The sequence below is a fragment of the Puntigrus tetrazona genome, chromosome 6, assembly GCF_018831695.1.
Source record: "Puntigrus tetrazona isolate hp1 chromosome 6, ASM1883169v1, whole genome shotgun sequence".
Classification (NCBI taxonomy): domain Eukaryota; kingdom Metazoa; phylum Chordata; class Actinopteri; order Cypriniformes; family Cyprinidae; genus Puntigrus; species Puntigrus tetrazona.
Genome location: NC_056704.1, coordinates 12,365,870 through 12,430,941, shown reverse-complemented (window position 1 = coordinate 12,430,941; position 65,072 = coordinate 12,365,870). Strand labels below are relative to the sequence as shown.

General features: G+C 40.1%; 1 pseudogene; it reads right to left on the bottom strand.

Moving 5' to 3' along the window:
* Positions 1-28,951: 28,951 nt before the first annotated feature.
* Positions 28,952-29,851, bottom strand: LOC122347256 (annotated as a pseudogene).
* Between the last annotated feature and the right edge of the window lie 35,221 nt (positions 29,852-65,072).

The following is a 65,072-nucleotide window of genomic DNA, read 5'->3' as shown; positions in this document are numbered from 1 at the left end:
TCAAAGAGCCGATGTCTCTCTTCTTTCACGCACGAAGCCTACATATCTGAGCGAAACCGCAACCTTTAATGCACACCTATTGTGCTGAAAGTCTTTGAAATGCATAGCATTAGACACTGATCTAAAGGCAGACTCACACGGATTTGAGACACAAAGAGGCAATGTTAGAAATGGACACTGAGAAATTATTGACAGATAGTGTGAAAACACAGATACTTCCCAAATTCATTGAGGCTTTTTATTATGTTAAGTAACAATTGATACCCAAAGTTTCATCTGTATTTTTTTAGCTCTCAAATCACTTTTCTTTTTACTCTCCTCCAACCGCGACAAATTTGTTTTCTGGTTCCATAAAATAGCCTTTTCTTATTTCTGAAACAGCGTGTGTATAATGTGGAAAATCTTTCACATAATGTATCCTTAGTAGTGATATTACTACTCTGTCTCCGGCCAATAATCAGTTCACGAGTTAAGAACGTGGTTAATATTTACAGTCGTAGCAAGACAGAGCATGAGTTTAGAAGAAGGGAGTAAAAAGAAAAGAAAAGAAAATGGGGAGGAAAGAGAGAGGTGATTTTTGGCGTGGAATAAAATTCCCCCACCCACGTATACATTACTCTGCTCTCTCTTTGCAGCAGTCAGAACAATTTACTATTCACAATCCCTACCCTTAATGGCTAACACCTCGCATAAAAGCGAGAGTTTAAGAATATGAGAGGTTCTCTTTCAGCTTTTTCATGTCTTAAGGCTGTTTATGCTCTTGTGACTACTGGAGCATCATGCCGCCACCGTTGTTGCCACTCTAAATAGATATGTACAACAGATTTGGGAACAAATGGATTCCTCCAGACACAAAAATAATACATATGTGGTATATATACTGAATATGGAGGCAAACATTAGCAGCGCTCTCTGACAATGCGAAAGCCTCACAGAGATGGAGAAAGAAGAGAGAAAGATTACTGTCTGTGAGAGAGAAAGCGAGATGGCAGTCGAGGTGTTTGTGGGGAAAGCTGGGGCTGAGATGCTTTGAGAGGCTAAATCTCCCCAGAGCACAATGCTGCTCCGCTGATACAAGCAGTGACATGGGGTCACCTCCCGGGGACAAAGGAGCTGCACCCGCTCGCAGACTCGCAGAGAGATGAGCTCCCGCACCTCTGCACCACCGGCTTCAGCGAGGAAAACTTTAGCTTTATTATTGTTCGTATGTGTTAATCGCTTTGTTTTGCAATCACTGCTGTTGGTATCATTGCTTCGCGCGCTTCTTTGAGCATTTAGCTCCAGGTTTAATTCATTTTACTAACAATGACTTTATTTAACCACTTTTGTTATTTTATCTGGAAAGTTATTGTTATTTCTACTTTTAAAACATTTTTTTTTTTTTTTTTTTTTTTTTAGCAGACATGCCATTTTTTTTTGAAGCTGTCATGGTTGACATTTTATCCATTGTAGATAATTAAACAATATTTTTGGAGAAAAATTACTAAGATCATTTTATTTTTTCGGACATTCGTAATATTTCACCTCTCAAGATTGCTCTTCACTTACACTTCAGGCTCTGTTAGCTGGCGCGCAGGGAAAAAATGATTAATTGCAAAATAGCTGGAAATAGCTGAAATAACGCCACAGCTGATAAAATGAGTGCCTGATTTGTGTAAAAGTGTGAATAAAGTAAATTTCAAAGTGTGTGGCTAAGTATTATAAAGTTGTTGTTTTTTCATATTTACAGTAAAAATTTAATTTTGGAATATCAAAGTACGTCGAAGTATATCAAGATATATACATCAAAGACATCAGAAAAAGAGATCAGTTTTTTAAAGCACCCTTTCCCTCATGAATGCCCTCATGAATGTGCAAGGTAGTACGCTCACAAAAAACTGCATGCGTATATGTGTAAAATGGACTAGAGTTTATAGTGTGTTTATGCTCTCGAGATAAGGCAGGTGATGAGGTAGGATTATGTGTACAGATGCATATCATATTCATGCGAAAATCAAAACCGTATCTTTAAGAAAAATGACATTTGAAGTTGGCATTGGTTTGATTGTGGACTGGGCAGGTGCAGGTAGTTTTTATATTTACATTCAAGCTTGTGTAATTTATTGATGCAAACAGTAAGGCTGGTAGACACTGCAGAAATATGATCGCTATTATTCCTTCCTTCCATTCAAAAGGCCTGAGGGAAGAGACTAACAACTCTCTCTCGCTCTCTCTCTCTCTCTCTCTCTCCTTGTCTTAATCCAATTGTTACGTCCACGCTCTAGGATCTTTGCCACCTCTCACACAGTGTAGCAGCCCACAAACTCAAGCGGCTTCCATTTTCCAGTGAGGTTTAAGAGAAGCAGAGATCAGAGGATCACTGACCACCCACACACAGTCCCTCCACAGCTCCCCATCCAAACCCTGTCACCACAAATCATATGGCATATGAAGCAAGTAGATTCTGGTCGCTGCCTTCTGCTCATGGTCAGTGCTTAAAAATACAGTTTAGGTAGGGTTTAGGGGATTTCCATGGTATCAGAGGTGCTAGGTGTTTAGAGAAGCTTTCTCAAGCTGTGAGACAAGCTGTTCACATGTGTATTATGTTGCCAGGATGACTCATGAAGTGGCTCCAAGAATTCACCAGAAGTTTGAAGTGTGGTCAATGAGATACCTCGTATTCTTAGAAGCTAAAGTCTCTCTAAGCTGGCACAGCTCATGGGAGTTCAAGCTATTTTTATGAGACATTCTAATTCAAATTAAACAGATGTGATTTCCATGTCACATTTGGATGGTGATCCACTTTGTGAACTCTCAGTGACCCGCCTGTGAGTCATAACCAAGCCGGAGAAAACACAATCGCACTAAAGCAAGCTCCAGGGAGAGAGTTGAGCAGCTTTAATATTGTTTGAAAGAAAGAGCCCGTTTGATTAAACGACTCATTTAGTCAGATACTTCATAAAAAGGCATTGACTCAGCTGATGAATGCCAAAAGAGGCTGTAGTGATATTTATATTTTGTGGGCAAACTTCCCAAAGCATTTTTCCATTGGTTTGTACATACGTGTAGAATAAAAGAATCCAGGCTCAATTGAAATCATTATCATTGTCCTTCACATTCAATCTTTACAAATGAAAATATCTTTCCATATATCGGTATAAAAAAATGAAGTGCATACCACCCAGCTAGAATATTGATGTCTTAGATTTGCTTCACATGAATGAAGAGATTGACTATTCAGCCTGTGTCGAAGGCGCAGTGATCAACTGTGGCAAATAAAAACCTCAAAGAAATCAACTTCATATAGTTCGACAGCATGATGGAAACTGGCGGTGAAGGCTATAGCACTTAATCTCACGGAGCGCGACACCTTTTTAAGGTAATACGCTGGCATGAGCTGCAGAGATATTGAGGATCTGGGGAGATACTTTGTATTTCAGGAAAGAGTAAAAGAAAGCCATAACAGGAAATGGCGCTGTTATATTCTTCTCGAAAGACTACTGGTGACATACACCTTTGAGAATAGATTGCAGTTACTCTTGTGATGTTCGAATGTATACATGAGGGGAGAAAAAAACATTGTAATGTCTGTCGGCAAGTGCGTCTTTCTGAGCTTTGTGTGCAGAAGGCTGGATTCACTATTCAGCTGCAAGAAGAGTGCTCAAAAGTCATACTAGAAGGAGAGAGAAGCAGGGAGATTGAAAAGTGAGACAGAACAGAGAGGAAACCTTTTTTTAGCTACTGCAGAAATACACATAGTGCTTAAGGAGATGATAGAAGTTGTTAAATGAATCATCCCAGTTGGCTTTAACTGAGCTTGCATAAGCTTCTGTCCTCCCAGCATCTTTAATGTGTTTGCCTGACTCAAGGGGTTCGTGATTTTTTTCCCTTTCTTGCCCTGGGTATCCCTCTCAAAATGGGAAGATACAGATTTATTTCAGAACCTTTAAAATGGACTTGAATCGATCAATAATTTTTTGTGTGTGTGTGACTTAAGGAGCATACAGGAGGAAGAACACCTTAATGCGTGCAGGATGTTACAATTCGATTTATTTTTCATTCTTTTTTTCAAACTCCAGACAATAGCATAACGGAAGGTAAATTTCAAAGGTTTATTTAAATTGATTTGTGCTTGAGCTCTTGTCATAAAAGTGTGTGTTTGCAAGTATCACAAAGATGACTAGAATGAGGAGAGAGATTTGCAACAAAAGCAACTCCAAGGCATTGTAATTTTCTTGCAAACGCCTTTTTAAGATTTTGCACATCTATATTGGAACAGATTTGTCTCAGCAGATTTCTAGATTTTATATATACATTTTCTACAGTGTGAGATATGTTATCACAGAATAAACAATCTGAATATGCCAGAAGGACAGATTTGCAAGGAGTTGAAAAAGAGCCTCTATTGCCATGAAAAATGGAAATGGAAGGTTTTACTCTGCATCACTTTTCTTAGATATACAAAAATATAGTGAACAAAGATATATTAGTGCTTAAAATATATGCATTTTTAATAAGGAACATGAGACTGGGGCTAAAGCTGTCTCATTTTTTACTCAAGTGAAGATTCAGATAAATCAATTCAGCACATATTTTGAATAATTAATACTGCTTATTGATCTCAAATCCTTTCGACAAACTGATTTGGTGCCAGAGAAGGTGATATTATATTCTCAAATATTTGTAAACAGGATACTTTTTTCCTTTTTTTGACTTTTGTTAACAGAAAGTTCATGAGCCAATAATGATAATAATAGTAATAAAATAAATAAATATATGATTTTCTAATTCAAAACATCTGATCTGAAACAACACACAAAACTAATATTTAGTGATGTTTTTTGACTTACAATACTTATGAGTACATCTACATCTGAATAGTACATTACTGTTTTACTATATACATGCAATAAAATTATGAATTTCAAAAGTGATTATAGGTCATATTTATTTTGATAATATACTGGCTAGTGGTCTAAAGATACACCTGATCGATAGTTTGCAACCCAGTGACTGTGAAAATACTTACAGTCTGGCATCCCATGAATTCATTTCAATAGCTTATCTTCTTTTATTACTTTGATGGATTTGTAGGAATCATCCAGTAAATGGGTCTAATTAAGACTGGCAACCATATTGCAAATCCTCAAAATATATATCAGATCAACTGTTGCTTAGGAAGAGACAAAGATAATTATGTAAACAGTGAACATGATGAAGAGAGTGAGGGAAGAGCCACGTGGTCTGTCTGAACTCAACAAAATGCAAGCATTGCTACTATCGAGTGCAATCATCTAGGCTCAGGTTGCGCCTCGCACCAGGGCTTGCTCATCATGCCAAACACGTTTGCATCACAAAGGCGCTCTCAACAGGAGTGGAGGTTCCGAGGAGCTTGCTGGAACAAACTAGAAGTCCAGTCATCATTCAACGACACATTCTGGCAAATTGTTTGTGTATCATGGTGGGGCCTTTCCAGCTTCTAATTCGAGCCACGCCCATCCAGTCCTCAAATTTAACCTCAAGGGAAACTGCTTTGCCTCTTTAGGTTTTAATTAAGGCAGTAATGTAGATTTTGCCTATCCCCGTGAGGGACAAGCTGCTCAGAAGTTTACTTTAAGCGGGTCTCTACCCTTGATGGAGTTAAGGATTGTGCTAAGGAGGAATTGGCTCTCAAGATACAGACATCCACCCACTAGAGGGCAGTGTGCCCAGTTCTGTACATAGTCGCATCAATTACATGTGCATGGAAATGCAGCTAAAATGACTGATAAAGACAAGCAACCCGATGCGGTTCAGGTTGATTGTGCGACGTGGAACGTAGTCCGCAGGTGTGCAGATTCAAAACATTTATTATCTCCTTTGATTCATTCCGACTGTTAATATTATCGCAAATCCTCCCACCAGGTCGCTTCCACAGACTATTGCCTTCTGTAGTATTTGTTTTTTCTGTGTCTCTTTTAGTGTAGCACGGAGAGAAGGAAAGAGATGCAAGAAAACGTTTATCGCTTCGAACGTGGTATGATATCAATACTACAGCATTTATTAGGCTAATCTTGATTAATGCCTATTTCTATACATGGAGGGAGTTGGAATAAAAGAAGTGTCGGTCATGCTTAAAAAATGTGAGGAATTTGTCAATGTGGTAATAAATGATTCTCAAAATTGAATTTAACTTTGAATGCAACTTTTTTAACGCCATAGAGAAGAACAATACGTAATGGCAGATGTTCACATTCAGTGCATTTATAGAAAACAAAACATCAGAATCGCGTTTGGTGGGAGAGAAATGTTTTGTAGAGGTATGCACACATAAAGGGAAGAATGGAGATGAAAGAGAAGAGTCTGATTTAAATTCTTTTATCCGCTGGCTTTGTTTTTTTCTTCACAGGGCAAAGCCTGGCAGTCACAATCGATGAATGTTTTTCTTCTATTTACGTGTCTCTCAGCTATGACTCATTTACACCCTGTACCATGTGTCTTTGAAAGTAAATCTTTAATGCCTGTAATTGTGTGTGTGAGTGTGAGTGTGAAATGAGGCTTTGATGGAAAGTCTGATGGAATTTAATCCTGCTGTATGAATTTATCTGATTGTTTAAACCTGTTGAGCTTAAAAATCCCTTGAACGTTGCATTAGATATTATTGTCTGTAAACACACTGATCAAGTATAGAATAACGAAATTTTAAAATCACGTCTGACCAAATGTCATTTATACATGCGAACAACAGAGCACGTGAGCACAGCAGAAGCATATCATGAGTCTTTCCTTCCTTAAAACTAGAGCTAATAAAGTGGATGATTTATCTTCAAAGAGGAGAATACTTAAGTTCTCATATATATGTGTGTGTCTGTAAATGTGAACACTTCTCTTCTCACAGACTCGCGCTTTGGCCTCTCAAGGCATCAATAAACGACTTGAGGGATCCAGAACAAATCACACATCAAAATTACTTTACACACAGGATATGCCTACCAAAGTGCTTTCCTTGGGCGGGGAAAGAGCCAAGAGCAGCACCCTGATGTGTCTTTCCATCCGTGAATAATGAAATAATTTGCTAGTGAAACAACAACCAAAGAGAAGGAACACCACAGGATCTCACTCAGAGATAATCACCAATGAGATGAGATTCAGAAGAGTGATGTCTGTTTTTTACTTCTCTGCCTTAAAATGATCAAAAAGGGAGTTGACTCAAAGATAGCATGAGTCAAAGGCCATGGAGGCACAACAGCTACACAACTGGGCGTTACTCAATTATTACACCATTCTCGATGCCAAAACTCGTCGCTAAGCGCATTATCAGAATGTACGAACGTACCAAAGCGATTATAATCATTTTTCACGGGTGCGAATTATGCGTAATCGCCAGAATGGTTCCTCACAGAATGTGGCTGGAAGAAGCGCTTATGTGAGCAGTTACTCGCCCATTACGCTCGCCTCGAGTCCCGTTTCGAAATGGCGATGTTCCTCCAGCTATGAAGGCTCTCAGCATGTGGTTCTGAGGAGAGCCCATGAGGAAGAAAGAGATGAGGTGTAAGATAAAGCCTGTTTAGAGGATGACATGCTTTCAGCTGAAAGAAGACACCCAGTATATACTAGGTTCAGACATGTTTGATCACACTATCAGACAAATGATTCTTTCCTCATAAGTCTAGTTGTAAGTTTACTGGAGCAACGGCCAAAGACGCACATTAATGAAGAAGTTTGTGAAATGCGAACAATGAAAAGTAACGTAGTCTTTTAAAGAGTCGTCGCAGTGCTACTTTTGTCGTATCATTCATTTAGTTATCTGTTCTATTTCATTTAGATGGTATCAGATGGAAATACCACGGTGCTGAACAGTCGGTTGCCTTAGTCATGAGTAGAAGTAAAATGGTACCCAGGTACTTTTCAAAAGAAACAAAACACACGACGCAAATGTTTGTAGTTGTTTTCAAGTGACACAGCAACTATCCAGCTCACAATCAATAAGGTACTTTGCTCATTTACTTATATATTATTTTCTTTGAAAATTTAATTTATTAAGCTAAATAAATCATACAGTACCTTGTGTAATCTATCTTTAGTTTGTTTGAAATAGCTGATATGCTTTATGAATATTACATTCTATAGTTAGTATTTTTTCATATTTCATAAAATGTCTTTTCATTTTAATATCAAATGATATTTAATGTTTTGGCTCGGCAACTACAAAACTATGGCAGTGACGAAATACAATACATAAAGTGAATTCAAAAGAATTTTATTAAATAACAATTGATTTGTATATATGCCATTTCTTACCACATTGAATGATTTGTGCACGACCACTGCATTTTTCAGGGAGTCATATAATAATAAAACCGAGTAGCAGAACACTCCAGCACTCAGAGTGTTTGAACAGAAGGAAAGACTACACACGTTGATGTATTTACAACGCGCTTCAATACGACTTTTTGTAAAAAGGAATAGAATTCAGCAACAAACTCATTTACTTACTTTTTACTATTGTGGTGCACTGTAAACATGGATTTTAATGGGTAAAATCACACAGCATGTCCTCTTGTAACTGTAAACATTGTAAAATTTACAGGAAAACCTGAACTGACATTGTCATAAGCACTCTGCCATTTCAAATTCATTGAATTTGATGCTTGTATCATGTTTATTAGGGTTAGCGTTACATGTTATTAAACATTTATTGCATATTTAATTTAATGAGTCTCACTTGATGGTATGAGTTAGTGAATGACAACAAGTCATGGATGGGCTTTTGTCTGCCGTGTGGTGACTGGATTTGGTGGTTATCAGTATTTACATAGGTTGGTATATTAACAATATGTCAGTTAATGAAATTAATATGTTTCAAATGAAATGTTGCTACTGTGAAGCTTTTACAGTTGGATTTAAGTGATCACAGCTGCTTTTTACTGTTTTTTTTTTTTACAGCTTTGGTGTTTTTCGACTCTGCTTTCTTTCCATATGAAGTGGAACTCTGAAAGGACAAATCAAGAGACCAACATATTCCTATAGCAGTATAATTTGATCCCAAACATCTATAGGATCTAGGACATCTGAGATTGAGCGTGGTGGAATATTTCTGTTTTGCCAGCTTGAAATTTTGAAGCATATCTGTTGCATTCTTTTAGCATTTTGTGTGCATTTTCCTAGACTTTTTCTCCCATCAAACTGACCAGAAAATCTGGTTTCCGCCCATTCCAGCACACATTCGGCCATTCAAACTACACAACCTACATAGCCCTTCTCCGCTTTTGATCTCTAACAATTATAGATTCCGCCCCTCTGGGGGGCTCTAGATGGCAGTGTTTTTCGGGTGACTGACGCAGAGGGACATATCTCCCACACTCCATACGCAAAGAGGTGGCCGGCCTTGACCAGACCATCTCCATTATTAATCAGAGCCTCTAGATCCCAGCAGAGGGCCTGAGAGGCCCATTAGTGCCAGCGCAGAGACGGCCTGAGGATCCTCAGATTGGGTACTGGGCAACACGCTGCTCCCACCTCAAGTCCTGATTTGACATTAATATCCATTTAAGGTTTCTCATCTCATTGAGATTATCAGATCTTCTTTGCCTCTGACACCTGCCAAAATCTTCTTTGTGTTTTGTTTGAACTGTTGTGAAAACGGCAGTAGTTTCGCTTTAAATTACTCATAATGTTAGGATGTGGATTCATTCGTTAAGAACTTGTAACTATCATAATTTGATTCTGCATTACACGCAGGAACGGAGGCTCCTCGAATCTGCACAGACACACACACACGCACACACACAATATACACACATAGGCAATCTTGTCTTATATACTTCATCCAGCAATCATTTTCAGGATGGCGAAGTGATCTTGATATTGAGGTAATGCTTTATTTGCCGTATCAATGTCTGTTGGTCTTTCCAATGTTTGAAAGCAGCACAACCACTTTAACGTTGACAGTTCCAACAAAGATGGTGGTGATATTCCGCTGGTGGTGGACAATGATTTCTCCACCCACTTGCACTTTCCAGCATAGTTATCTGATGGTATCGTGAGATCTTGTTAGTACTTGCGGCAGGATTGAGGTTTTGGAGAAGGAGGGGGCAGGAAGACACAGTTGAGGATTGATTTACCCACTAAGGTGATGGTGGAGGGGCTGAAGTGGATGGTGTCTGCGCCAGGCCTACAAACTCCAGGCTGCCTTCCTCCTCCTCATTGTCCCAAGCGCAGCAACTGCAGCCCAACCAAACATGGCTCAGGGTCGGGTGTCGGGTCAGCAGATAAGTGGACAGCACTCAGACACCGGCACTGGCTTTAGCAGATTTCGATCTGGGCACAGCCTGAAGAGTTTGTTATTGGTAGACTGTGGAGTCACAACAAACACAGCAGACTGTGTGGCTAATCACCAGACGCCTGCAGAAACATTACTTCAGACTAGAAAAGAAAGGCTTGTTTTACGCCACTTTATTTTAGGGACACTGCCCACATTAGCCAGATAGCACGCTAGCAGAAGCGTAGCTGGAAGTGAAAAAGTTTTAGCAATACTGAGCCTGTTTACAGACTTGCACACTGTGCTGCTCAGTTGAAAATATGGATAATGTGCAGTTTTTGCATCTATGTTTGAAACAATGTTTCATTTGCATTGTTTGATTTGTGGATGCAGAATGTCAGGCTGATAAGAGTTATGTAAGCAGATTTAGTATTTTCAGTAAATTCAGTAAATGTGGTTATTAAATTAATGATTTTGACAGCTCAGACTTCCAAAATGAAATTAAAGATAAATGAATGTAAATATTTTTATGCATTTTGAATAAACATAACGAATGGTTACACACAATATAGATGTATAATGGACAGAGCACAATGCAAAACAATAACAAATGAGATAATAATGATAACATCACAATAATAATTACAAAAAAATTATTGGTATAAATTATTTTATGAGAATATATTTACTATATTTTAGAAGCATAACAGAAACAAACAACAACAACACACACGCTGTGCAAAAATGTTACTATATTAATGGAAAATGTGTATGCAGTTTATCATGCCATTTTTATTATTAATAATTTAGTAGTAGTAAATTAATAGATAATAAATAACTAATACAACTTGGCGCCAGTTGCAGCTGCTCTTTTACATGCAGAATAATACAAATTCGGACGTTAAAATTATAAATAAACTAAAGAAAAACCATTCAATCGCATTAACCCATTTTATTTTCATTTAAAGCCTTAAGCTCTAGTAGCTGTACTGCTTCTATGCGAAACATTACAGCAGGCCCTAATGCTAACATTCCAAACTTTTCTGCTTTCTCTGAAATTCATCCTGTTAACTGTCTCCATGTGCAAGGGTGGAGACAGTTACTTAATTAGCTGCCAGGGCTACAGAACTGCGTGGCCCGGCCCAAACCTCTGACTGCTTCTGTGACTGAGGTTCGAGACCGTGGGAGGTGGAGAGCTTCAAGCCTGGGCCCTCTTTTCACAATACAGTCCTGTCTTCTCATATTTAACATGCCTAATGAAGAGTCTCCGTCTACAGCCTGCAGCCATCTCTTACCCTACAAGAGCTTTTCATCATCCAGCACCGAGAGGGGGCGTGGAGGGGCAAGAGAGAGAGGAGAGAGAGAGAGAGAGATGCTGCTTGAAGAGAATTTAGAGAGAATTCACAAAGAAGAGAATTAATTGTGGAAACATATTACATTGATAGAAGTGGAAGGGCTTCATTCCAGGAGCTGAAGATGAGGCGTAAGAGTAGAGTAAAGAATTATGCTCAGACAGAGGTTTCCCATGAATGTGATCTTGCATCTTACCTTGTGTATGTTCCTTCTCATGCAGACGGAAAGAGGGTGTGTGTGTGTGTGTGTGTGTGTGTGTGTGTGTGTGTATCCAGGTCACCTTGAGCTCAACCATAGTGTCCTTTGGTGCTCTCTCCCATGGTTTCACTGAACACCCTCCAAAGTACAAAACCTCCTCCCTTGAAGGGCTCATACTAGCCATTTGCCTGTGGATTAGTGAGGAAAAGAGAAGCAGAAAGAAAAGAGAGACAGGACCTGGGAAATGCACATGTAGCACAGCACATATTTTGAGATTACGACAAGGTTGATTTTTTTCTCTCTAACTCAACAGAATGTAAGCCTAAATGCACGCTGTAAGTGGTGCATATACGAAAAGTTGCATTTACTCAAACTCTTTATTGCTGCACAGGGCATCAGTGCATTAACAAAGTATAAACGCTATGAATGCATTATTTTAAAATTACACAATACAGAAATGACATAAATTGATTAACAGTGCTGTCATTAGTCATTATCCAAATAAAGTTGTTGTTGTTTAATGTGATTTATTTTATATAAATATGACATATTATATACAACATGTATATTTAATATAGGAAAAAATTGTTCTTAAAATATACATGCATGTAAGGTTTGTATTTAACATACAGAGATACACACAGATATAGTATGCAAACTAAAACTTCCAAAATTACTGACTGAAAATAAATATATTTAGTATACTTATTTAGTTACTTTATTAGAAATAACGTTTAATGTTATTCTTATATTAGTAGATCATTGTTTGACCATTTAGAGTTAGTGATATATTTAAAATAAATTGATTTGGTTTTATTCAAGCAGTATGCACTGAAGACTTTAAATGTAATGATACAAAAATAATATTTCAAGTAAGTGCAATGTTGCTAAATTGAACTGAATGCTGAATTGGAATGCAAATGAAATGAATGAATGGAAAACATTTCGTAGGTTTCCAATAAAATGTATTTCGCATTGCTGATCAAAAGAAATGTTGCCTGATGACAAAATCTGCATACCATGAATGATCATGTGACACTAAAGAATTTAGTAAAATGGCTGCTGAAAATTCAGTTGTTCAACATATGCTGAGCTAGTTCAATCTTATATATATATATATATATATATATATATATAAGTTAAGTATATATATATATATATATTCTTGCTCAAATAATATGCATCATGTGCTTTTTAAAGTAAATGGGATAGTGTACACAGATCATGCAAAAATGTGCTCATATGAGGATTTGCCCTGCCGCAATCTTTTGAGAGCACACACAGTCCAGCAGCACTCCTGTCACCTGTAGAATCCTGCATTTCAGTGAGCACCAACATTCCAGCACGCACATACCTGCAAGCCACCAGAAAGCCAGTGAGCACAATGCCAGTGATCAGTCAGGCACACAATGGCTCTGTGGTGTGGGCTATTCCTCCTCCTTTCTTCTACACTCGGGCATGTAGACTGTCCTCACACTGGCATCGCTGAACGCCAGAATCTCTGACACAGTTAAGATGAGCAGAAGAACCAAAGCTAGGGGAGTAAACTGGCGGTGCACAACCCCTTCTGACCACGCTAACAATTCTTTTCTAACTTGTTTTCAGAAGACGCTCTTCAGAGTTTTGTATTCGCAACTTTGTTCGCTTCTTTCTTAACGCATTAAAGGCACAAAACAGTTCTTTCAAAGTCATAAAAGATCCACCATCCCCGCATTCTTTGTGCCACTTCATTTAAAAGTAAACAGAAGTTTCAGATATTGTATTTGAAGAAATCCTCATGTGCAAAATCAAGCAATACAGCGCAACACAAAAAGAAAAGCTAAGGGAAATATTGTTTTGTTTTTTGTTTTTTTTCAAGTCTGCTGGATAGCGAGAAGCCAGTGCTGACATTCCCGTCCACAGTTCACAAAAAAAGAGTTCCAGACATTCAAATCAAGTCAGGAGGGGGAAAAAAACACAATGTCTCTTTTATTCTTCACTCATTACCTGTCAAACAACAAGGATAATGCGCCTCTGTCAACAAACAGAACAATTAAAACACTTCAAATACGGAGTCGTTTCATTTTGCGCTGCCGCCGCTGAGGGGTGGCTCGTCGTTGGGTCAAGCAAAGCTCGTCACCGCTTTAATATTTATTTATTTTTTGTTTCACGCCTGTACTGCCAGTGCTTCTGACACGCCAATTGGCGCTCGAGTCATAACTGTGACAGATTTTTTATCAAGCTCACTTGATCTCGCTGGTCGAAGAAAGCGTGTTCGTTTTAAAGACGCCGCTGTGTTTTAAACTGGCGCCTACGGGTCGCCTGTTTTCCCAGGGCAGTGCCACGGTCAGTGTCCTCCGCCCCAGATCCGCTCGGCTGGCTGAAACCCAAGCGCACGAATCTCAAACGCAGACGGGGTCACCGCCTCCTCGCCGACAAGACATCAGGTTTTGCAGCTGGGCCACTCGCGACACAGAGAGAAGAAAGGAATTATCAGCAGGTAAATAGGAAGTTGTTGCAACAAAGATGTCGGGTTAACTCTGCTGACCATGCCTGCTTCTACACCCCGCCCTGAGCGAAAGTGTAAGAGAGAGATTTACGAGCGCAGAGCGCAAGATCAAACTGGCGAAACGCTCACTGCTCGAGCGTACTCACCTCATTTCAATGCAACACAACAGGTCACCTTCCGTGAACTCCCAGAAACCTCCGCCTGGAAACAAAAACGCATTCACCGAACACGAACGCTGCTCAGCGCCCGCGACGCGCCGCCACCGCACTGTATCACCTTTCACCTCATCTGCCTTCCAGCAGGAGGACGCACGGAGGCAGAGCAGTCAATGACGGTGACCCACAAGGTCTGAGAGCTGGAAGCACTTGAAACATCTCGGATAAACAAATATAAATAATTCACAGTGAAAGAGCAAGTGAATGAGGTTTTGTTCTATGATGAAATATGAATGCGGTGCACACTCTTCAAACACACCAACACACACACTCTACTAAAGAGAGCAAATGACTCTGTTCTGATCTGTAATTATTTCTCTCTCTTTCATCATAAAAAGAATGGCGGCTGTAATTCAGATGCCACTACATTTCTAGGATTACTTTTCTTATTTTTATAGCTACTGCTGAAATAAAAACATAACATTTTAAAAAATTGAAAAAAGTTTAAAAGAAGTGAGTGGTCGGCTTTTTCTTTCCCGCTTATAAATGGTCTATTTGGTTCTTTTACTAGTTCTCTTCATTCTTTTGAATGGCATTTGGGCCCTGTGTACACAGAGTGCAAGATCAGCTCAGAACAAAACCGTCCAATCGTATTTCTTCTACTGAAGTACATCAAAACTCACACGGAGGCAAATACAATTGCATTTAACTTCATTTTACATGACGCTTAATAGGTTCATTAATTTAAAAAAGCCTCACTTTACAGAATGAAAAGATTACAGCAATTTGTATCATTGTTTTACATCTCAAACCCGCAGATATGCTTCTCATGATGTGACTTCGGTATAAAACCGAGATCTAGAAGTTTATCACGCGCTGACAGTTTAAGTGCATGTAAACCTGGCCGGGTCCTATCCTTCGCTCTCCCCATGTCACAGATCCAGTTTGGTGACAGTGCAATAAGATAGATACAACAGTACCAGATGATATTTTAAAAGCCTTTTCTTTCTCCTCCTCATTCAGCCTGCAGCCAAATTGAGTACTGTGTGTTCTGCCACGGCACAAAATACGCACAAAAGGAAATTATTAGCGTAGATGGAAATCAAATTACTAACAGTGTAAAACTGCTCTTCTACTCGTGCTCTCACGCCTGTAATTACTCAAGCTTATAGGACTATAATGAATGCTAATGATGTTCTCTCTTACCAAGTCACCCAGACCCTCACTAGAACTCAGTGACTGCTGTCGCCTTTTTCTCTTTAGTCAATAAACGTTTATTCTTATCACCCATTTTTTTTTAAATGTGCATTTTTAAAGGCTGTTTTGACAATTTAGAGATTAAAGGAACTTTCACGGGGTTGATGCAATATAAGTTGTAGGGCTAGTTCAAAAACTTTAAAATAAAAAAAAGGAGGAGGCCGGCAGTTCACGCCAATGGAATGCCGTTGACTGAGCTTTCGACTGTGGAGCCAACTTGTATGAGTCCGAGCCCTTCCATATTGTGATGTCAAAGGATCATTGGAAAACCTTAAATTAGGACAGGGACTTGGTTCGATTGGAGCGGAACAGAAGTAAAGTGGCAGGGTTTTAAGGAGACTAAATGATTGGAGAAACCAGCAGAGAGAGTTTAGTCGTTGCGCTGGGAGAGACTGAATTATGGCGTTCTGATTAAAAATGACAAGGTCACAGAAAAAATGAAAAATCAAACATGCCTGGAGTGACTGTTCTCAATAAGATCGGGATATGCATTTAGAAAAAGATTGAATTCTTATTAAAGGAAATGATTGTTTGCAGTATCAAAACATTGATTTGGGAACCAATGGGGTCAGTGACTGCCAGGGGTTTAATTGCAAAAATAAACAAATATAAATAAATAAATGAATAAAATAAATAAATTAAATTAAATTCTGTTAATAAAGTCATTTTACAAAAACGTGTGCTCCCTGAATAAAGCTCTGGCCAAGAAAGTGTGCACTTCAGCATGACAATGAACAAGGCTGTTTTTTCCCCTAGTTTTTCCCCTGATCTATTACCTTCTTTAACAATTAATTTTTTCACCATTAATTTTCTGTTGGAATCTGTTTGTGTTATTCCAGTCAGGCAGCAGTCCGTTTCAGACTGTTTAAACCTCAGAACAGAATGAGATTTACAATTTTACAGGTTGTGCAAGTTCAGCAAACATACAAGTTGGACTCAGACAATAAGCGGCTGATTTGGCAGGTTGCAAAATGCTCAGGCAGTTCAACACAATGGCCTCCATCTCAAAACAAAGTGTTCTTGAAGCGCTATTCATTTCAACACACTGAGAGAATCGTCTTCATGGGCAAACGTTCAATATGTGAAAGAAATGGCCACACTTGCCGGCTTCACAATATCACGCTGGCCTGAGAGGGCATTCACAGGTGGAAGCTTTTTCATCCGTTGAACAGAACTACAAGAGAGAAATGAGACTATGCACTGCACATAATAAGCAATTGGAAAACAAGAACCATTTAGAAAATGGAGAAAACACTGATCTTAGGCAATAGCGAAAAAACATCTGAAACATGAAACTTAATCAATAAGCGTAAAACACCTAATCCACTTGCTTATGCAGCAGCCCGAAGTGATATTCTATTGGTTCCACGACCTGAAGTTTATCTCTTTGGTGCTTGATTACTTGAATGGCTCGTTTGCTTTTAATTACAAAGAGATTAGTCATTACACGCAAAAGTTATTTTTAGTTTTTCTAAATGAGAAAAATAAATACATTTAAAGAAGGGCTGATAAATTGGACCGTTAACCACAAAGCATTTTTAAAGCTTAATGCTCATTCAAAATATTAAAACTACTAATCAAATAATGGTGCATGGTTATTCGCTGATAACTGAAATTAAATATTCAGGAATAAGGTTTGACTGCAGCAGTCATCATTTTTCTCTCTAGGCATTAAGCATGTTAAGTAACATGTGGAATATATAATAAACATAATACTTGTGCTGTTTAGGAAAGATAATAATAATTTGTAATAGGCCCATTTGATTGCTACTCTCTCTTTTTAAGTCATTGGGAATATGGGAATGGGCATTGCTGATTCTTGAAATACAATGCTAACTCTCAAAAGGTTGACATGGACAGTATGATGGGATTGTGGTCAAATGTGATCCGACTTATTTTAGCTTTCTGATATAATATTTTTCTTCCTGTTTCTCTCTCTGAGATTCTTTTCTTGGCTGCTTTCCATACAGCATTGAGGCAGTTTGCGTGTGTTTTGTTGATTTACATCACTGAAACCCAAAAAGTAATTAAACATTATATGTTAATGTTCTTAACACTCTATTACTTTAGCATGGCTTATATATTCCGTTAGATATGAATTCGAAAGTGACCTTTCCATTCAGTAATTTGAAATTCGTGCCAGAATAGACACATTTTGATTCATTTTGATCACGTTATTTACTTAATCATATTTATTTTAATCCCTAAATCTCGTTCCCACAAATCAGCGCAATGATAGGACATGCGGTGACGCAGAGCATGCAATGAACAAGCATGATGTGGAGAAATTCAGATTACTACAATAGTGATGTAATGATGCAAAACTAAAAAAAAAAGATAGATGCATTCTGTTGCAGCAGTTCTCATTATTGACAAGCGCTAGAAGTAAACCAATGCGATCTCTCACTGGAAAAAAAATGTTAAACTTAGCAAAGGAGAAAGAAAAGAGGAGGATGAGTGAGTTGTAAGGTCAACTCACAGAGGCTCTCTCAGCTATTGAGTGATAAAACGGATGGTGAGAATGATCAACTACTGTCTGACATTTTTCTAAGTAAGTAAGACACACACGTTTCTTTAGTTGAGTGCTGTGTCAAGGCATGAGTGGGCAACATGGCCTCAACGTGATCTTTTAATAATAATCACATTTCAGTCAGGTGTGAATACATATCTAATGCGTTTTAAAAGTCACTACCTTCTCTCACCATATCACATGTCTGTATGTCTCCACCTATATTGCTATGAATAATACATATATAAAACTACTACACATCAAAAACTACCATGGAACTGTTTGAACACCAAAATGTTCTAGTTTAGACCAACCGAGGGTGAAGTAAATAATAATAAGAACTTTCATTTTTAGTGAACCTAAAAAATAATAATCAATAATAATAATAAAATTGTCCTGACTCTGCACAAACTCTTATAGATAGATAGATAGATAGATAGATAGATAGATAGATGAATAGATAGATAGATAGATATGATAGATGAATATATTTTTACTAAATCTAAATACATTCTCATGGCAGTTTGTTTATGATGTTACGGAAGCAATTTTTGGTTCGCTTTATTTTGATAGTCCACTTTGGAGCTACTTTGCTTTGTAACTCACATGCGTCTACAAGCTCTCAAGAGTGGACTTTTAGGGTAGGTTTAGGTTTAGTAGAGATAAGTTAAAATATAATTGCAATAGTTTCTCATAGTCATTATTTGGTATGTTTGTGAACCCATCAAAATAAAGGAGTGTTAGAAGTTATTAAGCAGAGAGTCTATTAATACTCTAATGGCGAGTTTGACATATAGTTGCAAAGTTACTTACGCATAATAGAGATGTCTAAAGTGGACTTTTTAAAATAAAGTGTTACCCAATTTTTATTTTGAGTGAACTTTTGAAAATTAGCATGTACTATGTATTAGCCTTTGCCTATTAGGAATTTGTTTATTTATGTATATGAGAAGAAGCCTTCTTAGCAGCCTACATCATTTTGTGATCCATATAATAAAATACAAATAAAATATAATAATAATTGAGATTTACTTACCTTAGTATTCTAAAAAAATTGAGGTTTTGTTTATAAATGTGATAGATTTAATGCTTATACAGGTTAGGAACAAGCTTGAGGGTGACAGAAAATAATTTTAAGGTTTAGATTGAGAGCTTTTGTTTATGACAAATTCATGTGAAACATCCTTTCAACTGAAAAACACATCTAGTTTTCACTTAAAAAGCTGAACTGAGCCAGCGTAAGATCACTGTGAACTGGACTCAGATCCACGTATTAAAAACACACATCGTCCTACACAAGCCCCGTCACTGCCAGGCTTTCAATACCCGACACAACCAAGGCAACAGGATCGTCAAAGGACACCGTGATTGGCTATAATCTGAGGCTTTTAGACCATTCGGTTTTAACGTTTACAGAGCGTATCAATAATAGGACTGTGGGTAAAACAAGAAAGCGAGGCCAGGACTCTGCATCGGAGTGACTGAGTGTCTGTTAATCTGCCAGGTCGATGAGATTCATATGGGCTAATGAGGCTGAATCATTTAAATGCAGCCTCTTAATGCGCTCAGGTGGTCTTAATTAAACCAGATTACTGTATTTCCTGCTCTCGTACTTGTCTTCAGTGGGCCAGTGGCAGTCCTTAAATTAGCAGGTTCTAAGATTGCATTTTTTTTTTTTTTTTTTACTGTTTCTCTTTTTCCGATGGCTTAAACAGTAAATATTTTCTGATCTGAGCAGTAGAGATAGAGCCCAGTATATTTGTAAACTATTTCTAAATCCTTCCAGAAAACAGATTAATTTAAGGTACTCCTAGTAGAAAAGCGCTAATTTGCTTTATCGCTGGTACTTTGCCAAGCATGTCTAAAGGCCTACAATTAGCTCCGAAATCCGCCACCGACGCAATTATCTCATACTTTTTGTTTAACTCACTACCGTCACATCCGGGATGATCTGCATGTGGCTTCTAGAACATAAACAGAGAGAGAGAAATAAATATATAATAAAGACAATAAGTGAGAGGAACAGGGAGTCTTAAAACATCAAAGACTTCGCTTATCTCTGTGGCATGTAAACAGTGAGTACCTTTCGCAGCATCAAAGAGCCTGTTTAATGATTCTATGAAGATTGCCACAGCGACAAGCATCCTGCACAAATAAAATTAACAAACATTTCTGTAGGGTCTGTTCAAAGGGGAAAGGAGCCCAATGTTTTTTTGTCCCGATAAGTGGTCTATACATCCCTTCTGCTCTTCCTGGGATTAGTCTAATCCAGTGAGAAGCGCGTGCCGGGTTCTGATTGAGTCAGTCACACGGTGCCCCTGAGGGGAACCTCCTGATAAGTGCCTTTACCTTTCACCTCCACAGCCCCACGCACACACCGCTCTAATCTCATTTGACCAGGAAGACATGCTCTGGCACGGGGAGCAGCGATTAGCATCCACTCAGCTTACATGCTCTCTCTCTCTCTCTCTCTCTTAGCACACATACGCGCAGTCCTCCCACAGGCCTGCAATCAGACGGACCACTACACCCTATCTGTGCCCAAAGAGAGAAAGCGTCTGGCAAACCGGTTTTAGGTCATTTTTGAATGACTCGCTTGATTTTATCTGGCGGAACCGATGAATGTGTGAACCGATTATGTGCACATAGGCAGTTCAAAGAACGACAAAACGCCTGAAGACCTTGAAAGGCACGTGCCACGGCACTGACCTAAACAAATAATTGCTACGTACAGTAAGCATTAAGGACACGATCTTCTTCAAACTAAAGGTGCTTAGAGGCTCTTTCAGAGCGATGTCAAAGAGAAGAAACATTTTGGTCCTACAAGTGAACCATTCAGTCAAAGGTTAGTTGAAGAACCATCTATTTCTTACCTTTTTATAATCTGAAGAACCTTCTTTTCATCAAACAGAAAGGTTCTTCAGATGTTAAAGGTTCTTTATGGAACCATTCAGACAAAAAAAGGTTCTTCTATGGCATCACGAAGCAGCTTTATTTAAAAGAAAAACGCTGATGTTGACAGTCGTCAATGGCTTTTCCACAGTATTTGTTTTACATACACCATGGAGGTCAACGGCTACCATCAACTACTTGGTTTCCAAAATTCTTTTCAACTTCTTCAAGTGAGCAAATGATGGCAGATTTTTTTATCCCCAAGCCTTTGAGAGCAAAAGAAGCATTTGAAATATCAATGACTCTCACTTCCAGGCCGAAATATTCTGGAGAAATTCCTCGTCTGGCCATCATAAACAGCTGTCTTGCTGAAACCGATTAATTGGACTGGCTTTTAAAAACACACTAATCTCTCTTGTCGCAGACTGATGCTGAGTTGATATAACTGCGAACAAAATTTAATTACATTTGATGTGCAGCCTGCAGGAGAAGTGCTCTATCTTTTCTACTCACCTGAGAGTGTCTGGGAAGCTAAGGTTATTTTTGGACATCACTTTCTTAGAAAGATACCTTTGTGAGAATCTTAATAAAGGTAACATTCTCTATTGTTCAAAGCAAACACTGTAGGCCTTGATCTTGTTGTACACAATCTTCCAGAGATAAATGATTCAATACAATTCTCATCTCATTCAGTCATTGTGATATATGCCATCATTAGAACTCTCCTGTTGGAATTTTGCTCGGGACGCCACAAATGTCTGTTTGAAAGCCTGTAATTACTTTCTTAAGCTTTTGATTCAAGCTGAGCTCTGAGAGTTTCCAGGGTCATTTGATTGCTGTGTGTTCCTGACAGGAGATCCAGGTGACTGGATCTGAACAGAGACAAGTGACATTTGGATTCACAAACCAGTCAACATGGGTCTCAGACCATTGACTGGGGTTTAGGTTTTCCATCAGGTAATATGCTGCAAAGGCGAAGGATGATTGACAGCTTGTCAACCTGCATGGCAGTGTGTGTCATAGAGCCCAATGTTGTCGATAGACAAGACAAGATCCTTTTTCGCTTCTGTTTAGAAACATCAGTAAATAATGAAGTCATTGGTATGAAAAAACGACACAGGCCATGATATGACAGATTAGTGCTTGTATGCCCGCGCATTTTTACATTTCTTATGATTTCATGGTGCGATTACATTGGTTGTATATGATGCATATGTGTGAACAAGGGGCCATACAATATTTGCATTAATCTACTAACTGTTGAAACATACTACTTTGTTATTTATGTGTACACTATTCATTAAAATAATCAGGTTCGATATTTAATATTTTACTTACAGTGGGCTGCATTTATTTGATCAAAAAAAAACTGGTTGCTTTCTATTTTAAGATATTTCAGAACGTAATTTTTCCTGTCTTATCCACCAAATGAATATATCAGAATGTTTTATGAACAATAAATCATTATAACGTGCAAATTTTAGTGTTCAAGAACTATGTATTATTATTATCAAAAGCATGATAATATTTTGTAATAATGCTGACACTTTCTCAAAAAGTATTTGTTTATGATTTTTCTTTCTAACAATGCAGTAATCTTTAATACACTACAACACCTTCATGCCTAACTTCACGCTACAGAATGTTACCTATTTTATTAAAATCCTTACATTACTTCATCTAATAAATCAACACTTTTAAAAAAAAAAATGCACTAATCATGGTAACCCCAATTTACTTTGGCGTAATTTGTGCCTTTAAAATGAAAATATCCATAAAGAAAGTGTTTGCTCTCACAACTCTTTGACAGACAACCTACAGAAACACACTCAGAGCCCAGAGGTGGTAGAAAGGATTATGATACCCTCTTTATGGCAACACATCTGCACCTGAAAGCTAAAACTGTGTAACTTAATACAACAACATAACTTAAAATGATTTTGAATCAGTAGCATATACTATATATATATATATATATATATATATATATATATACCACTCTGAGCAGTATTTACTGAGACACACACACACACACACACATTGTATTACATGCTATATTTGTGCATTATATCGTTCCTAATATGACTGTATGACTCTATGTCATCTTTATTCCCACCGCATAAAGAAAAGTGAAAATAAACCAGCGCTGACCTGACTTTTCTGGGCGTTAAAGTAGTTTCGATCCTGCAAAAACCTCTGTACTACTGTCAGCTAATGGAACATAAAGGATGCAAATTCAAAAGAAGATTGTAGATAAATAAACAGAAAAGTCCACATCCAAGAAAAGGTCAGGTATTTTACAGCTGACACTTGACTGTGTGCAGACTCTCAGACAAAACATTTGCTCTGTTCACAAAAGATACATGCAATGCTGCTTTAGGTTTTGGCCAAAACAAAGCGGTTTTATGGCACACTATAAATTTGCTACCAAGCTATTTAGCATACAAAGTTTAAAATCAGTAGTGTGCTATATAATCATCACATAGAAGCGCGATCAGATAAATGTCAGGCTGCAATGCTATCAGCTCACCAGCATTTGTAGTATCAATTTCTACCAAAAAAAAACTGATTCGGTAAGAAAAGCCTGAGTCTATAGAGCAGTTAATATAATCTTCAGGTTTGCTGTTATATCATTATCACGTCGCAGTAAATAGAATATAAACCTGGATAAATAACCTTATTTCTGAACTGTTTCCAGTTCTATTCTAGACCACAAAGCAGAAATACTGACATTGCACACCCAATTTTTTAAGTGTAGGCCTATATGAGGAAATAAAGCATCACATAAATCACTAGTGCTTATTGGTTTAAGGACCTTCTCGCTTGCTCACTCAACCCAAATATGAGAAATATTATATGTGTTAAATGGACATTAAGCCTACGAGAGATCAACAGTTGTTCAGTGCACCACACAAAAACGCTTAGAGCACAAATAACATTTATCACGTTAAATGTATAAACAAATTAATAAACACTCCAGAGGAAATTTCAGTTTTCATTTAAAAATATTACAGCATATTACATCGTTTGAACGTTTAATTAGCAAAATAACGTTTTATTGCATTCGTGAAATCTTTTTGTTACAGCATTTATGGATCCTGTTTATAACATCATCACACTGTAAAGGCTTTCGTTAAAAATATCGCTCTACTGTCCGTATCATTGTCTCCGTCCTTTAACCGAATCATTTCTATAATCTCTTCTGCGAGTTTCTAAATTTATTTTCCAGATTTTTCTTTTCTGCTAAAAAGCTGTTATTAGCGGGCAAGTCATTTTAAAATGAGCAACAAATGGGCTTATTCCTGTTTCTTCGTATTATTAATGCTGTTATTATTATTATACGTGACGTATAAAGCGTTACTTGTAACAAAACTACGCTGTAACGCTTAACACTGCAAGCTGTTACCAGACCAGAGCAGGATAGAAATGCGCTACAGGTAACAAGAAAGCGTCATGAAAGCGTCTCTTTTAATCTATAGTTTATAGAACAATCTGATGGGAATTAAGATGCGTGCTGGCTCTTAACACACGGCGTTTTTTCGCTTTCCTCTGGCCTTGACATCCAGTCCAGTCCAGTGTGACCTGCATACCTGCAAAAACTTTCCGTTGCAGAGGTCCTTTCACTTCACATTTGTTCCAGTATTATAGCCTTTAAGCTATGTATTTCTTGCATCGTACAGACAGATCAACGCACATTTGATATTGTGATATTTGACGTTGCTAACGGGTCTGCGTAGTGATTTCGCTTGTTTCTTATAGGTGCGTCGCGTGTACATTAAACCGTTCATAGCAGCGCAAAGTGCGCGTGTGTGTGTGTGTGTGAGAGAGAGAGAGAGAGAGAGAGAGAGATGCCACCCTCTCTCTTTGAATCAGTCGGAGGGTAAAGTCTCCAGTGTATATCACATTTTCCGACTGGACCCGCACATTAAACCACCGAGGCATGATTCCTTTTCTCTTCCATATTTCCTTATCAGCTCCTTCACCGTTTCATTTCTTTCACATGAGAATTCAGGGACCCCCAAATTCAAGGCCGGCGCTTCAAACAACAGCACTGCGGTTTACTTTTCTTCTGTCCAAATGCTATCCCAGATCCAATTTTAGATAGACGGGGCTTCGGCAATGATGCTTTAGGAGTTTCCTGAGAGAGAGAGACAATAGTTACAATTTTAAATGAGATCAGCGTTACACTAAACTCCAATATACTCGCAGCATTAAAACGCGCTGCATTATATCTCACTAAATTTGAATTGAGATAAGCACGTGTTTTGCTCCGTAAATGTGGCAATTATAACACAAATGAAATTCATAAACTGTATTGCTGTTCTGATATGCATTATATATTCGAAATACATTGTAATAAAAATAATTGCTTTGTAAATGTTAATAATAAACTAATCTAAAAAAACTAGTTTTGTTGCGTCCCTCCGTGCGCTGAGCCGAAACAGGCCTGGAAAATGAGCATGGCAAGATCCAGAGCAAGATATCCATAAGCTACGTATTAAAGCGAACACTGCGCCCGTGATTTCAGGGTGACATTAGGAGACACAATGCAAATGACCCATGGCATTCAATTAAAAGTGTCGTGTCCCCTCACTTTTGTTTCACGCGTTTTATATTTCCCACTGAAGTGTTCGAGAAAGAAAGCGCCTCGTGTCCCCTCTCGTCGAATTTTATCACCAAATGAAGCATATAAATGATCTGAAAGCACAGCCTGTCGCATTAAATTAAATAAAATAAAGAACAATTATCCTCTCTTTTTCTCTGATCTCCTGCTGAAAGGAGTCTTACATGAGATAAGGCAGATTGAATTCAGCCTCTCCGTTGAGCTCCAACAAAAACGTCTCGGCGAAGAGCTGCAGATTTAGGGCTCTGTAATTTCAAATCATAATTTTTACCTCTTATCCCCACCACCACCAGTTGGGTTCTGTTTGCGACGTTTTTTCCGCGGGAATGCTTGAGAAAATAGTTCAAAATGGCTGCGGCGATCACAGTTGATTAATAGCTGTGAAGGGCTCATAAATTAACATCTAATTACACCCACGTGCTCTAACTCAAACGTAAAGCCTCGGTTTGTCGTTCGTATTCGGGTCTCGTTGTGGTCGGTGATCTAGTTCCGTTTATCGTGCAACCTGTTAAAATAGGAAATGATTTTGTAGACACGTGCTGACCGGACGCTGAGCCGAATTCTCATTCTAAGTAAAAAAATTATATATATATATATATATATATATATATATATATATATATATATATATATATATATATATATATATATATATATGGGAGCTCATGTCTTGTTGTTTAAATAATCTGGTAATGCAAAATAACACGTTTCCGCGTTTCTTTAGAAGTGCTCCTTAAAGTTCCTAATTATCATCGTCCAATTTCAAAGTTGAATCTGCATGCTTTAGGGGCTGATGTAAAACTTGCTATTCGGTTCAATGGAGTATCACCCTAATTTACAGCGGCAGATAAGAGCACAGTCTGTCATAAAATCTGAGCCCTCCCTCCCCTTATATTGAATTGCACCTTGGGCAATAGTGCAGAATCGTGAATCTTAACTTCTTCCAGCATATGTTCCTGGCAGATAAGTAAACAATCTGGATGTGGAAATGAAAATTTAATTAATACAGTAATGCTATTACACCTCGGTGTGCAAATCCCATTCCCATCCCTGCGACAATAGACAAAAAGTACAGGCCAATTCCATCTCTCTGTTTGCAGCCCAAACCCAATTGTTCTGCGAGCTTGTTTCCTTTGGAGTGAATCTATTTCTCCATTCACGCGTCCGCTTTGGTTTCAGCGGCGCGCGTTTGTTTGTAATGCGGGAGAAGTTGTGTTGAATTGCTGCGTTAAACGGATATCGAACGGAATTGTGAAAGAGATATAGGGTGGCGGTTGCTCTGAACGAGTCCTAACGTGTTTGCTGTTCGGGGAGTCAGATTATTTTCATGGAAAAGAGCAATTAAACGGAAGCAAATGCAAAGCGGCATTTCAAAACATTGCACGTGTTAGCCTATTATTATTATTATTATCGTTATTAACAAAAACAAACAAAACCAGTCAGCATGAATTTTAGTGAGAGCGGATATTTTAGCAGGAGTAGTATCTGGAGCTTATTAAAAATATGCACAGGTTGGATGTTTATTTTTGCGGAAGAATTTAATGGGCGCGTGAAATCCACAAGCGACGTCGTAAATCACTTTTTTACATTAAGACTCGACGGAGGAGGCGTTAATTAGTTTGTTTTGAGAAACTTAGCGGCGTTCTTCTGCCCAGTACAGCGCCGGAACGATCTAAGCGGCGGAACAGGTGGAACAGGCGCGGAGTCCCCGAAGGGCGCAACGTCTCACGACACAACCACGCGTCAAAGTGCGCGGTCGCCTTGTTTCGAGACGTGACGCACCCTGAGCGCGAAAAAGTTTTTTACCCGAACGCAGCAAGGCGCGCGTGCTTGCAGAAAAACGCGCTAAGATTATAGAAGAAAGAAGAAGAAGAAAAAAAGACGAATGGAAAATTGAGACGGCAACGCAAACCCGGCAGCCAACCGGCAACCCGCGGCGGTCTTCTCCGGTGTGTCACAGCGCGTCCGTGGGCGCCTGACGCTTTGCCCGATTGTTTTTATTGGAAATTGTTTTGTAATAGTAAATGACACGGCTCGTACTCGTACCACCCCCTTCTTCAGTCCAATTTCCATCCTATTGTGGGTCTCTCGGGTAAATCACAATTCGCGTTCGCCCTCGGTTTCCTAAAGCGTCCCCGTACAGTAATTGTTTCGCCATTTAATTTGGGAGCCGGCGGTCCCTGTGGAGCAGCCGGGAACGCCACGCGCTGACAGGGTTCATCTCAAACCTGTGCCGAAAAGCCAGATGGATTATAAGACGGCGTCCTCCGACACGTTTGGCTATTTAAGCAGAGCCGATTGAGGAAGATAATTATTGCACATATCCGAATCGGGATCAATTTTAGTTTTATATTTAGCGTTCAAGGCCCCGCGCCGTTCTCTCGGCCAGGCAAAGCAAAAACAAAAAAATCACCATGTTTAAATGCACAAATAAAAATATAGCTGGAAGAGTAAAAGAGTATAAAACGCACCGTACTTAGTGCTGACATGCCTGTTATACCCTTATGGCAAGACCGTATTGGAGCATAGCAAAACAAAAAGAAGATTCATAAATAGTTTAAACAGGCAATGTAACAAGGATTATGAATTTTTAAGACAGATTGTCTTTATTCAAATGTCTTTGCTCGGCAAATGAACAAAGAATCGAGGTATCACCCCTTTTAGATACATTTTCCTTTCCATTAACATGACAGGATTTAAGTTACCATCGCAGATAAAAATACAACATGGACTGCTTCGCTTCAAACTTTTAAGTTTCTTCTCAAATCAAATGAACGAGTGACTATCACTGAACCACAGGAGGAAAAAAAATGTCCGAACGAAAATATTGAAGGATAAGAATTTTTTTCTTTCATTTGATATTTTAAATAAGACCGTCTACTTTATAGGTGCCGGTTTAATCATTATAAACAGTATAACCGTATAATCTATTAAACGCTGAATTTCTCACTTTGAAACCCTTAAAGTCGTATCATTTGAATTTCAGAGTGCTGAAAAGAAAGGTAAATACAACAGGCTGTACAAGAAACATGAATCCTAAACCGTTAGCTGTGCAAATCAAAGTCATTCAAATAATAATAATAATAATAATAATAATAATAATATGATGAGAAGAACAATTATATTAAGCGTTGAAACAAAAAGTAGCATTATTATAGCATCAAATTGTACATAATAAATAAAATTAAAGGCATCCAAATCCGGTAGCCATAATAATAAACGTTTGAACATTTACATTTCTTACAGTTCTGGCACCTGCCTTACATCTATTCCGAGATCCGAGCTGGGATCCGAGGAACCTCTCGTAGATGGTGAAAAGTTCATGTCCACGCGGCCTCAGTATAAATGTCTTGCTCATTCCTCTCTTCTTACGTACATGCATTGCTGTATTCAAGTTTTCAAAAGAGGAGACCGTTTGTTTGTTTTTTAGCGGTGGAGTCACATAGCAGCGGCGTGTGCTGATGAGTACGGGTCAATCCCACTCTTGGTCATACCTCGGGAACAGTATGTAGGCAACAGGCGGCTGTAAACTCGACGCCGACCATGCGGTGCAGTTACACGCACCACGTACCCGGGTTTGTGGGCGACGGGTGGGTGTGGGTGTGCTGGCTGGGGGCAGCCCAGGCTCCTGAATGCGCCGTTCTGGTATCCCAGAGATGATGCGTAAGGTAAAGTGCTGGTGGCCAACGTGGGGCATCTCTGTCATCTTCTGGATAGCGCTGAGCTGAACTGGCTCCGGCCGAGGAAGGAGTAAGGGGCTGATGTGGGAGGCAGGAAACGCGCGGGCTTTTTCCGAGGAACCTAAGAGCGAGTCCGTGGCGGAGACCGGAAGTCCTTTCAGGTGATCCGTGTCGCCCAGGTAGGGCAGAGGAAACACATACCTGTCCTTCTTGAGGAGGTTCTGGGCTTGCGCCTGGGTCTGTATTTGTAGTCTGGGTGTTCTTTCATGTGTTGAGCCTCAGCCTTTCCTTTGGCCTCGTCGATGTACGGTCGCTTCTCGGATTCAGAGAGGCAGCTTCCACTCGGCGCCGAGTCTTTTGCTTATTTCTGAATTGTGCATTTTGGGATTTTCTTGAGCCATTTTCCTCCTCTGGCCTTCTGACCAGACCATGAAGGCGTTCATGGGTCTCTTGATGTGATCTACCGGCTTTGACATTTTTACGGTTCCTGTTAAAATAACAACAAAAAAAAGTTCTTCGACCAACCAAGAGAAAATAGTATTCACCTGTCCTGCCGACAGACACGGATCATGCCACTTCTGGAAAGCCGGAGGAGTAGGAAAACGGCATCAATGGGGGGGAAAATCCACTAATTCTTCCGCGTTCGTCGCAAAGTTGAAAGATGTCTCTTCTTCGAAACGACGCTATTTGGCTGAGAGAAGAACAGCCACGCGCGCCACAAAATCCAGCGCGGCAAAGCGAAGTTTCCGCGATCTGTTTGCGCGCTTCTTTTTTTTTTTCTCTCGGAGGATTCTCGCCCCGCGAAGCACCTGGCTGGGAAATGAGGAGAAGCGCGTGAATGAGAGCCAAAAGCGGTGAAGTTCAAAGGCTGGGCTGGTTCGCTCTGCACGCGATCTGACATAATCGCAGGGCGTTCACGCGCCAACCTGAGCGCCCAATCAGCTCTGAGAAAGCCACATAATACCTACCAAAATATGTATATTACAACACAAACAAAGATCGGGGAGGAAAAGGAGGTGACTCTCTTCCCCTTCCCCAATCCATTTAGTTGAAGGTCTACAAACACAGACCTTCAACCTTTTGTAATAAAACCTGACATCTACCAGCGTCAATCCTTCAGAGACGACAGATGCCTGAAGAATAGACAAATTCTTATTTTAAACATCGCTGTCCTCACGCGAACACTGTTCCGCGCGCGCGCTTAAGCTTAAGCTTCATTTAGGTATTTCGATTTACGTCTACTTTTTGTTCAAATTAATTGTGATTCTTTTTTTTTTTTTTTTTTTTTTTTTTTTTACAACCGGTTTGTTTTTATTTATTCTTTTAAGATAACACAGGCTACGCATTGCAAGTCCAATTATCAAAACCCCATCGCGCAAATACCGAAATGCCTAAAACAAGAGAAACGACGAAAAGACGAACAGAGTTAAAGATATCCGTAAACGCGCGCGCTTGTTCTGAGGCAGTGGCCCCCCCGAGGCCAATATTTCCTAAATGAGAACAATTGTCCAAAACTCTCCCGGGACAGGCTGGGTAGGGGGCTTGCACCTGTTTTGCTGCTGTAATCTCACATGTGTAGAACATGCCCATGGACCCTCTCTGAATGGTAACATACCCACGCAAATTTGGCATTGTAGAAACACAATAGAATCATGCTCATAGAATCATTACATGCCACAAATAATGAAACGCAAATGAAAACTCCTTGCGCCGGGTGACGCGCTTTGTTTCCGCGCCTCGTTAATATTTCCAACAGATATTTTTTTGCGCGAAAAGATCTATTAAATGATTCAGGTGTCGCGTCGTTGCTTTAAAAACGTTAGATTCAGGGTCAGAGTAAAGTTGCTTAATTATTTCCAGTAAAGCGTATTTTACATCGAAGCTGCAGGTTAATTACTCTTGTCTTTCTCCTGATCTCTGTCTCTCTCTTTTTTTTTTTCTTTAACGTGCGACAAATACACTTGTGGAATGCGTTTATGATTGTCAAAATCCACCCGGATGTGTGAACAGAAGTATTAGGATACTAATTCAAGGTGATGTTTTGTGCTGAGGTGTGCGCGCACCAAAACCTTTAACATGCAAATGCGAGCGTTTAAAAAGATCAGGGTCTTAATGAGCCCGGGGCGAGGAGCTTGATATATGAGAGGCACGGGTGTAATTATTAAGTGAAATGTATAAGATATGTGATATCTCGTGGAGAGGCTGCTCAAGCGTGACATGAGGGATCTGTCTGTAATTCTAGCACGCGAACATATATTGTTTCTGTCTTATTACACGATACAGAGGTATTTCAAAACATGCAGGTATCAATCTAAATGGCGAGAGATAAATGCCGTGCGCGTACACGCGTTCTAGTAAGCGTTCGTTTACTTAATTATTTATTTTATTTTTGCTAATTTATCGGTTTCTCCTTTATTTTGCGCGTGGAACTCTTTTTCTCCAAAGCGTCTAATACCTCTCAAAGCTTTGTTTTCGGACCGACGAGGGGTATTCGTAATTGCTATATTTATTTATGAACATTTATACCTGTTTATCATAATTATCATTCGTATTCGCTCACTTCTGCTCTTTCAAGGTCACACGATAGTTGAATATCAGCAGATGTATTGATTTTTAGATCACAGGCATATATGCAGGATTCAGTCTCGTAGCTTGTAGGGAAATTTTTTTATTTTTAGCCTTATTCATATTTTTCATTTTTTAAATATGCGTGCTACTTTGCGTAACTTTATTTTGAAACAATGCATGCGATGTACGCAAATGAAGTTAGCTGACTTTTATTATCCATGCCATATCTTCCGACAGAAATAAAAACAGCCGTTGTCTTTCAATATTATTTAGTGATCGTAAACCGTGGACTTATATATAACTTTTTTTTCAATTAAGCTAAACCCATGTGTATATAAATCCTCAATGAGGCGCTGATGGTAAATGCATCTGGAGAGCATGAAGTGTGTTTCTTAGTAGTGCCGGCTCGATATCCATCAAGCTTTACTGTTCCACCGCCTTCTCAGCCTCCCTCTCCATTTCAGAGCACAGCCGAGAGCAGTGCAGCTTGAAATCCGGAGAACACCAGCCTGATAGAAACAGAAATTACAACGGGAATTAACAGAAATTATTGGCACGCGGCATTTGACATAGAGATGATGTACTCAAAGCCAAATGAAGTGAGATTTGTGAAATCAAGCATGCTGAGGCGCGCGCGTCATTAAATGGAAGCTCGTCATAATGGAGGAGATGTTTCGCGTGCGTACCGTGGATCTCTCACGCGCGCAAATTGAACTGCTCGCGCCTCTTTTACGCGCTTACCGAGGACTTTAGCGTGCCACCGACGCATGCAAATGTGTGCGTGTGTAGCCGTGTTTTAGCGCGTGTAACGTAAAGCACGATAAGTGTTATTTTTACTCATATTCACTGAAATCGCTTCTTTAACTACCTATACTTGTAATATTGCGATATTATCACGCATCGGTACGCTACTGACTTGCTCAGAGAACTGTTACTTTAAAAGTGTATCACCCCAAGCATTTGCAGAGAGTGAGAGGCGCAAAGGCAGCTTGAGGTACGTACTTAACAAAAGAAAAAAGAAAAAGCCCCAGTCTGCGTAAAGCCAAAAGTTGACCTGAACAGTATTTTTTCTATCTCATCTCTCTCTGATCGACCTGCTGTATCGAAACTTTTTTTCCTTTTTTCTCTTTTTGTTAGCATTACCCATCTACCGAAAAGACAAACGAATTAACTTAAACCTCTCGCAAGACCCCCCATCAATAACTTTATTAAATAAATAAACGATAGGTTGCTATAACCTAACCACCCGATTTAATTCTTCATGAGCCCAAGGTGACCAGTCTTTATTATTTATATATTGCTTATCTGCAAACGAAACGTTTTTACTAATCTCGGCTCTCGAACGACGACACGTTTCGAGTGGCCGCGACCGGCTTTGGAACACGGACGAATGGATATCAGAGTGGCGTTGAGTGAAAAGAGGTCAACTCAATAACAACACTTCCACGGAACACAGCAAAACAATTCGGTTTCGTCTGAGCTGGATGTGGTCGTCCCTGGTTTTTCTCGGAATCGGCGGGAACGCTGTATAATCCCACGTGCTCCGACCCCACGTTTCACACGGGGTTCACGAGACGGATACGGTGGTACAGTAGCTGTCCATGGTGCTGAAAGCGCTAAGCGGCTTTTTCCACCGCAATGCTAACTCGCGGTCCCACTCCAGGACTCCTCGCAAACCCGTGTTGACATTTCAATGCTTTTTTATTCTTTTTACATCCCATTTGCTGCTGTGATTCTGCTCGCATGATGCTGCAATAGATGTTTTCCACTCTGAGAATTTGGAAGTGCGCTCTTGCCAAAAAAACCTCTGCGACTGTGTTGCATGTTGTTTTCTAAGCCAATATTCACCCTTTAGGAATTATCTTGGTAAGTTAAGTTCTGTGCGTAACGTCGCGGGTTCAACAGCGGAAATGGGAGCGTGTTTACAACGGAAATGCTCTCAAGTATACAAAGCGCATGAAGAGCATTTCAAAATGTCTGACCTGGTGGGAATACAGACGTTATTCAAGAGCAGACTGAATCCCTCTTTTTGCCTGGTCGTCACCTCATATGCAGCTGAGAAATTTGATTCAATGAAGTCTTAAAGGTGACGGTATCATGATAAAACTACTTTAAAGGGCCACCAGCGGGTTTAAAGGTCAGGTTACTAGTATTTACTACCATAGTTCAGAAAAAGGAATAATCGTGTGTATGTGTTTTTTTCCTATTAATGACAGAGGTTGCCTACTGTAATTGACAGTTACATGGCAGCAGTGAAGAACTCAATGAAGTAACCAGCATTTAAAATGAACTGTTTACATTGGCAAATTATATACTTAAAGACCACCGGCACTTACCAAAATGAACTGAATTATAATGTTCCCTCCCTTAGGGCTGCTATGTCAGCCAATTATATAGACAGACAGTAATGGAAGTAAAGTTGTTTTGGCATGTTTTGAGTCAACACTAAGCAAACCCCCGATGACCTCCAGCAACTTTTCACTCCGGCTGCCAGTCTGAAAGGTAAAATTCAGAAAATTCTATCCATTATGAGACAGTGGGTTGAAAAGTGGAGTATTGCCTCAACTCCCCCCCACCTCAAATTCCATCTCCCTCCCCCAGCCTGCTTCCCTCCTCACAGACTGACATTATTTCGCATATTCAAATTGCCAGTGTTTGTTCTGGCCGTGGCTCTTGGCTCCCATTTCTCTCCAGTGTGGAAATTGATTTTAGTCAGCTGTCACAGCCAGCATTTTTCTGGAACCTCTGCAAAATATATATTTACAAAAAATCTGTTTGGTTTGGAGAAATTTCATTAGCCCACGCATTCATCCCGGCCCCTTTGGAGCGGCCATAGGAGTGATGAGCATTATGCTATTTTGGGAAAATGGTGAAAGACGAGCCGTGTCGATGCCTCGAGATTGGGCCACGTGTCTGGGAAAGTGTCCAGCCTCGGCCAGGCCCGGTCCATCTTCAGCTGTTTACGTATCTGTTTCCTCTTCTTCATTCTCTCCCCGTATCAATCTGCGACATCAATAGCTGGGACCAAGCCCTAATCAAAACTGAAATGAGCATCGGGTGAAACGTATGACCGACGGAGACATATAAAATTGACAATTCTCGTGGCCAAATCTTTTACAATATGATATTTCATGAAGGAGCCCAATAAGGGCCCCTTGAGAATCCCATGCCTTGTGCAAAGGGCAGAGTTAATGAAAAGGAAAGACAGAGACCAATGATTGAATGAAATAAAACAGAATGGAAATTAAAAGAGGTTCAAGGCATTGGTTGATAATGAAAGGAGGAGGGTAATGCTTCAGAGACACAGAAGCAAGCATCGCACAATCATACAATACAATTAGGATTAAAGGGCCAGGCACAGATAACAGGAGATAGGGATGAATTATCACCCAAAAAGAGAAATGGGGCCTCTTCTCTGACCTTCATTAAGAGGAAGAAAGGCTCGCTGACGGCTGGGATGACTTGCGGCACACTTTCAGCTTCATGATTGGTAATTGTGACTGGAAGAGTTCCTGCTAGATCGGCCTCTTGAGGAAGGATATGGAAAATAAAGGGCTAGATAAATAAATAAAAAATACATAATAACGCTATTCAAAACCAGAGACGCCGGTGTCACCGTTTTAATCAGCGTCATTTTTGTTCGTCCTCCTTTGGCCATATTTGCATGGATAATTATAGGGATAGTTCTGCCAAAAATAAAAGTTCGAACATTATTTATTAACCCTCATATCGTTTTTAATGCATGAAAATTTCGGTTGCAATGACAGACAAAAATGATAGCTGAAAGTCAAATGGGTTTTCAGAAATGCGTATTGTGTGTAAACTCTCAAGTAAAGTTGGAGTGAAGGAGATGAAGAGCATTTTGGGGAAAAAAAATGACCCTAAACGAACTTAAAACAAGCTGCAAGATAAGCTGTATTACTGTGTAAAATGCATCGTTGAATTAACGCTGAATGCAGCACTGAAGGAATGAATAACCCTGATGCTAACAAACTCAGATTATCTATAATTTCTATGATCCTTTCAATACAAATAAACATCATACAAACCCTGACATTCTGCTTTTCTTTTCCAGACACTAGTAGTGACATGCACGGTTTAAAAGAAGAACACAATACGAGCAAGCATCTTAGTAACAACTCTCTGCACCAAGGTACACAGAGAGAGAGAGAGAGAGAGAGAGAGAAAGAGAAAGCAAAAAGAAAACCAAAAGGGCAATGATAAAAGAGAGTCAATTAAAAGATCTGAATGCCTTTGAATGCAGAAAAATTGATTTAGATGAAACCGGAATAATAAACATTGGTACTGGGTGTTGATTGATTCTTTTTATTGGGAGGGGGATCTGTTATTGCATTGTGAGATATCAGTTCTCCTTTTCCTTTACACTTTGTGATTCTCAATGGAGCAGCAGTTCAAAAGACAATTCTATTTGGCTTCCTATTAGAACTGCGCCTGGAAGAAGCTTTTTCAGATCGTTCGCTTTTGAATCAGTTTAAAGTGCTCCCGTGTGTTTGTTGGAGATGAAAAACCGCTATGTTCTAAAAGCCTGTTTATTAACTTTTTTTGGGTGCATTAATAAGAGCCAGTCGGAATGTTGTTATTTCTTAAGAGTGGTCGCAGAGTTATGGCTTTTACCAACATCCGCATCCTAAAAATATATATCGTTGACCAACAATTTAGCAAGTTTATGCAGATGCAGTTTCTAGCCAGATGCGCTTTTTGCACTCAGCTTTGCGGGGGACGCGTTTATTCGCACCGAACAAAAGTTCTAGTCGCTGCAAATTATTCCAGGTTGGAACGGCGCTCAGGGATCCTGCATCCTCTGAACGTTCGAATCTATTTGAAATCACTACGCGCCTCTCATCCCCTCTCTCTTCTTCGCTTTTGAATATAATAGCTATAGTAGGCTCTCAAACAAAAGGGCTTTATCAGAGACTCCTAATGTCAGCCCCACAGCCCCTCTCTCATGGCCACCAACTCCTTCCTCTCTATTCTCATTCATTTATTCCACTGTATGTGGAAATAGGCTGGCCAACAATTAATTTCAGAGTGAATTCAGGCAGGATCTATTACCCTCACTGCCTCCATTGCTCTAATGGAAATCTATTTCACTTCTCTTTTGTGTCCAATATAATTTAATGCCCATTTTATTAATGGCCTGAAATAATTATGGAAGCCTTTTGTGATTTTTGAGTATGTTTCATTTAATTGTGCAATAAATGTCTAATCAGGCCTCCCATCTGAAGCCATTATGGCATTAAAATTAACAATTACGCCATGAATGTCTTGGTGAATGTCGCGAGGTCTATAGAAATCGCTGTTGATAACAAGACACACATACATCATTCATGAGAGTTTTTTTTTTTTTTTTTTTACCCGCTAAGGAAAGTGAGAGATATGGGAACGGGTGGGAGAGAAAAGAAAGAGAGAAAAGTGGAAGAAGAAAAGGAAGAGAAGAAAGAGGCCCAGGCTCTTTATTCCTTTCAAAAAGAAGGATGGCCAAAAGATAGGGCATTCTAAAACTGTGTCACCCACTCAGAGTTCTTTTCTTCGCGCTCTCTCTCTATCTCCATTTAATTTGCCTCCCTCTTTATTTTTTTCTTTGAGTGACAGATTTCTCGGGAATGGAAATGTATTAACCGTTAACTTGAGCGATAAAATATCTATCAACCCTTTGTGCCTCTTGCCCAGTCTGCAGTTCTGAGCCGTGTGGCACCTGCTTTGCCTGTGTGGGTGACCAAAGGCAATTAAGAAGACATTGGCCCTCTTCCGTCTCTCTCTATCCCTTTTCTGTCCCACAGTCGCTCTCTCTCAACTCAAATGGGGCAGCTACTCAACGCACCAGCAAGAATTGTTTTCTTAGTTGCCAAGTATTCAAATTTCACGGTTTGGAGGAACTCCATCCGGCAGTAAAAAGCCTTGTCCAGTTCCTCCTTGTCACTTCCCAGCTAATATTCTACAATTGGTTTTGGTGTATCTACTTTAATGGCGGCCGGGTTTGTTTCCCGCTCCTGCAGCGATCTGCATGTGGCCTCAAAAGACTGTAGATTGTTTTGAAGTGACTGGGTGTCTGCCAATCTGGGCGGTGACGGATGCCGTTGGATGCTGAAAGAAGCGCTTGGCCCTGGTTAACCTCTGCATATTCACGCTACCTGGAAGCTGTACACTCCGAGGGCTTATTTGCAGCGCAAAACTTGATTAATTTAACTAGCTAATGAAAAAAAGCCTAACAAGTGAGAACTCGAATGCATAAACCAAACGCATTCGCCAGTGAAAATGAAAGATTTTCATCTTCTTTGTATCCCTAAATAAAACCTGACATCTGTTGAGGCGACCGCATACAAAGTAAGCATTGTTAACTTTACGTATTATTCCTATTATTTTATATATCAGCTGTGGGAACGGTTCGCTTTTGAACCTTGCTGAGCTGAGAGGAAACGCTGTTCATCACAACCAGCGCGCAGATTTCATCAATCTAACGCTGAATGATATCTATCAGGCCATTACGCTTTCCTTCCTTTAAACTTATCCTCTCAAATTTAATAATCCATTTAACTGATGTACAAATTAACCTTGGCATTCACACAAAACCACTTTTATAAGTCACACCCCGCACCTTTTTCTCCCTTTTTCATCTCTTCTTCCAGCCAATTTAATTCCAGGCTCCAGATTTCATGGTCAATTTTATTTTGCTCCTCTCAAGGAGTCCGTCATCAATTCTTCACAACTTTTCATGTCCCCTTTCTCTCCAGATTAAGCATGCAAATTGCCTATTCAGGCCGCTAAATAAGTGTGACCGCTGTAAATTTGCTGCGACGCTTACGCTTTTGAATATGCATTTGGAGTGCTGACCTCCAGCGGTAATTAGTTTTAGTCTTTGTTTATCCTTTACACAAATCACACGGCCTCCTTTCTTACATCCCTTCATGTGCATCCCTCCTTCTCCTGTCTCTCCGCACAGAACTCGGTCTGAAACACACAGAGAAATCCTTGGGAGAATCTCACAGAAATAACGAGAGATTGACCTCTGCCATCAGATCATACCAAGCAGTGTATAAGCCATACACTGATGACATACAGCCTTCAAATGTATATATGAATGCATCTCAATGAAAGTGCATTGAGCGCATACGGAAAACAGCTCAGAAAAGGACCGTTATGCTCTATGCGGTGACCCTCATCTTTACATAGGATGGGACTTCTTTGAGCAGACCTGCTCCTGGCACTCCAGCTCTAATCAAACACACCTAAACTAATCAAGGTCTTCAGGATTGCATGGAAAATTTAGACTTTGCTTTAGGGCCTCGTCTGGCGTTCTTGAGATTATCTATAACCTATAGTGTTTATTGATAAAGCCAGTCAGTGGGTTATTGAGCTATAGTCATATGTGCAACTGAATATCTTCACTGAATACATGTCACTTCTGTTTATTAGAGCATGCTCACAATGCTGATGCCACTTGTGGTCCGGATAACGTCCGGATGTATTGTACATTCTGGATAAAGCTGAGCTAAACTCTGCAGTCATGCTAAAGGTTTAGATGACATTTTAAAAAGTGTAATTATTATTTTATACTATTGTCATTTTTAAAGTGCATGCAAACTAAAAGGCTAGGTCACTAAGCCAACAAACTGATCTGACGAAACCCAGCAAAATCATTCAAAATCATTTAGCAATTTGTAATAAAATATTTCGACACTCAATGAAAATAATTTGTTTGACAAAAATACAATTTATCAACTGTTTTTTTTTTTTTTATTCAGCAATGATACATTCAATTTTAAAGAGAGTTATAATGCAATTGTAGTAATTAATAAATACGTTTTTACTACTTTTTATATATCAAAGGATTCTGAATCCATCACAATTTAAGCACAAATGTTAAGTAGCACCGCTAATAATAAGAAATGTTTTTTTGAGCGCTAAATCAGCGTATTAGAATGATTTCTGAAAAACCATGTTACACTGACCATAGGACTCCATGGCTGCTGGAAATTCTGCATTAACATTATTATTTAATTATTGTTATTATTTTTGTTCAGCAATGGAGTCAGCATTAGACATTTGTTTCCTATAAATATAAATATTTATGAGTGATGATAAAGTGTGCTATTTCTGTGAATAAAAGAACTTAATCTAATATGGGTAATTTTGGCATCTTTATGCATTCATGTAGGGTGTATGGGGTCATATACCGCTGACGTTTTGAATGCAATATTACTAGCTATTTATAATTAACCGTGTATTAGAGAAGCCCTGGAGCACAACATCACATCCTGTTGCCACAGTCTGCGCAGGTCAGCAATAACACTTAATAAAAATTCAAGTTTAACTCTAGGCCAATTAGCCAACAACTCATCATCTCCGCTACAATCCCCTCCTCTCGTGCTTTCTTTAGCATGAAGACCACAGAACACAAAAGACAACAGTATGTGTTTCCTTTTTGGTAAGGAGAAGAAGAAGGGATCCCCTGGCTCTGGGATTACCCTATTATAGGGAAGAGATGTTCTTCTAAACACACCCGCACACACACATACACATTCCTGCTCTATGGGCCATTTTCAAACATTTCTTGTCAGTAGGGCTTACCAAAATCTACATAATCCCCTCTCCCATCACAATTAAAGATATCAGTGAACAATGAAATTGTTTCCTCTCTGGCCTGCTTCATCTTCCTTCTGAGGGGTTATGAGTACATGGCGGTTCTCCATTCAGAGGAAGGTGTCTTGCAACAGGATAAGGCAAGAATGGGCAACACAATGGACAACGCGACGAACCTCCAGATGTGCACTTCGGGCGATCAGAGGTCTGGTATTGTGTAGCACAGAGAATCCAGCACTCAATAATTCTTCCAACTGTCTCATAATGATAATTTGCCTGTCACCGCTGTAGTTTAAGCTTCATCTTATCAGTTAGCCTGTCAGATTAGTGATTTGTATCACGGTGTAGCTCACACGGAGTTCCTGAACAGAGGTCAAATGAATTTAAGGAAACGACAAACCGTTCCTGCACGGTAACCTCAGTGATTAGCAGGCTGTGAAGTCAAACGACACTGACTGATGACTTGTGACCTTGATAAGGCAAGGCGCTAAACCCCACAGGTCTCTCATAAGCTTGCGCTTCTCCGGTTAGGAGCGCGAAAGCAGGCTTAACATATAATTAATGCCTAATAAAGCCCTGATTGTTTGTCAACACTCTTTTTTTCTCCCTCTCTCTTGTTTTCCTGACCTAGTAATCTGCAGTCAGCCTGCAGGCAGTGTGTACTGTGATATCATCTTAAGCTACTTGTTCTAATACCCTCGGTCTGGCCGGGCCAATGCTAACTGCTTTCTCATTTACACGTACTGATAAATGTGCAGGGTCTAATTTACTGCCAGTTAGGCCTGACTGAGGACTGTCCACCCCTGGAGTTAGTAGCCTAGTCGTGTTGCGCTTTGCGTTTGGTGTCTTGCGTCAAACAAATAAATAAGTGCAAAATGTATCGCTATTATCAACAGTAACGCGTGACAGGTAACGAGAACATCTTAAAATAAAGGTAGCAGAAGAAGTTATAGTGCTGTAATTAGAAAAACAGTTTTGCAGTACAAGTGTATTTACCTAATGAAAGCAGGTAAAGCAGGGTGAAGTGACATTTTGGTTAATGCCCAGTTATTGTAGTTAATATAATATATGTACACACTGAACAGGACTGCAGAATAAAGCAGGGTTACACTTTCCTTGTTACAGTGTAATTATACATTGAGTAATATTGATTAACTAGATGCACTTGTACTAGACGTATAAGGTTAGGATTAGGGTTACTTGCATGTAACTGCGCATAATTAATTGTTATTTGCAATGTGTGTAACAAAGACCCTAAGATAAAGTTTTTCACGATACCTGCCGTTCAAGGTTTAACAAATTAAAAAATTTGGACGTTAGTAGGTATGGCTCAGTATTTGTAACATCAGCAGTTAGCAGCTAAAGGCACGTACTGTTGTCCTTGTTAGTCACCTTTCGCACATTCAGCATAAGAAGAAACGGCATAAAGCATTTCGATGGACAATAAAGCTCTTATTGTGAATGACAGCACAAGGCCTGCCATTAAAGAGCCTATAGAAGCCTATTGAAGTGTAAGAAGGCTATTTGTGCGGAGTTGTACACAGTCAAAATCACAGGCAACAGGAACAAGATGACGAGCCCGACTCAAAGGGCTGTGAATAGTCCAAAAAAGAGAGAGAGAAAACAACAAAAAGTCAAGACTGAAAGCATTAATTACTAAGACGCAGGAAAAATAATAAATCAAGTGAATCACTTACACAAGCTCATTAAAGCTAATGCTATCCACTCTATTTTCCTTTTAGCTCAAGAAAGACAAAGGAGGGACAATATCCCATTAAATGCTCATGCTTTTTTTTTTTTCTCGTGCTATTCATTTGAACTAGTACTAGCATGTCAGTGTTTCCTGGATTAAAGTCTGATAGCACTCCAGCAGACTCCCTTTGAAGACACATTTGGAGAAATGAGGGTGTGAAAAAGCAAGGGAAATGGCTGAAGCAATAGTAATTGTCAGCGAGAGAAGAGAAGAGAGCGTCTCTAGGTTTATAATGTACCGTCGAGAGTGTGTGAGGATGATTTAGAAGGCAAATGGTGTGTGTGCTTGTTGTGTGGTGGTGATGGGCTCCCCCTAACCCCAGAATGCAGATAGAAACCACCAGGGGTAGTTGCGGGGAGCAGGCGTTTGTGATTTATGGCTAGCACTGGGCTGATAAGAAGACTCCCTTCATTTAAGGCCTTATCGCTCGCACTAAAGAAAGGCCACAATTTGCCACGTTCTGTAAAGCCCCAGATGCAACTAATCTCTTCAACCTTGCAGACAATCTGCCTCGGTAAAAACTATAGATCATTCACATGTCTAAGTGATCTGGGCCGTCCCTCTCCGTGCAGCACAAAACCTGCACCACCAGGGAAGAAGAGAAAAAACAAACTCGAACACACACACGCACGCACATATGCACAGGAAACTGAAAAATGAGCACAAACACAGAAGTACTGCACGATTAAACCTGAAGACATCCAAACTACTGCTGAAGGATGTAGCGAAGTAGCAGTTTTATCATGCTCTGTGTGCACAGTAACAGAAATGGTCTTTATAGACTTATAACATCAGTAGTAAAACAATATAAACAACAACAACCAAAATATATGTATATTGTTCACTGTTTGGGGTCAGAAAGATTTGGTTGTTTGTTTTAAATCACAAACGTGTAAAAAAAGAGACTTAAGACTTCTATAACGATGCTAAATTGAATATTATTTATGTCGCTTGAACACAAAATCACAAACAGAATCATGCAACACTGATTCAACTTTTCCCACTCAACCGGAATAAATGACATTTTAAAATGCATATTAAATGGTTATTAAAGCTATTAAATTGCAATAATATTCCACAATAATAATGTTTTAACAAATGCATGATTGGAAAGATTTCAAACCAACTAACAGGCTTTAAAATGTACGCTTTGCGAAAGTACTTCTATTGTATTTATCTGTCTAAACAACACGTGTAAATAAAACAGATAAACATAAAAACCACAGAATACAAGATAAACTGATATATTTAGGCCACTTGTATGACTCATAATCAATATTAATCACAAATGTAATTATATGTTGATGCTTAGCAGCCCCATTGATTTTTTTAGTTAGGTTTTTTTTTTGTTTATATCTGTTTCTTTATAAGTTGGAACAACAGCAACCTAATGCATAAAAATGCATAAATGTCACCGCAAAGCTCGCATGACCTATAGAGGTACGGTACGTCGAGGGGTCAATATTATACAATTTTCACACTTCGTCCTTTTAAAATCATTATTAAAGATATTCTAAAACCCCAAGTTGTTCAGGACCACTTGAAACATCAGGTTGATGCTGGCCAGTATCAGCATTTATAGCTGGAAGTAGAAACAAAACATTGCATTCGGTCCCACGCGAAATGTTCATAGCTAAAAATATACTTTATTTTAAGGTCCGGTTCTCTCCACTGCCTATGACTTTTGCCTCCATAAACAACCAATTTGCTGCCCTTTAATAGTTCGTAAGGTGGTTGTTAGGGTTAGGTATTGAGTATGGACATGTCAATATGTGCTAATAAACAGCCAATATGGCTTTATTATGTTTTGCATCAAAGTCTGTCCTAGTAATGCTACTGATATAATCATCATGACGTTTCTCAAATTCAGTGGTTAGATCTCAGAAGCAGTCATAATATTACGAATATTATAAATTCGCTACCTTTAAAGGGAACCTTGTTTCTCTGTGGACTTACATAGTGCACCCCTGACTCCCATTAGTTGCACAGCAGTATCATATGACTGCTTGTGATTTTCAGTTTTGTGTATGAAATGCATAAGATGGTGCGTGAACGGGTTGTGCTCGCTGGCGTATCATTCCATTAGATTCTTTACATACTTTATACATCAGTAAAGTGTCACGTCACTTCAGTACCGTATTGATGCCATTATGATGATCTCGATTAAGAAGGTTTCAACAGAAAACCTTGTTTATATGTTTAATCTTATTCACATTTTTATGAATAACAATTTGTCTGTACACCCTTCAAAAGATGATTATAGCCACTTCACTGTTCAAAAAGGAAGAAAAAAAACACATGTGATGTTTATATAGTGGATATTCTAGTCATATGTGGCCCATGTCTTAACAAGTCTAATTAGTCTATGATAGGCAGCAGTGTATTTTCCCTTTCTTAAGTATTCATGGAAGCCAGTGATCTGACAAATGGAATTTTTCAGCTCCGCAGAAACCTTGAATCGCACACACATACACACACCTTCCTCTTGCTGATAATCCTGTTTATGTCTGCCTTATGGAGTCCAGGTGCAAGACACCACAGTAACTAAACACTTTCCAACACACTTATTTTTAACACAAAGAGAGAAAACACAATACATATTTTACATTTCTGGCATTCTGCATTCGTGGATCTAAACTGGTGGGTCAAGACCTAAATGCGGATCACAGTACGCTCAGAAAAAAAAAACAAGCAGAAATTTTTATAAATAAAATAAAGCTATATAAAAATAAGATGCAACTATATAATCGTATCTTTCATAATGTAGCAACATCTACACAACATCTTAAAAATCAAGGTGCTTAAAAGGCTCTTCTCAGCGATGCCATAATAGAAATATTTTTTGTTTCCACAAAGATCCATTCGGGCAAATGTTCTTTACAAAAACACTATTTTTTTTTACCTTTCTATAATCTTAAGAACTTTTCTTTCGCGCATAAAGAACATTCTTCAGATGTTAAACGTTCTTTATGGAACCATTCAGACGAAAAAAAAAAGGTTCTTCTATGAAATCGTGAAGCATCTTTATTTGTGACCCTGGGCCACAAAACCAGTCATGTGGGTCATTTTTTAGAATTTACGATTTATATACAATCTGAAAGCTGAATAAATAAGCTTACCGCTGACTTATGGTTTGATTGAGATGAAACAATTTGATGATAGAGAGATAGTTCAGCCTGTGCTGTTTCTTTCTTTCTTTTATTTCTTTTTATGTTTCTACACAAACAGTTTTGAGATGACATTCAGTCATCATTCTATGTCCGATGTTGTGAAGCAAAGCCAGCTGAGGACCACATCTCTAAATGACACACAGATGGTTACAAGTTATTGTGCACCAGGAACCCTGATTCTCTCACACACAGAGACTCATGTTTTGTAGTGGGGTCATGGTTGGGCTGAGGCGTCTGTGGGTCATCTTGTCTGAATCTCTAAGCCTTGGCTCCTACAAAAGGCCACTCTACCTGGCAATTCATCAGGTGCTGGGAGTGCAACGCCACGGACACTTCCATAAAAAGAAGGTCAGCTCGATAAAGGCACAGCTTACGGTGAAGCAAAAACAATTCGACATCATTCGACATCACCCGGCCCATTATACTCCATCTTTTGCGGCTATGCTCCCCTGATCCACGCTTGAATCTCTTCTGTATGTATAAAGCCACTCGGGGAGCGACGCGCACCCAGCATTGGACGGCGTGCTCCTTTCATTGTGGCGGCGTTCCTTTGGGAGAATCCAGGCCCCCTGCTCTTGCCTGCGAGGGGTGAGGCAGTTTCTTCTATCCGTCTCATGGGGCAGAACCTTAGAGGAGGCTTTCCATATTCACTTGAACCAGACGTCCAAGCACTTCCTCTCCCTTTCACATGTTCTCTCTCTATCAATTCCTCCTTTTTCATTGCATTTTTTCTCTCTCTCTCTCTCTCTTCTGTCACCCCCTGCCTCGGAGGCTGACAGACAGACGGACTGATGTTATCAGCCGAGCATCTCCAGCTCTGGGGCCCCAATCATTCTCCACAAACAGCCCAGCGCTCCCACCCAGGCTCCCTCAGCCCGCCTCTGCCTCTCTCCCCTCTGATAAGGCCCAATATCAGTGACGGAACATATTTTATGTATGAAATGCATCCCACAACAAGCAGTCAAGCATTAGGTTTGTTTAAATAGGTGATGTTTATCAGGTATTCTCTTTTTAACAGATAGTTTGACATTGTTCTCTCTCTCTCTCTCTCTCGCTCACTTTCTCTTCTTTGCTAACCATCTTAATATACTGTTTAGTCGGTGAGTTTTTGGAGGGGCTCCAGGGGTAGATACTCCAGTACTCCATTATTTTAATTGTGGGTCAGGGATTAGCAGTCCTGCTGCTTGCTTGCATCACTGAATCAGACTTTAAAACCATCTCAGTCAGGAAAGCCTCCATTTTTTCTCTATTTACAAATCTATTTTTGTGAGCACACCCGTCACAAGATTACGTGCCTCGGATTTTCGCTCGTCAGGCAGATGACACTTTTTTCCCCCTCTGCAGGTTGTTGATCGCATCAGATATTGGATGACTTCCCATTTAGGACTGAGGCAATGGTTGTCAGTTTGTGGCCAACATTTCTGTGACGAATAAAATAAGATCTTAGAAATGCCATAAGACCGTCTGACATAATAGTTTGTGTGCGGATGAAATTCAAATTCCTTCTTTCACTTGAACAGCAAACGGTGCAAGGACCAGATTACTTGAAAAAGTGAAACGCTTTCCATTCTAAGCGCTTTGACTCATTTAATTTGTTTTTAGACAAATGTACAAAAACGCACATAAGTGCTTAACAGAAGATTTTTGTCTTTTTTTTTATTCTTAAACATCAAAATTTCCATCACAGAGACGTCTGTCTGAAAGTATGTACATTGTTTGATAACATTTGGGGTGAAAATGATGCAATGATGCAAATTATATTTTGGAATAAAATGGCCAGCTTTTTGAATTTGCTAAGACAATACATTTTTTAACGCAATGAATAGAATAAACATTAAAAGCACATTGAAATAATATTTACTGTGCACCAACTTCAATGAAAATTATATGACAACGGAAAGTAAAAATTGGTCTGAAACTGTCACGGATCGGCCAGACTTTGCCAGCAATCAACAATGTTGATCACAGTCACCTAAGTTCTAAGCATCTGCACCTGTCAGTCATCCAATCAGCACTAGTATATTAGCACACACCTGACCTCAGCACTTGTCCGATCTCGTACCTACAAAGTGAAATCACCATCATTGTGTTGCTTTTGCAAGAGCTGTTACCTGTTATTTATTTCCAGTGTTCCTCCCAGTTCTCCAAGTGTCTTCTGTGTTCTCACTTACCTGAACCTTCTCCGACTTGATTAACATCTGCTTGTTTGTTTCAGCTTTGAAACAAACAAATTAAAATAAATGTTAGTAAAAATAAATACAAAAATACAATAAAAATATATATTATACAGTATGTATATGTACAGTATATATTTACTATGTACATATTAATACACTCACACAGCATACATGTTTTAAAATGTCCATTTATACATTTACTTATTCATTCTTTTCTATTTATTCTTATATTTTAGATGAAAAAATGTAATATGAATTTAAATGTTTTTTTCTTAAATATATTCATGGATGTGTTTATATTTAAATATAAATTTTTTTATTTTGGATGCGACTAATTGTCATTCATCATTTGACAGCACTAATATATATATATATATATATATATATATATATATATATATATATATATATATATATATATATATATATATATATATATATATATGTAACCCACTAGAATATAATTCTGGAGTGTTGTGGGTTGACGTTTCTTCATTTAGAGTTTGTTTCATTCAGTCTCATTCAGAACTGAAATATTAATGAGTCTAACATTTGTTTATACTGAGTCACAAAATATGTGTGCTTGTGTCTTTAAGAATGCCAGGTTTGGTATTAACATTGATTGGGGTGCACAGGTGAAGAAACTTGCTTTTGCCCTACATGTTAGGATGAATTTTATTTTCATTGGGTAGTATGTGTTAAGTCCCGCCCTCTCAAAAATAAGGGATGTGAGTGGTTAATAAGGGAGAGAAGAGATGTGCCGCAAAATATAGAACTGATCGGAGAGATTTGAGCTGAAAATACTGGAGAAATACAGTAAATTAATTGATAAATCATCAAATTAATACTTTTAAGTGTATATAGTGCGTGTGTATACACAAGTTATTTACTTTATTGTGTTGTTTATGTTCGTATGTTCCATGTTCGCTTTTTTCCGTTACGGCGGTCACGCTCATTCCACTCGCTTTTGAGTGCTGAGACAGACGGTGTTTAAAGTGTGTTTTTGTTAATAACTTTCAAACGAGGACAGAAGGACTGAGATTTTGGACGTTTCGTCGTGTAATTGTCCCGAAGCGAAACCAGATAGCGCTCCAGATCACCGCGAGGTCTGGGGTTCCTCTGGCTGCGTTGGAGTGTGACCCACATCGCCACCGGGGGACGGCGCAGTACGAGGATCTGCAGGAGGCCTACCAGGGAGTTTCGCGATCGTACCACAGTTCAAAAAGAATCCAGGTACACTGGTTTTCATTTGTTTGCTGCTCAGGAGAGTGAAGAGGCCAGTTTTTTCTGTTTCCACGGCCACTACGCACTCCAAGCGACGACGATTCAGGCCTGCTTCGTGTGGGTTATAAGAGTGTGTGTGTGTGTGTGTGTGCCCACGGTGTTTATTATCAATTCATACAGAGTTATTCAGCGCTTTAGGTTTGTGAGTATTCATAGTGTTATTTTTACACAAAAATCACATTACAGTATACATTTTATTACCAGTGTGTTGATTATCTCAGTTAACTCAAAGTGTATTTGATACGGAGCTCATTTCCCTTATCCAGTCATTTGTGACATTTCCTTTCTGGGGTAACTTGGTATCCAATTTGAGATCATCTTGGTGGTGTGAATACTACTTGATAGTATTATAGTATTACTGTTTAATTCTACTTGAAAGTTAATCTATTTCTAACTCTTTCAATTTACTGGAATTAAATTCTGTTTATTTTCTTCTACTTCAAGTGTTTTATTTATTCTAAAGAGTTTATTCTTGATCAGTCAAACTGTGAGTATATATTTATTCTGATTAACTGTCTAAAAGAAAAGTATATAGTTCAGTGACGTCAGAGGGGCTTTTAATACACCATCTCTTAGGCATTAGTTTATTGAACCTGGTGCTGCTCCTTACTAAGCCATTATAAAAGGAGGTAGGGGCGCTACATAAGTTGGGGGCTCGTCCCGGGATCTCCCTCTGGTAAGTCACTGAAGAATTCCTGAAAAGAAAAAGACAGGTCAGACCAGCCAAGCTCAAGCACATCTTTCCACCTCATTTTAAGTAACCGAGAAGTGAATAAACAGTCATCATGGCTCTGAGAAAAGACCCCTACCTGCAAGCAGAGTTAATCAGCTGGTGCAAAGATGTTGGTGTTGATGAGGGTCATGCTTTAATGTTGATTAATGTACCTGTACACACAGAAGTGGCTAAGATGGAAGAGACTTTGGAAACCATAAAAGCCCTAGGAAGAGTTCGTGTCAGAGACACAAGAGAAGGACCTACCTCACGATTTGTCTTTGCGTTGTGTGAGTGCAGACAAGCCATTGACACCACACACCTACCTCCAGAAGTGTCACCTGGAGAAAATAAAGAGCCATGGACCATCACAGCAGTCCAACCAAGAGAATCCGTACCTGACACTGCCTCTGGAGATTTTACTGAGAAACTTGCTAAGTTCCTGATGAAAGAAGGTAAATCACTCAGTGACGTACAAACTTTGTTTACTCCCAAGCAGCACAACTGACAGTTCCCCTGAGTCCATCATACGTGCCATGGGTGAGGTCCTGGAAAAGACTGTAAAGCAACCCAGTGATGCCAATGCATACCGACGCCTGCGCACGTTTTCAGCCATAGTTCCTACCCCCCCAGGAGAGGAGAATATGGAAACCTGGATTGAACAAGCAAGGCTTATGATAACGGAGTGTGAGTGCTCTGAAAAAGAAAAAAGACGACGAATTGTAGAAAGCCTGAAGGGACCTGCTCTGGAGATCATAAGAGCTGTCCGGTTTTCAGATCCTGAGGCGAGTGCCCTGCAGTACTTGGAAGCATTAGAGAGCACATTCGGCACCTCCGAGTCTGGTGAGGACTTGTATTTCAAGTTTCGTCTCATGCGTCAGAACACTGGAGAGACCCTCTCTGAATTCCTGCGAAGGATAGAAAAGATGCTCAACAAAGTTGTAGAACGTGATGGATTAACTCCAGGACTAGTGGATAAAGCACGAATTGAACAGTTAGTTCGAGGGGCCGTGAATTCCGACATGATGTTGCTCCAGCTACGGCTAAGAGAAAGAAAAAATCACCCACCTTCTTTTCTTAGTCTACTGAAGGAGATACGGGAGGCAGAGGAGAGTGAGGCATCTCGCCACAGGATGTCTGTTAAAGCCAAAGCTATACATTTTCATGAAGAAGAGAGAACCAGCACCTCTGTCATCCAAGAACTCAAGGCTGAGATTCAAGAGTTAAGAACACAGATATGTGGAGGTGAGTCCAAAACAGTGTCTACTTCATCCCTTGTAATTAAACCAAAAGAAAAACAGATAAAGAATGAAACAACTGACAATGCTGAAGTCCAAGAGTTAAGAAAACAGATCGAAAATTTGCAGCAGCAGTTGACCATTATGAGTGTTAGCTCTACTCACCTCTCACATCAAGTTCCCGAGAGGCAGCCAAAACCTTCCACTTCGTACATGTCCCTGAAAGGCAAAGTAACAAGAACAAGAGATGATTATTTCTGCTACAGATGTGGGGAGGACGGACATATTGCGACAAAATGTCAAGCTCCACCAAATTCTGATCAAGTAATTCAAAAGCTCATTCGTTCTCTGCGACAAGCAAAGAGTGAGAAGTATGAGACTAGCGACAACAGCAGAAAAGCCCAGAACCAAGCCTGTTTCTCCAAAAAGAGTCAGACAGACATCAGTGAGTCCAGCAGTCTTCCCAAAGGCCTAGTTGGACCGGCATCTACTGTGGAAGTGAAGCTTAATGGACATGTATGTCAAGCCCTGTTAGATACCGGATCACAGGTGACGATCGTGTTTGACAGCTGGTTTTCCAGGAATCTCGCTGATGTGCCCATTCACCCCCTGACTGGATTGTCAATATGGGGCCTCAGCTCATCCAATTACCCATACAAGGGGTATATAGTTGTCGATGTCACTTTCCCTGTTTCTGTAACTGGAGTGGAAGAGTCACTGTCCATTCTGGCCCTCGTATGCCCTGATCCTCAAGGTCCTCCCCAAGTGCCAGTTATAATTGGTACTAATGCCAGTTTCTTCAAACGTCTCACAGCTTTCAGTCATGATACTGAAGGATCTAGTGCTGCACATGTTTTGAGAATCCAGAGCAAACACCCTGCAATCCATCTGACTCGGAAGCAAGAGACGAAAACTCCTCTTGACAAGCCCGAAGGAAAGGTTTGTTGGACAGGACCTGGTAACTGTGTAGTTCCATCACGGGGAGAAGTATGTGCTCTCTGTAAAATGGTGACTGAAAAGCCTCTGGGAAAAGAGATCTTTGTGGTAGATTCCCTGAGGAAGACAGTCTTCCAGCTGGAACATTCATAACTCCTTTAGTACTTCCATCTTCAGCAGTAGATGGTAAAAATATCCAGGTCCTGATTCATAATGAAACATCTAAGGATATTTCTATCCCTGCAGGAACTGTAGTCGCCCATGTGTATCCCACTGACACGCTCACAGTGCCTTCCAATGCCACAACAGCTCCAAACAAATAGACCCAATGTTGTTTGATTTCAAGTAGTCATCTATTCCTGAGGCCTGGGAACATAGACTGCGTCAGAAGTTGTCTGAAAGAGGGGATGTGTTCTCCACCAGTGAGTGGGACGTTGGGTTAGCCTGCGGTGTCGAGCATCACATCAGACTGCGAGACAACAAACCATTCAGAGAGCGCTCTAGGCGCATTGCACCTCGCGGACATTGAGGATGTCCGCCGCCACATTAAAGAACTGTTAGCAGCAGGAATCATCAAGGAGTCCAGGAGTCCTTATGCATCGCCCATAGTAGTTGCACGCAAGAAGAGTGGGGCAATCAGGATGTGCATTGACTACCGCACTCTAAACACTCGTACAGTCCCTGATCAGTACACTACGCCGCGTATTGATGATGCCCTGGACTGTTTGGCGGGTAGTAAGTGGTTCTCCGTGCTGGACCTCCGCAGCGGATATTATCAAATAGCCATGGCGGATTTAAGATAAAGAGAAGACAGCATTTATATGCCCTCTTGGTTTCTTTCAGTTTGAACGGATGCCGCAAGGGGATTACTGGAGCTCCAGCCACATTCCAGCGGCTAATGGAGAAAGCCGTTGGTGACATGCACCTCCTCCAGGTAATAGTCTACCTCGATGACATCATCGTATTCGGACGCACACTTGAAGAGCACGAAGAGAGGCTATTGAAAGTCCTGGACCGTCTGCAGGAGTGTGGCCTGAAAGTCTCGATTGACAAGTGTCAGTTTTGCCAGTCACAAGTTCGTTATGTGGGCCACATTGTGTCAGATGCTGGAGTATCACCAGACCCAGCCAAGATTGAAGCCATAACATGCTGGAAAATGCCCACTGACCTAAAGTCACTGAGATCTTTCCTGGGGTTTTGTGGGTTTTATCGGCGCTTCATAAAGGGTTATTCAGCCATTGTGAGGCCATTGACTGAACTCACCAAAGGGTATCCACCAACATCTGGTCACAAGAAGAAGGAAAAGGATGGAACGAAGTACTTCAAGGAATCCAAACCCTTTGGAAAGCGATGGGATGACACGTGTACCACAGCTTTTAACAAAATCATCCACTGCCTCACACATGCCCCTGTGCTCGCTTTCGCAGACCCCACCAAGCCTTACGTACTACACGTGGATGCCAGCATGAACGGTATAGGAGCTGTCCTGAATCAGGAACATCCTGAAGGGCTCAGGCCAGTAGCCTATGCAAGCAGGAAGCTGAGCGACTCAGAGGGACGTTACCCAGTTCATCAGCTGGAGTTTTTGGCGCTGAAGTGGGCGGTGGTGGACAAGTTCCACGATTATCTATACGGAGCCCAGTTCACGGTAATGACAGACAACAATCCACTGACTTATGTGTTGTCTAGTGCTAAACTGAACGCCACGGGTCATCGCTGGTTAGCTGCTTTGGCTACCTATAATTTTAGTTTAAAGTATAAACCTGGGCGCCATAACATTGATGCAGATATCCTTTCTCGTTACCCCTGGGAACCAACCGAGTCTGAATGGAAGGAAATACCCAATTCGGCAGTAAGAGCCATCTGCCAGTTAACAGTTGTTTCAGAGAGTGACGAGTCATCATTCAGACTGGTGGATCATTTATGTGTCCCTCCTCAGAGTATTCCAGAGGCATTTGCTTGTCCCACAGCATTGAGTCTGGGTCATATGAAACAACTGACCAATGAAGAGTTAAGGAAAGCGCAAGAGGAGGATCCTGTAATCCGTGAAGTGAAGTAATGGCGTAGAGTCAGGGAAAATACTTACCGTTGCTAAGAGTTCCAATGCCACCGTTACTCTGCTACAGCGTCAAGGTCCTAAGTTGATGATCCAGAACCAGCTTCTACACCGCGTCACTAAAAGTTCCTGTGGGAGAGAAAAGAAACAACTTGTCTTACCTGAAAAGTACTGGTCCCAAGTTCTGCGGTCCTTGCATGATGATTCAGGCCATTTAGGAGTAGAGAAAACAACCGAACTCCTGAGAGATCGATTCTATTGGCCCCGAATGTCCACCTACATAGAGCAGTATGTTAAGAATTGTGGACGTTGTGTAACCAGAAAGACGATATCCAAGAAAGTTGCACCACTGCACCACCTGACCAGCTGTGGGCCATTCGATCTAGTATGCATTGACTTCTTGTCTATCGAGCCCGACTCAAAGGGTCTCAGTAACGTTCTCATTATAACTGATCATTTCACACGCTATGCCCAAGCATTTGTAGCTAAAGACCAAAAAGCTCTAACTGTTGCCAAGATATTGTGTGACAAATTCTTCATTCACTATGGCTTACCTTCCCGGATTCACTCCGATCAGGGAAGAGATTTTGAGAGCGGTCTCATAAAAGAGCTCCTGAGTATGCTGGGAATCAGAAAATCTAGGACGTCTCCCTATCATCCACAAGGGGACCCCCAGCCTGAGAGATTCAACAGAACACTACTTTCCATGCTTGGTACCCTGAATCCTGTAGAGAAAAGCAGATGGAGTCAACACATTAACAGTTTAGTACACGCTTACAACTGTACTAAGAACGAAGCAACTGGTTACTCACCGTACTATCTTATGTTCGGGAGAGAAGCTCGCTTGCCGGTGGATGTGTGTTTTGGGACTTCACCTGATGGAAAAGGAGCTGGTAGCCATCGACAGTATGTCGAAAGAATGAAAACAGAGTTACAGAAAGCGTATCAATTAGCAACGGAATCTTCCCAGAAAAGTCAACAGAAAAACAAACGGTTGTACGACAAGCAAGTAAAACACCAGACCTTAGCTGTCGGAGATCGTGTGTTGATACGAAATCTGGCCTTGACAGGAAAGAACAAACTTGGTGACAAGTGGAATTCCATTCCCTACCTGGTGGTGGAAAAGTTAAAAACTTACCTGTGTATCGCCTGAAACCTGAATCCGGTATGGGGAGTATGAGAATGTTACACCGAGACCATATCTTACCTGTTGGGGATGAAGTGAGGTTGTCCATTCCTGAAGACCCAAGAAAAGTTTCTGCGCCACGCCAGAGACCAGGACAGGACCTGTGGAAAGAAAACAAAAGAAAGAGTTAAGAGGAGGAGTGTGACACAACGAGAATATGCACCCAGAACCGAGTCTGAAAGTGACGAGGATGATCTGTGGTATTACTACTCAAACAGGGTAGAGAGACAACCCAGACCAGAGAGTGATGCACAAGATGGATCTGCGGTGGAGGACACGGTTTACCTTGGAGGTGAATTGGATGGACCTCATACAGAAGCTGCTGAGTTGATGTTCACTGAAGAGGTCCGTGGAGAACAACCAGATCAGAGTCCAGAAGAAAGAGAAGATCCTGGTTTAGAAGGGGAGATCCCGGTACAGCTAATGCTGACAGAGAGGTAGCAGAGACTGTTTATTCCCGCCCCAAAAGAAACCTAAGACCTGTAATCAAATTGAACTATGAAAGCTTGGGCCGGCCAACTAACCGACCTCTAACCCTGGTTCATAGAGGAATGATTATACATGTTGAGGGTGGAAAATCAGAAAAGAAACACTGTAGCACAGTGTGGTGTCACCCTATGGCACAGTGCATTCAATGTGCTCAGTTAAGTGTTCAGATGGAGCCCAGAGCTACAGTTAAAGTGTACAGTTAAGAAGTGATCTCATGGGGACATGAGATGTTTAGAAGGGGGAGTATGTAACCCACTAGAATATAATTCTGGAGTGTTGTGGGTTGACGTTTCTTCATTTAGAGTTTGTTTCATTCAGTCTCATTCAGAACTGAAATATTAATGAGTCTAACATTTGTTTATACTGAGTCACAAAATATGTGTGCTTGTGTCTTTAAGAATGCCAGGTTTGGTATTAACATTGATTGGGGGTGCACAGGTGAAGAAACTTGCTTTTGCCCTACATGTTAGGATGAATTTTATTTTCATTGGGTAGTATGTGTTAAGTCCCGCCCTCTCGGTAAAATAAGGGATGTGAGTGGTTAATAAGGGAGAGAAGAGATGTGCCGCAAAATATAGAACTGATCGGAGAGATTTGAGCTGAAAATACTGGAGGAAATACAGTAAATTAATTGATAAATCATCAAATTAATACTTTTAAGTGTATATAGTGCGTGTGTATACACAAGTTATTTACTTTATTGTGTTGTTTATGTTCGTATGTTCCATGTTCGCTTTTTTCCGTTACGGCGGTCACGCCATTCCACTCGTTTTGAGTGCTGAGACAGACGGTGTTTAAAGTGTGTTTTTGTTAATAACTTTCAAACGAGGACAGAAGGACTGAGATTTTGGACGTTTCATCGCGTGTAATTGTCCCGAAGCGAAACCAGATAGCGCTCCAGATCACCGCGAGGTCTGGGGTTCCTCTGGCTGCGTTGGAGTGTGACCCACATCGGCCACCGGGACGGGCGCAGTACGAGGATCTGCAGGAGGCCTACCAGGAGTTTCCGCGATCGCACCACAGTTCAAAAAGAATCCAGGTACACTGGTTTTCATTTGTTTGCTGCTCAGAGAGTGAAGAGGCCAGTTTTTTCTGTTTCCACGGCCACTACGCACCCAAGCGACGATTCAGGCCTGCTTCGTGTGGGTTATAAGAGTGTGTGTGTGTGTGTGTGTGGGCCCACGGTGTTTATTATCAATTCATACAGAGTTATTCAGCGCTTTAGGTTTGTGAGTATTCATAGTGTTATTTTTACACAAAAATCACATTACAGTATACATTTTATTACCAGTGTGTTGATTATCTCAGTTAACTCAAAGTGTATTTGATACGGAGCTCATTTCCCTTATCCAGTCATTTGTGACATTTCCCTTTCTGGGGTAACTTGGTATCCAATTTGAGATCATCTTGGTGGTGTGAATACTACTTGATAGTATTATAGTATTACTGTTTAATTCTACTTGAAAGTTAATCTATTTCTAACTCTTTCAATTTACTGGAATTAAATTCTGTTTATTTTCTTCTACTTCAAGTGTTTTATTTATTCTAAAGAGTTTATTCTTGATCAGTCAAACTGTGAGTATATATCTTATTCTGATTAACTGTCTAAAAGAAAAGTATATAGTTCAGTGACGTCAGAGGGGCCTTTTAATACACCATCTCTTAGGCATTAGTTTATTGAACCTGGTGCTGCTCCTTACTAAGCCATTATAAAAGGAGGTAGGGGCGCTACATATACATATATATATCCGACACATATCGCACATATATATACATTTGGAACATCATCAGCCAAATGCATAAAAATGCACAACTGTAATCTAAAAGCTTATTTGAAAAATGTAGGTTATAAAAACAAACATTTACTGTATAAAGTCTGTAGGAGTCCCGCTGTATTGTTCTTCCTTTTTCCATCAGCTTTTTCCATCAGACAAGTGCAAAAAGGTCAAGCTTCATACTGCTAGCATTGTTAGCATGTTTAGCGCTGTCCCCTTGGGCCATACAGATTTTCAGAGTTTACATCAAATGGGACCAGGCTCCCAAAATACTCTGGGGGGTAGATCACAAACCCACACGAACCCAACGCATACACAAAGCACACACACTGGTCATTACCATAACAAGCCAGTGTGTTTCTGCAGATACACTTGTTTGGGTTAGGTGGGGTACGGAGGCGACGGGTCCCCAGCTTTATTTCAATAACAACAGACAGACACAAGGGCCACCTCGTCAGGCTTTAAATCACATGGCAGCGTCCTGATCTACTGATAAGGAGCAGATGCTAGTGAGAAGCCAACGGCATGGACGCCCAGTGCTCTTCATTTTGTTCACATTAGTTTTTGAAAGAAGACACTTGCGACTCCACAAACCACATTATAGACTAACCACACTATTGCTGACAAAAGATTGTATTTATAGGGCAAGAAAATGAGGGAGAGAGAGGGGAAAGGGGAAAATAAGGCTCGAGTAATGAAGAAAGTCTGCAAACTTAACATATTGCATTACAATGTCTAATGTTTCTTAGATCAGGGAAACCCTTTTTTGTCAAAGTTTACTGAAAAATAAAAAAACTGCTTTTCTACGATGTTTATTTTTTTGGATCAGCAAAGTGTTATACAACTGTCCTTAAAACAATGTAGAAAAAAAGTATAATCTTATTTAAAAAATTGAATTATTAAACTATTTGATGTAACTCCAACAATTATACAGAACCCTTCAGTAAATATCCTAAAATATATGATCATTTTTACATTTTTATGACAGAGCAAGGCTTATCATGTGGTGTGACTCTTTAAAACAAATAAAAAAAAAAACAATATTTACTAAATTAATAATTTATGTGTGACATATTTATTAATTTTAATTAATTAATTAATTTAAAATTATATAAAATAAAATGTGTACACTAGATTTTTTTTTACTTTTTTACTATGGTTACACCACATGACATTTTTTAGAGTCATTAAATGTTTAACATCATTTTCAAAACCGTACGACATCCACACGAACACAAAAAAGTACATTTCTAAGAACTAAAAAAGCAGTTTTTTGATAAGCGTTCCTTTTTTAAACGTGTTATTTAACACATTGAGAGCAGAACACAAATCGAAACATCTAAGCCATGCTGCTAAACATGTTGGGTTAACTAAGCAGTCAAACGCCACCATCAACACTGCATCCCTTGAGATCGCCAAGAGAGGTGCAAATTACACAAATGCACAAAGCAAACACACTCATCTTTAGTTTACACAGGTAATCCAGTGTTTCCAGCAAATCTGTATTTAAACTGGCAGGTCAAACAGTGCTCATCTCTTTGAGACTAAATACACACACACATATATAGTTGTTTAAAAGGCCTTGATTACATATGCTAAACGTGGCTTAGCCGCGGTGGCTGGGCTCCTTCAACAGGAGAGGCTGTTGTGAGTTTACTGGAGAAGTTGTAAATATGCGCTAACACTTTTAGCGGTAATCCCTCCACACAAAGCCTGGCAGAGATTAGGAGCCGGTCGCCTGACAGAGAGAGAATCCTCCACCACAATCACATTTTAGCCTCTGCTGAGAGCTGGAGAGGGCATACAGCCCACGCCACTGATATCGCCAATCGTGTGAGGACGAGAGCGAAGAAAAGCAACAATCCCAAAACCGCTTAGAAGAAAAAAGGAAGGCAAAAAAATAAGCCATTGCCATCAAACTGTTTGTGTACTGGCTGCCATCTTTCAACGGAGCACAATCGGTCACGTTCGCACCCCCCGACTGCTTTCTTTTACAGTACTGCCTCATTCTGATGAAGGAAGCAACTGCATTGTCCAATTAAAACACTGCTACTGGTGGAGCACTCTGCGGTGTGACCTTTTGAACCGAACGTCGACCTCATCCCTGAGATTCAATGCTATGTGAGCAAGTTGATTGACGCCAGGCCCGGCTGACACATTTGAGCGGGAGCAAGACGCTGCCGCAGCCCTGGAGCCCTCCGCATGAATAGACCATAGAAGCCGTTTCATTTGAAAAATCTTCCGCTCTGCACTTGGCTGAACCTACAATAAAAGTTGATAATTGAGAAGCAAGAGGGAAGGATCACTATGACTGTGAAAAAAGAAGGGGGTGGAATAGAGGCCCTGGCTTATGTTTAATACAGTTTAACTGATATTTAATATTTTGTGCTTTCTCTCTTTCTCTCCTTTGTCCACATTAAAATACTTCAAAAGAATTCTAATGAAGTGGAAATTAAAAGGAGCGTAGATTGGGGTTGGAAAGAGAGGCTCCTAATCCCGCTATCTCTTAATAATTCAAAGTCTCTTTTATTTTCTGAATAAAAAGCGGAATTAATCTGGCGCTGTGAAGCTGTCCTCTCTTCTCACTGTTTAAATAAATCCCCGCTCGTACATTAAACGCAAGGAGGCCGGCGCTGGCGTGTAGCCAAGCTCTGTGTCAATTCCCTCCTGCCTCTTTTTCATTCTCTCCCAACCCTTTTTTATTCCCTTTCTTTAGCTTTTTGCCAGAGAGAGACCTGGGAGAGGAAACGCGCCACCGGAGAGTCCCTATCTCAAGAACCTGCTCAGCACACAGCCCTATCGCAGCCGGCTAAGACCACTTAGCAACGGCTGGCGGAAGGCACCCTTAGGAAACTTTGTGGAGATATTAGGACACTGGGAAGCCTAATGATATATTACAAAGGCATTGTAAAAGAAAAAGAGATGGCCAATAATAGCCTGACTGAAAGTGGCTACGCCAGCTGCTTGAAAAGGAGAGGAGGAACTTCAGGAAACTGCTCGTTACGCGTCGTCATGGGCTGAAAATGAACTCTTTTAGATGAATAGACTTAACAATTTGGAGATCATGGTACGAGCTCGACTTCCGTTGGTTTTCATCTCCAGAAAAGACCTGAACATAAAAGTACACAAATATTGTTGGCTACTAGGAACGACAAAGTCATACTGAAAGTAGTTATTGTGCCATATATAGGAACTTGATTTGATGTCATATTTAAGTTTACAGAGTCTGATAAGTGGGTTGTGCCGACAAAACATTCTAGAAATTTTATGAAGGACTGTATTTTGTGGCATTATTAGCAAGTGTGTCAATTTATGGCAAACTCTGCCAACTTCTTATCCCTGAACCACAATCTTTGGGATGAGTGGTGAACATTTTATCCAATACCTCCCTGTTTCATAGCACTAATATGTTGTTGCAGCTTGGCTAGGCCTGTCTATGCCGAGATATGGCACAGACTCTGAACCTAGAAGAATCCAGAATATCAAAGATTGCTCTGTCTATCACCAACAGCATTCCCAGATCTTCCCTTTGCGCTGAGAGATTTACGAAATCACTTATTTTTCCTTATGTTGCACACTCATTGGCTCTGAATCTGTAGTCTTGAGCCACGTTAAGACAGTCTCCTTGGAGGAAGCGGCTTCGGCACAAACAAAAGCAGAGAAATATGTATCCTTCCTCTGCTGTGACTTCGGCAAAAGAAGTCTTTAAAGCTTTTTGTCAAATTCAACTTTACGTCTTGACAAATAAGGAAAGTAGGGCAAGGGATCTCCTCGAAACGAACTTCTTTTTTAACAACTTTGAGTAAATATTTAATCAAATCCCATGATGTATCTAGTGCTTCTTTTTTCGCCACATTATATCTTGTGCCTCTATGAGATAAATGTGGAAGAAAAATCTTCTCGTTATTCATTTCTCTATTTTTTGGAGGAAATAAGCATCTTGATCTGTTGAACCACACTGAAATGAGATTGACATGGCAGGCAAGAGGTTAGGTCTGTTTAAACCCTACCACTCTCTCTTTTCATCAGCCTGTATTGCTTCTCACAGAAATATCTACTTTGTGCCTTATCAAATGAAAAAAAAATCATACAGAGAGAGGGGGATAGAAGGAGGAATAGACAGAGCCTACAGGGAAAGTACAAAGGTGTGTCTGAAGATCCCCAAAGGCAACATAAAGTCATTTTCCGTGAAGGTGTGCTATTTTTATTTATATCTTTCCCTCGCTCTGTTTCATCATACATACTGTTTGGAGGGCTATCATTATGCCAGACGGAGAGCCGGGGTGAAAACCATTTGCATTACTACCCTGACTGTCTGACTCCAGGCGCTTTGCCATGATACTTTATTCCAAACCATTCAGCCAACCATTATCACTTTGCCCCCACTCTGTTGTACCTCCCTAACACACACACATAGACAAACACACGCATGCATCCAGCCTTATCGGAAGCATCTCCTGCAACACTGGCACAGAGGTACAGGAGGGACAAGTCTGTGATGAGTGGAGGGAGGTGCAAGGGGGTCCAGGGTAGGGGAAGGGGGGTCCCATGCGTGTAATTGTCCTGGTGAGCACTCAATACCATCTTAAAGCAAACAGGCAATCTCCAAAGCTGCGCAGACAGGAGGGAAAGACCCTGTGGCTATAGGGACCCTAATAGGAACTCCTTTCTCCAAGAGATAAATGGGTAAAGTTCCTTTTATTTATCCTGGCCGGCTGTTTGGGACTGGGGCTATTAAAGCACAGCAATGCTATTTATCCTTCCAAAAAGGATTGGTCCCACACAGGGCTGAGGGCAAGAAAGGAGAGGAGAGGGGCGCGAAGAAACGGCGGCCAGTAGAAATTGGCAAAATTGCGAGGTCAAACTGTTTATCTTTTTTATTCCCATGTCTCTTCTTTTCTCTCACACTCTTCTTGAACCGTCCTCTCCATCGGCGTTCTCCTCCCTCGCTGTCCATTTATCCGTTGTGGACCATCTCTTGACTCTTTTCAGCCTCTTTTCTTTCCGTCGGGGGAACTTTTGAGATGCTGACGTGTGTGATTATGTAGCACCTGGCATAAATACAGCGGGGCTCGCAGAGGAAGAGTTGTCCACTCTGTATTTGTCATTGTTGGATAAAGGTGAGCTGATGGCGAGTTTCACAGGCAGATAAAGCACCCACAGCCGCGTACGTTAATCTCCCAACGCTCACCTAACAATAGATCATCCCCGGCCAGCTTCCCCTCGCTTAGCATATCTCCTGCTCTTGTCTTATCCTCTGTGTAAGGGTGCTTCCTAAAGCATGCCATGTCAGCTTATCTGAAGAGCATGCTGCTCCCTGAAAAGAGACCCTGTAAGCACTCCTCACCCCAATCATTAAAACAACACACAGGGATATGTCAGTGCCCAACTCAGCCAGACCTTCTACACATTGCTCAGACAGACCAGAACAATTCAAGTGCAATTGTGGGGGACGTAGGAAGCCAAAGGTCCCTTGTTAGATGCAGGGCTCTGTCTGTCTCTCCGTTGGAGAAGAGAGTGAGGCCATGCTTCCAGATAAGGCCAGACAGAAGTTGTGGTTGGAGGGCGATTGGAGTGTTTATACTCTCTTGTGCATACCTGTGGTCTCTGAACATCCTGATGTAAAGAACAGAGGTTACACGCTGCGCACTGCTCCCTCTCCCGCCGCAGAGATAACACTGTTACCTTGCGCTAGAGAAACATTCTCTTGTATTAATGGTCCAGCTGTGCCCAGCAGTGTTTGGAATTGAACAACTGGTTCAATTTTAATTCATGTAAATTGATTTTAAAGGAATAATTAACCCAACATTTGTATTTGATGTTTATCTGTTTACCCCCAGGGCTTCCAAGATTTAGGCGACTTTGTTTATTCAGTAAAACACAAACGAAGATTTTAAACTCAAATTACACACAATCTTTGAGAATTAAAAAAGAAAACGAACAGACAAATTCAAATTTAACCCTGTGGCCCGTGATGATACATTGATGTCCTAAAAACAAAATGATTTGTGCAAGAGACTCAACAGTAATTCTTTATCTCTAATACACCACAATGTATACATAGATCCTTAGGAGGCGTCTATGTATGTATATCTCTGTAAATACTGTTCAGGTTCTTGCACAGACAGATAATTTCATCCACAAGTTGCAGGGTTTTATTTGGATTTGTTTGTGCATGTTTTTGTGCCCGTTGACCGGAGTGCTCTGAGGTAAAAGTCTCTGTACTGAAGAAACAAAGTCATCCAAATCTTCGATGTCCTGGGGTTAAGCAGGTAAACATCAAATTAAAATTTTTGGTGAAGTTGACTCAAAACACAAAACTTTTAAAATGACATTCTGCATCCTGATTAATATTTTGCACAATGAATCTTACATTCAGAACTGGACTCCGTGTGACAACAAATAGCTTACACTAATGGTGTGTTTGTCCAAAAAAGCTTTGCATTAAGATAGAAGACTTGCTCTTGTAGGTCTTTCACCGTTGAGTTTTAACTCTAGTGTCTGTCTTTGAATCCCTCACCAGTGGCAAAGGTGAAGGAGGATCGGTCTAGTAGAGTAGCCATGATGAATGACTGTACTGATCTGATGCCATCTATTTCTGTGCTACCATCCAAATGGGAATGGCCATATCAAAGAAAGCCTGTTCTTTCTCATCCCCTGTGGAGGAATTCCTTCTGTACTCTGGCATGATAATGAGCTGGGCCTCCTTCAGGCCTCAAACACCTGATTGAGTCGAGCCTTGGTAGTGCCAAACACACTCAGGGAATTACATACTAGGGGATATCGTCCAATTGGGCCAGACTCTCCTTCAGTAGGAGGCATTTCCTTGGCTTGCCTACTTTGGCAAGGGATGGCGATGCCTCTTTTCTCGTACCCTGGCTGGCCCCATGTTGGACGACACACAGTAGACAGCGAGCGGATGGTGGCTGGGGAGGGGTGCAGTAGTTGAGTTCACAAAAGAACACAACATGGAACCGTTTCAGCAAGTCTGCTCGGAGGTTAGTGGTAAACGGCCCGGATTTTGCCATTTTTTGTATAGATGCTCTTACCACACTGTATTCTAGTCTCTGCCGCTTTCCTTCCTGCAGTGCTATGATCCCATTTGCAGATGACGGAGAAAAGAGAAAGACACAAAGCAAGCTCCAACTTCCTTTGCCAAGCAAGTCTTTAATTCCTCAGAAACAAAGACACAACACGGCAGTGATTACCTAAAGCGAGGAATATAGTGATAATTAAAACATAATTGAAAACACAGAAGATCACTGCACTTAATTAAGTACACTTTCTGTTAACCCTTAATTACTAAACTATAGGCTATACAAGGATAATTTAGACCTCGGTTTATCTTTCATTTTATTCTATCACATTGATGTCCTTTTGTCAAATTACAATATTTTATCAATTAAAGCAATACTGAAAACCAAATCATTACTTACTCACCTTTATGACAGAATTCAAGTGACCAAATTTCTCAAGCTCCTAAAAAGGCAGTCTTATATGATTGGTTTACTACATTCAAAGTCTTCTGAAACCATACATGTAATCAGTCTTAAGTAGCACCTGTATATTTGTAACAATAGCCGAAATTACATTGAAGCTATCGGTCAAAATGATCAATCTCTCCCTTATGCCAAAAAGCATTATGGTATTCAGTAAAGATCATGTTCCATGGATATATTTTGTGAATTCTCTACTGTAAATACATAAAAACCCTTTGATCAGTAATATGCATGGCTAAGAATTTAATTTGGA